Genomic DNA, 61,598 nt, shown 5'->3' with positions numbered 1-61,598 from the left:
CACTTATGATGTTAAATACAAGTTTGGACACGTTGGTGGTAACATAAAGTTCAAGGGGTTGTGTAATTTCACAAGAAAAAGTAAAAAAGGCCAATCTACAACTTGGTCAAGCAAAAAAACAAAACAAAACAAAAATGATGTTGATTTGAACTGATATGTGTACAAACAGTAGTGCTTTAAAACAAAATCATTTCAGTGCCACAGTGTCCCATGATCACATTTCACAAATACTGATGAGATTATCCTAGATGACAAGAAAAAAACATTCTTAATCTGAGTGGTTTTGCACTTCAATTTCCCTCACACATCCATTAAACTGTCCATGTTAAGACAATAAGAGCTGCATCCTGTATTGGGATGGTGAGGCAAATATGACATGCTGAAGATTCACCATATATTCCTCATTCAAACAGATCATGTAAAGCATGTCTAGAAAGATATGGAGGCACTACTTGTTTTCCCATAACATCAGACGGAGAAGCTGAGCAGCAGAGAAGCAGGGGGGCTAAATCAACAATAAATCTCCATTTTTGAATAGTTGCCTACATTGGATGGTTCTCCCAGTTCATCAGTGTGAGAATTCAAACTCCAAGCCCCACATATGAATCAGTTTCTTGTCTTCTGTGACTGTTTTTTTGTTCTTGTCAGATGTTTTAGATTGCTCTAATTTGATATTAATCTGGACAATCTCCCCACAGAATGGGCAAGATTAATGGAAAAAATGAATCACAGGGACAGATATTGTTGCTGGGAATGTTTGATGATATTATTTCAGACTGAAGCCAACAGTTGTCCGTATCCAGTGACGTGTTTCTTCAAGGTGACATTGTTTGAGGCTCAAAGGCAAACATTTATTTGGCTTGGCTCGCCTGTTTATCTTCATGGTACACATCCACAGATGCATCGCTGACAGGTGTGAGACGTATTTCTGTCCGAGTTGCGCTGCCTCGAAGAATAAATCTGCAACGACTTAACGTGATGACAGCGAGTCTAATCTAAGACAAGCAGTATGTGCCCGACGCTACGTCTAGCCAATTCTCTTTTTTCTCACAAGTGTGGCATCTGGCACTGAGTTATAGTCTGTTCATGACTGAAGGGGCATGATGGCAGCCAGGATTACTTCTGTCTATCTTGGCACCCTTCTCTGAGATGGCTTTAAGCCCAAGCCGTCCTTATGAAGAAAAAAACGGACTGTTTGCACTCCAGACAATAGAAACAGCACTGTGCTCAGATGGAAGTCATCACAACATTACATTAAGGTGTTTTTGTTTGTGTGGGTGAAAGAGAGAGAGGTCACAGAGAAGGACTGTGGCTTAAAGTGGCCAAGTGGCAATACATGTGAGTATAACCTGAACTTGTGTTTGGGTATGAGAAAGAGTGGGAGTAGAAATGAAGTGAGGGGGGTCAGAAAATGTGCGCCTGTGCGTGTGTGTGTGTGCGTGTGATGCTTCCACGGCTAATGATCTATAAATGGCATTTTCACTGCAAAGCTTCCTGTGTAGCCGCAGAACTGACATTCAGCAAATGACTGCCTTCTCTCCCTCTTCTTCGCCTCATGTCATGGCATGGATTTCAACTTATGTTGATCCCTCATAAGGTATTCCACTTCCAAACCAGTTCTTACCCATTAACTATCTAGAGCTCATCAATTAAGACTCAAGAATTCATCCATTCAGTGGTTTTCCAGTCCACAAAAAAGTTATTCTATTCTCCAAGAAAAACCTTTTTGTTGATTGAGAATTAATTATATAGACGTCATTATCTTTGGATTAAGTTTAAGATCAACAAGTTGGAAGTTTGGGCTCCTTCCGCTAGTATCCCAGCTAAACGCACTGCGCAGGATGTTGGTGGAAGGAACCCTGAGGTGATTTTTCAAGATAAGTAGGACTGTGAGAAATGGTGAGGCCACAAGTGTTTGATGCATTTCCCACTCTTCCCCGCCACCTCCTTCTCCCTCTTTCGCTTCATGTAGTGGAGTGGATTTCAAATTATCTTGATTCCTCCTAAGGCATTCCATTTCCCTTCCAATTTTTATCCATTACCTATCTGGATGTCATTAATATGTCCATTTCGTGCCGTGGTTTTCCCACTCACAAAGAAAGGAGGTCTGTTCTCCAACAAAAAACATTAATTGATTGGGAACTAATTATCATTGGAATAAGTTGAAGGCTTTCAATCTGCAGATTTACCTCCCTTCTCCTGGTTGTTTGAGTTACTACATGATGTCAGAATCACACACACACATTACTACACAGTACAACACACTACACACTGAGGATATTGGAGGAAGGAACCATGAGATGATTCCTCAAGCTAAGTGGGACCGTGAGAAATGGTGATCGGAGGTGAGGACTGAAGTGTTTGATGCATTTCCCGCTCTTTCCCACTGCTTCCTCTCGTTCCTATCTTGCAGTGAAAAGTCTGGAGGTGAGGATGGCCTGGCATCATTTCCCATGCAGACTATTTCCCCACGTAGACTATTTCTGTCGCCCAACTATGTTCCGCCCTCATCACATCCTGAACCCTTTTCCTGTCCACCGTTACATGCAAAGTCAGGAAACTGCTTTGATTCACCAGTTGCCTGGATGGGTTTAACTGATTTCAGTCTTCTATCTATGTGGGCATGTGGAAGAGGTTGTGCCATGGTACATGCGCATGTGTTTGTATATATATCTACATATGCAAACATGCGTGCAAGCATCAAGGGCAGGACAGGTTGACATGACATGACTCACTCGACCACAACAAAACCCAGCAACATTTATAGCCCAAAACAGGCCTTGTGCACATCTTGAATTGCTTGGAGTCGCGTCAGTCCGGTTTGGCCACCAGAACAGGCTGTCAGTGCGATACACGGGTCTGGATCCAAACATGGACCAGACGCAGCAAAGAGCTTCGCCATCTGTCTTTACGGAGGTAAAAATAAAGCTCTGGGACATGATTTTACCCTGGCGACGTTGACAGACCTATGGATAGCCTACAGATGTGTAGGCCACAACAGCTACAGTGACAAATAATGGCAGCGACGGCAGATGCGGTGGGAGAAAGTGTGGTCTGGCATGACAAAAGCAATGCTTTTCTCTGCTGCACAGTGGTAAAGTGTCCTATCACATTCCCTTTGTTTCAGAATAACTAGCATTTGTTCAGCACGGTCTCTCACAGTTTGCAGTGTCGATGTACAATATTTAAGGAACACTGCCGGCATACACATCTACTGTGGCCTTTACAGACTCAGGATGACTTTGGATACTATACTATAAAATATTAATATGTAATAAAAAAATAATATTCATGGCTATGAAAAACATGACCTCAGCCATCAAGTTATAAATGATAAAGACATACGTGTGTCTGGGTGAGTTTCTAATACCAAAATGTATTGCGAACACAAGCACCTCTTTAAGACATCTTGCAAGTGAAGTGTTCATGCCCTCCAAGTATCTACTAAATTAAATCAAGAGTCACCTGCTTCAAATAGTATATGAACATAAGGGTTTCTGGGTTTACCACCTATAACCTCTAACATGTTAATGTTATCAGTCTCCTAACTGTTAAGATGCTCTAATCCTAGCCTACCCTTGTCCTCTGCTTTCTGACAAGTTTTATGTGTAATGTCCACTATCAGGTATGATTCATTAACTTATGTCTGTAACCTTCACTTTGAAAGATGGCAGGAGAAATTGATTTATTAAATGACCAAGGACAGAGCAAAACAGGAGTAAAGATTAAAGAAGGGTCAAGGGCGCCCCTTACCCCCTCTACCTTTTTCTCTGCTTCCTCTGGCTTGGGAGCCTAGAAATGGGGTTTCCAGACCCACACAACCAGAGGGGATCTGGGTCTTCCCAAATCCCACAATGCCCCTGCCCCCTGACCAGTCCTTAAAAGCAACTGCTCTCTCAAGAGCCGCTCTAAAATATGGACAAAGGTCTGAGATGGGTATAATTCAATCAAACAATGCAGGACTGACAGATAGTTTTTCCAGGTGTTTTGAGCACGTGTTTCCATGAGTGCTCCTCTGAGAGCAGCACAAGGTTAAGACTAAACACGGAAAGTGTTCCTTTTGCAATTTAACATTTATTCAATATCAGGTACAGTAAAGAATAGAAAACAAAACATAGAAAAATGTTGTCAAAAATGTGATGTGAGACAGGAATTGCATAAATAAATTTTAAAACTCTTCAGGCATGTAATAAAAATGAATTGACAGAGTGAAAGACATTCACTGACAATGTATGAATTGAATTATGACCGTCTGTAATCATAGCTACTCAATCAGTGCAGTGTATTGATATGCATATAGGTTAATTAGACTGAAGTTGTGTCTTATAGCTCAGACTTTTCATCCCAACGACAGCATAGCATCTTGGTGACAGCAGAGGATCAAAGAGTTGGACCAGCGCAGAGAATGAAACGGCTTCCTGTGACACAGAGACATGTGTGGATATCAACAACCTGCATGGCACACACACACACACACACACACACACACACACACACACACACACACACACACACACACACACACACACAAGACCACTACCCCCTTCTTTTTCCTCCTTGAGGGAGAGATCTGAGAGCTGACCAACCGTCTTGACATCATGTAGTTTTATTACAGATGCCTATGAAGGAAGCCCATTTGATATACGATCACATGTGTAATCAGAACTTCAAAGCTTTCTGCTCGCACATCTCTCATCACAGCGACTCAGACTACAGATTAGCATGTTATGTTTGGCTGAAGGAACCTAAGATGTTAAATTACAGGCCAGCTTTAATTTAGCCGACACCTATACGCTCAGTGGCCTGAACATAATACTCCAGGTTTCCACTCTGATATCTGCGTGCTCACATATTTGTCATCAGGGAACCAAATTTCAAATCCCACTCAAAGTGCTGTACAAGCAAATCATCAAGATCATAAGTCAGCGTATCGTGGAAATGTAAAAGGAGAACGTGTGTGACAAGGCTGTTGGGTAAACTTACCATGAGCTATAACTGCACAAGCTCCAGAGTTATTACATTTTGGGATTTTCATTAGTTTCTGGTTTCATGTAGTTTTCAATTTTCATTTCAGTTTCACTTTGATTTTAAATCAAGTTCTCAGTTTGGGATTGGTCGTTTTAGTTTTAGTTTTAAATTTGGTTTCAGTTCTTGGTGTAGTATTTTTTGTTTGAGATAATGTTTTTTCAAAAGTACAGTGATATAAAAGTCCACGACAGGTATTTTGTATGTTTGCAACAGCTGTTGTGTAAAACCAAAATGAATGTTTTCAACTGATTTTCAGCCTTTTTTTGCCTTTTACTTAGTTTTGCATGTGGGCAAGATAGTTATTTTTCATATATAAATACATATATATATATATATATATATACAGTACAGGCCAAAAGTTTGGACACACCCTCTCATTCAATGTGTTTTCTTTATTTTCATGACTATTTACATTGTAAATTCTAACTGAAGGAATCAAAACTATGAATGAACATATGAATTTTAACAGTTGTCCAATAGGGCTGTCGGCTGTGTAGTAACCTGACTTCTGCACAACACAACTGATGGTCCCAACCCCATTGATAAAGCAAGAAATTCCACTAATTAACCCTGATAAGGCACACCTGTGAAGTGAAAACCATTTCAGGTGACTACCTCTTGAAGCTCATCGAGAGAATGCCAAGAGTGTGCAAAGCAGTAATCAGAGCAAAGGGTGGCTATTTTGAAGAAACTAGAATATAAAATGTTTTCAGTTATTTCACCTTTTTTTTGTTAAGTACATAACTCCACGTGTTCATTCATAGTTTTGATGCCTTCAGTGAGAATCTACAATGTAAATAGTCATGAAAATAAAGAAAACGCATTGAATGAGAAGGTGTGTCCAAACTTTTGGCCTGTACTGTATATATACACAAACTCTGTATTTATTTTCCTGTCAGAGCAGTATTTTTAATGCTGAGTTTTTGTCAATTAGTTTGCGACAGTAACCTTTGCTAGTTCTTAAAAATGGTCATGGATCCTTTGCTGTCTGTCTTTTTAAGTATCAGCTGCCTATCATGTTTAATTAAAAGCATGTTCTCACTTCCAGTCAAGTAAGTACACTCTTGAGAAGAGGTGAAAATGCGTTAAATCTAGAGGAAGAGCTACATGACACAAATATATTCACACCAGATAATTCTCATACATGCCACCATAACAGACTTTCACGAGTGACGGTGTGTGTGTCCATCACAGACAAACACAAACACATGACATGTTGCTCTGACTATCCTGCTGACTTTACCTGTTCTTTCAGGTAGCAGAGGCGATCGAGGAGAATCAGACCTTCAATACAGGGAGCCAGCGTAACCTTCAACTAAACAGGAACAGGACAGAGGCACAAAGTGTGCTGTAAGAAATATTCAATTTCACTGCGGTGCTTTTCAGCATGACCTTTAAATGTAGAGGACACAATAAGGCATTGTTCTTGTCTGTGTTACTGATTCGAGGCGACACAAAGTATCAGTCCTTTCAGGCGACTTCCCACACTGTCTATATTGGAAACATCTTCCCGGTAGGTAGCGGGCAATACCCAAAAAACATTTCACTGCTTTATTTCATGAGGGAAAATTGGTATGTTGGTTGACACCACAATTAGTGGTCTTCGTTGAAGCCCAAGACTGGTTTTCTTCCCATCCTGTATAATCATTCCTGTATTATTTCCCTGTAGACTATAATGATCTTGTTTAATGGACTACAATTTCATAGCATTATACAGTTCATCTCAGTTTACAGGGAGAAAGAATGATTTATGCAAGTACAGATTAAGCAGGTTATTGTAGTTCTTGTGTAAATCTAAACCAAAGCAATTTAAAGACCAGGAAAAAGGTAACCCAAAGCAATGGATGTCCAATGGGCGTTTACCAAAAATACGCCGACGACTCACCATATTAAAGGCAAACATTTCATCCACTCGTGCTCTGTATGTGTCATGGTAATCCTGGATGACACTGTCAGGAAGCTGGAGAGAGAGAGAGACAGAGAGAGAGAGAAAGAGAGAAGATGAAAGAGAAGAGGTTTACGGCCTGTGGAGTTGTGAGACAGACAGATGGTTTAAACCAACAGTAAAAATACATCATCCTCATTCATCCTCTCCACCAGGATACTCTAAAATCCTTAACATCACATACCTTATATGACAAAGTCTAGCAACATCCTAGATCATGGATTTCAAGCAGCTGACAGCAGCTAAGTCTACCAATTAGAATTGAGAAAATTTGAATATTTTCTTCAAAAAAATCATAATTATAACCTTGATCTAAATATACATATGGTTCAAATTTCACAATTTACATCAATATATGCACAGAGGTCGCATGGAAAGTTCAGGAACCACTTATGAATAATTACGCTGTACTTATACTGTTAAAACGATTCTGGAGATGTGGAAGGAGATAATATACGTTTTGACTCTCAACCTATTATGGTTTGAATGTCAAGGCAATGAGCATTTTTCCCATGAGGCTGGATGGTTTTTTGTTCTATGCAATGTATATTACTTTCCATAGCCTGTTTCTGGAACCTGCTGGAAGATGATGGCGATACTTTTGCCCTGACCTTTGATTCATCCAGATCCAGTCTGCGCAGCGCTCGGCGAACGTAGTCCACAAATGATTTAGCCTTGGAGTAGACATTCCCCACTCGCTTTTCACTGTGGAAGGGATACGCACACACACACTGACTTAGACACACACACATTTTTAATCCCTGAAGTTGCCGCTACACGCTCAGCCTCACCTCGAGTCCCTGAACTGCTCATGTCTGGCCATTGGCCATGAAATAAACAACATTGACTCCTTTGCTCTCGGTTTGTTTCCATGTGTTTTTTTTTTTTTTTTTATCACACCTTAGCAACCAAAGCCAGACTGTTAAACACAGCAACGGGCAAGTTGTGCTGGAAGCAAACTAACACATGTGTGATCCTGACCTGATGCTGGTCATTGTACTGAAGATCACAGGAAGAGAGACTTTTCACTTCACTTCAGCTCTGACATTTAACTATGGAGGCACAGCACAATCAAAATGGAAATATAATATGAAAACAGCAACATATTAACATAACATATATTTTAATTTATAGAAAAGACAGAAGGCGCTGTTGTGCATTTCACATTCAGATAACCGTTTGAGTTGAGCTAAATTTATGGTGCCCCATGTCTTTGATAATGAAATTTGGAATTGCCTTATTAGAGAGTGCAAAAAAGCATGTAAAGTAAATGACGTCAATTATCTTTTCTACATGGTTATTGCAGAATCAAATGAAACACAGCTTTGCCGTTTGGGAAATGGATTTTAATTTTCCAATTTGCATTATCATGTCAATCAAGCTCATCATAAATCATACAAATGCTTTGTGACAATATTCATAAATGACATGGCAAATACAAATGATATTACTGAATTATTATTTATTTTGAGCCAAAATTTGCACGTACAAATGGGAGATTTCAATTCAAATGAAGGATCACATTGACATTTTACATATTAAATTGCTATTGCGCATGCAATACAAACAAAGCCGTGCCTTGTGATTGCAAACAAAGCGATGCCTTATGTCTTCTGAGAATAAGAAGCGTGCCAAATACATTTGGAGCAGTTTCATTCAGCTTTCGAGCATTTACTCCAAAACACACAAAGTCAAGCACAGGTCACAGCAACGAACTGCACCCCAAAGTTCAAGTCTTAGTTTCTCAGAATGTCCATGCAGTTTGGGCCATCTACAGGACCTGACCCTAGAACAAAAGGTTTTAAGGATATGTTGAGGAGGATCTTGACAGTGGCTCCTCTTGCTCGGAAAGCCTCGCATAACAAAACGAAGCGAGGTTATAACGATCATTATTACTTTCTGTTTTCCTCAGAAACAGCAAAGAGCACAGACAAACCCATCATGCTTAGCTTAAGTTGCGAGGAGTAATGAAATGAAATCTGATTTGTTTGGACTTTGTAACCTTATGAGATGACACTTTACCAAAATGCTATCTAATAAACAATCCACCTGTTTATCCATGTGACTTCTGTTTACAAGCCCTGGTTTGTTTGCCATTGGCCCATATGGGCCTTAACAAGTTGAACTTTTCATCGATGGAACCAAAGAAAACAAACTGTAGGTGTGATCGCACGCTTAGAAGGCAATTAAAACCTGGAAACTCAAACACAAAGGACCCCTCTTGTATTTGACCTGTGAAACATGATGCACTTTTTCCATGCACACTGAAAACATCAAAGTGAAACATCCTGGACCTATGAATATTTACAGTGTTGTGCAGAGCTGTTGGAGCAAACAGTGTCTTAACTGTGATAGATGCACCCCACTGTGTTAGTGCACAACGAAGGAAAGCGCCATACATTTGAGTGAGCGAAGCCATGCCAGATCTAAGCTATGTTACCTTTTAAAAGAACTGTAGTGGTCCCTTAAAATAACATGAAGGACTGCCCGATAGAACAGGGACTCCATCTGAATCTGCAGAAAAGCACAAAAGGTACATATTTACTTAAACACGATGAACTTTTTTCATTTAAAAAAAAACAAAACAATATTGTGACTGCTATTCCCTTGTCATTCATCTAGCATCCTCAACAAAACATTGAGGCATTTGCAGGAGACTTTCTATGCTCATTTCCGTGCCTGATGCAAGACTAGCAAGCAATCAAGGCTGTTTTTGGATTCAACCCTTGCTTCCAACATGTAATCAATCTTGCCGTGATTGCATTAATATTTATAAACATTCCATATTAATGGCTAGTGGTATCGTGTATCAGTTTTGGCCTAGAGCTCTAGGCTCTGCATTTCAAATAAATATACTGTAGTCAGTCACAGCACTAACACAACAGAATTAATGGGCTGATTGTTTGAAGGTATATGCTTGATCTAAAACGAAGATAATACAGTCTTGAGATACTGTGAACATACACATTTGCCTTTTAATAATTTAATGGATCGCTTTTGATAAGTGTCAATGAGTGATGTTTGATACACAGATGTTAAACTGCACTGTGCACATTTCAGTGATGATAAACAAAGGAAAGCTACATTCTTTTCACGATGATGATCATCAGATGCATTTATCCGGTTGATCACAATATGTGTGCATGCGTCACTTACCCCTTGGCCAAGTGAAACTCTCTCCAGTGCCTGTGTTTTTTTAAGAAAAATGGTAAAAGGTTAAGTGCCTGGAAGCCAGAGTATTTTGTAGAAAATACAGTGGGCTGTAGCTGCAAAGGTGAAAAATACTCCTGACAATCCATTCAATGTCATTACAGAGATTATTTCAACCAGATGTTCTGCCTCTACAGTACAGAAAAAAAAGTCCAGTGAATTTTAAAGAGTTTTTTTGTCCCGCGGCCATCCCCGACAAAAGTGTCATTACAGTTACAGGAATACATTTCCGTAGAAAATATGCCGCTGTGCACATTTTTTGTGGTGTCATCCAGCTCACCAAGCACGCCGACATCCTGGCGTTTCTACCACAGAACCAGGACTGGTCCCTGAGGTACTGACTCATGGGGAAACCACACACACCGTGCGCAGACTCTGCAGAGGGGCAGACACAAAGAGACACACAGATAATAGAAGTGAACCCACTGATCAGTTTGGCTGAACAATCAGACCTTTTTCAATTTCAATTGTAATCAGTGGACATGACCACTAATTACATGCCAAGATAGCAAATTATAAGGTAGCACAAAGAGGAAGCGAATTTAATCTGGCTTTAGGAGGAGTCATCCATCCTCTCTTTTCCACCACGGCTGCTAATGTGTCTGATGTCTAACCCTGACCTAAATGACAACTGAAATATGTGTTTCCAATTTGTCTGTAAAAATGAAAAAAAAAAGAGGAACAATTCACTCAAAATATGAAAAAAAGACATTTTCCCACTTGCTCCAGTGCAATCTATTCATCCAGATAATTCTGGGTGATTTGGCAAGGTTTCCTGGCTCCCGGCACCCTGACATAATGTGGCTGGGTGGGTATTGTGTTGTGGAGCTCAAACCATCAAAAATTTACATGTGAAAAACTCAACAGCATCAGCTCTTTCCAAAAACAAGAGATACCTCGTGGGTGGATTGTTACAGTGGGAACTATTTTCTGCCGAAGAACATGGGCAAACTGTATCTATCTGCCTGTAGCCTAATTTGTATATACTGGGGGTGTATAAATACAGTTTGCCAGTGTTCTTTGGCAGGAAATAGACTGCAACGGGAGTAAAAAGGAAAATTATCTTTTTTAGTATGATGGGTGAGCCGTTCCTTTAATGTAAGCTTATGACTGAAAAAAAATTTGAATATAATTGGTATTTCCCTCTCCTACTGTAAATATTTAGATATTTTGTATCTGGCTTCTAAAATGCAGAACCAATGGCTTCTAATTGCTGCTGTGAGAACAACGTTACAGCTCCAACCACAGCTGACTCCATTACACACACACACACACCAATCCCCCACTGGGAGGTGTTGAGTGTGACTGCTTGACAGCTTGCCATCCTTTTCATGTCACTCCTAAAAGGGTCGGTCAGTGAGGCCAAGGCCCAGCGAGTCCAGAGGGAAACAGTCAACAAAGCATTAATAACACGCACGGGGCCGGTGGGGGCCTCTCGCACCACCTTGAACACACTGACACGTTAGCGCTTGCATTCGCCTCCCTCCTGCTCAGCACATGGCTCGGTGACACGGGCCATCCGAGGCAATTGAAGCAGACAAGCTCTTCCTTCGGTCTGAGGGCTGGATTACAGTACACAAAGAGGTGTTTACACTAGCTAGCGTGCTAGCCTCATCTTGGCCACGACGATCGCATCTGAAGTGGCCAAAAACATAACATCAGCCTGCCCACTTGCGTGCTCTTGCCACTCAGAAACACAAATATTTCTCAGATCGCTGACGTCCTGTGCGACTGGACACATGTACATTCCCAAACATTTTGTGAAGAGACATTGGCTCCAGACTTGAGATACCTTTATATATTGATTCCCAAGTAGATGCTGATTTTGGGAGTAAATAGTGTGAGACTGGATGGCTCGGTTGATCCCAAACCCCCAGAGAGGTATAAGAAGTGAACAATGCATTTGATGCAATATGAATAACCTCAATTCATGTGTGAATGATATAAATGTATGCCTGCTTTCCAATGGTTATATCTTCACCTCTCTATAATTAAGCTTTTCAGCTCTTTAGCAGTTTAGTTCCTTTTTAGGGTGAGGTAGCCCACCACAGGAGTTGGCCTGCATCCCAGACTGTATTGCAAGGCTGACAGGGGAGAGAAAATGTGCATGTCTATGTGTGTGTGTGTGTGTGTGTGTGTGTGTGTGTGTGCGTGTGCGTGTGCGGGAGAGAGAATGAGAACGCCTCGGTTCGCCTTTTTGAAAGGTTGGACTGGAGAGAGAAAGAGAGACAAGGCTGTGAAGGACTGCTCATACGCCTGGAGTGTTTTCAATCAACTGTCATGATTTCATATTGCGCGCTTGGCTGGGCTCTGATGACGCCAAGGGTCAAAGGTCACACTGTTACCAGAGATTGCGTGATACTGAGCAGATATCAACTGTAGCGAGGCATCTTTCAGTATGTCAGCTCAGGGTATTAGTCACAGCATGAGGACACGTGTAGACTGTTTCGTACCTCATATACCGAGCAGCAAAGGAGTGAAATCACAGATGTATGACAGACAGACGATTCTGTATGCTTGTATCTGAACTGCGCTGGGAGGATAATGCACAACCTTCAGAGCGCAGAAGTCCAAGCTTACTAAATAAAAGCAAAGTCCCATCGAAGCCGGATGAAATATTGCATGCGGGTTGCGGAATCAATCATTTTCAATTGAATCCCTTCGAAATTAAAAGGTCAAAAAAATCTCATTTTCAAAGCCCTTAAACAGCCATCCGAAAATCATAAATCCACGCTAATGACTCTAACAGTGCGTCTCCAGTTTTAACTCAGTCTCCAGAAGGGGCGAGCTGGCCGAGCGCTCCGGTCCTCCAGTGGAACATTTGACTTGTTTACTATATAATATGCATTTAAGTGTTTATGGGACTTTATGTGGTGTTTCAGGCTGGATCAGACACTGCAGGTAAGGGAGTTATGATGAGTGTGTGTGTGTGTGTGTGTGTGTTGGGGAGACATAGAGAGAGAGTGAGAAAACAGGGGGTGTAGATGGTTCTGGATGAAGCTCCCTGTGCAATAAGAACCACATGTTTTTCAAACAGGGGTGGAGGTCTGTGTGTGTGTGTGAGTGTGAGTGAGTGTGTATGTGTGGGGAGGCATATTACTGCCTCGGTAGACTGTAGTGTCAACAGCTTTACTATACACAGCACACCACACAGAGAGAAGCACACACACACACACATTGCTGCACAGTGCATGTATAGCTGATATCTGACAATACTGAGTATCGTGATATTAGAGGCCATATGTTTTCTATAATATGAGACCAAAGCAAAATGACTATGCAAGACAACTCTGCAGTATTAAGCCTAGTTATTCTGATGGCACTAATGGGTATAATGTAGTTTTTTAAGATTTTGATTTCCTGTCTCAGACTCATCATTTTATGTACCATCTATTTGATTAAAAATTGTGTTTACTCATCATTCCAGCTAAAATGGCCTTTGTAGCAGCTGAACAGATGCACAGTGCAACAGTAATAGTACACAGAGATGTTTTGGATTATACACGTGACAGTTTTCATTCATGTGCAATTCATGTACCTACAACATTTAATTTAGCAGATTGTAGCAGAAAAAAAATCACTGCTTGAAGCTTAGGGACTTTTTGGCCTGTTGGTGGCGCTGTGGTGGATCAGTCATTTTCTCTTTGGGGAAACCGGATGTCATTGTAAAAATGCACCCCTCCATAAAGACTCATCGAATTTGACCCAGTAGCGTCTGAAATATTGAGCATGAAACTCCCTGAGAAAATGGGCATGATGGAGAGATGGTGGACAGAATAAATTAAACTAGAATAGGACAAAATAAAATAAAATACAGTAGGACCTCAATTTTTCAACCTTTGAATCAATGCTTGAATGAACAGCTGAGTCAACCCGGCAGCCTGCACCCACCTGTCCAAATATTGCAATAACATTAAATATCGCAACACTTTGAAGAGACAATATTATGATATCAAATTTTTGATATCGCCTAAGCCTATCATGTTCTATTTGACTGCATCTGGATCTGTCTCTTTGTGTGTGTGTGTGTGTGGTTACCCTGTCTGGCGGGGTCGCACTCCTCAGTCAGCAGGTGATAGCAGCAGCCCACACTGCAGACTGAGGTCAGCTCTCCTTTAGCCACAAACATCCTCAGGGTGCTGGGAGCCAAGTCGCCACACGTGTGCAGGCCGACCAAGACCGCATCCTGCAGAGAGGAGAGAGCACGGGGGGGGAGGGAGAGAATGGGGGGAAGATCGATGACAGAAGTTATTGATGATGACGCCCTGCAGATCTGGCGACGCAACAACATCCAAACCTCGTTCCAATAATCCAAAGAGCAGCCGCTGCGACAGTAATTTCAGTAGCTGGTGGGGGGAAAAAAGAGCCTGACATATATCTCCTTTCAACATTTATTTTCATTTGTTTTTTTATGTTTCAATATGACAGGTCTCTCTTTACTCACCTCTAGCTCGTTGATGAGCTCCCGGAGCTCCGTCTCCGCGGTAACGTAAGACGTAAGAGGTGAAAACAGGCTGTGGTCGCTGCTGGGTCTATTCTGGGCCTTCCTCTCCAGGTTCTCCCTCTTCCTCCTCTCTCGTTCCTCAACACTCAGCTGGCTGGGGGGAACTCTGGGAGCAGGGGTCTCGACTGCATCCACTGACAGGGCGCTGAGGAACAGCTCCTCTGTTTCTGGGTCGGAACTCTTATCCACTATAGGATTTACCTTTGACAAATTGACTGGCACCGCCTCCTCCCTTGGTGATACTGCTTCCTCTCCAGCAGCATGTAAAATGTCATCTGCTCCATTTATTCCCAATAACTCATCCTGAGCTGAATCGGTGGTTGTTCTCTCCCTCGCCACCTTGTGTTTCTGGTACGACCTGGAGAACTTCTTGAGCTTCCGGTTCCTCTCTTGGGCTCCGTGAGTGTTTGTAATGGAGGAGTCAATGCCGTAGACCTGCAGGTCATATTGCAAGGACAGGAAGGAGCACAGGTAGCCCTTCCCTGAGCCCACATCTATCACCTGGGATGAACGGAGGGAGGGAGAGAAAGGAGGGAACGTCTGACTTGGAGCATTTATGATAATTAACAATGTAGCGCCTGGCCAAACCCACACACCCTCTGCAATAGTCCTTTTCAAATACCAAGGGTAGCTTTCCATGACCTGGGACTCTTCAGAGCCCTTCAAATTCTGGGCCTGGCTTTTGTTTGTGTTTCCAAAGTATGAAGAACCCACCATGAAGGCTTTGACATACACTTTAAAGTGCACTTTTTCATTTCTCACAGCCAAGATGAGCTCCCACTGAAGACTTTCTTCCATCCTCATACTGACAAGGCCAGGCGTGTCTTTGTTGGTCCGCCTTGCAGTTGGACCTTGCAAAATTCTTACAGTCAAAAAAAGGGACTAAAACTGAGCGAATTCCTGCCTTTACTTCACATGATACCAGAATTTTGGCAGCTGATACTGATACCAGCGAAATGCTATTCATCTTGATAGCTTAATGATTATAACTGCAAAAACAGAAAAATCCTCTATATAACTCTTTATGAAATGAACTAACTTTATGTGTGTCATGCTTCGAAACACATAAGCTACATTAGAATAAGAAGTGCAACACAAGTCTGGGGTCTTCAAGTAAAGCACAAAGAACCACAACAAAATATTAACTTCAAATTAAAGAATCTGCATGAAATGTCCTGCTGTAGCAATTAATATAATGGTCTAATTATGTGCTCTCATTGTGATTTATGTGTTTCAGGTAAAAATAAAGTTTAGCTAACTAGGTACTGATTTTTGTGGCATCCTCAGTTTTTACAGTAACAATAAGGGAGATGCAGCCTGAAAGACATTCACTGCAACAAAGGCAAATGTTGCTCCACCTGTTTGACTCCGCAGTGCTGGGCCAGACAGGCCACCACCTCAGACATGGACTGGACCTCGTGGGACTTCTTAGAATTCATAAATTCATCTGGCACCAGACCTGCACCTGGATAAGACAGAACAAATGTGTCTACGTATTGCAAAAGCATGACAAATCTAACCGTACTTTACCTTTGAGCAGGCCCCAAATCGTCCCTTACCATAACACGCAACGTAAATTTGATTTGAGTCTTTGTTCTCGCACAGAGTTATGGTCACGAATTGGAGCTGGACATGCTGAATCCTTGACTGGTTTCCTATTCTCAGCATGAAAAACCATGTGTTGTCCATTCTTCCCTACCTTCCTCGGCGGGTGGCGAGGCAGGCTCGTGTTCTCTGAGGGACCGCAGTAGCTCATCCCTGCTCGCACACACTCCAAGGCCGGGGAGAGAGTGGGCCTTGGCCACCTGCAACAGTTTAGGGGTATCCACCAACCGCTTTGTATCATCACAAAACCCAAATGTGGTCTTGGATCGCTCTGCTGGGGACAAAGACATTAAAGCACGGGAAAAGTTGCTCTTTCCCATGTTGCCAAGATCACACTGGGCTTTTTGCAGGGAGAGTGAATAAACTTTGAGAAGTTTTCATGTAGTGAGATAACAAAAGTTTCCACATCCTTGCCAGAGTGAGCAAACTCAAATCTGAGTAAAGCCTGACATCTAACGTTGAAAAGGAGGGCAATTTCTTTCCAATAGGTGGTGTTGCCACTCAGTTGCAGAGGGCCAGTTCAGCATCCTACTTTTCACCATTACATGTCAAGCATTACTCAGAGCTGGGTTTGGCTACTCTATTTTCGTTTGTTTATTTTTATTTATCCACCCCCTCAACACACACACACACACACACACACACACACACACACACACTTGTACTAACAATAAACAACCACTAAAAATATATTAATAACTACTACTGCTGTTACTGTTCTAAAGCTACTACTACTAGCAACTACTACTACTACTACTACTACTACAATAATAATAATAATAATAATGATGATGATGATGATGATGATATAGAGGGGGGGAGAGAAGCCTGCAAACTCCAGTGCACCATAAGAACTTAACAAGCTTTCATATTTCTACTTTTGTTTACTTGTATTTGTTTATTTATTGGCAGTATCTATTTGCAGTACGGCCTGCTGCATTTACCGTCTCCACTGGGCTCTGGCTCCCCCTTGTGGCCAGCACATGAACTGAAGGCTGACAGGACCTCCTGTGGCGGCACGGCCACGAGCTGCCTCCACACGTCGTGCGTGTAAAACTCGACAGTGTGCGCGTTGGCGATATTTAGAGCTATAGAGAGAAAGCGAGTGACTTCATCTATCCGTCGCTGAATCTCTGGGAGCGTCAGGGCAGAAGTTGCCATGTTGCTGAGCTCTCCCCGGCGGACGTGTGAGAGACATGGAAGGAGTCTTCCCCCGCTGACGATGTACACCCAGACAGTAGCAGCTGAAAATGCCCAGCGATTAGTTTTCACGGCATATTTACCTAAGCCGTTTTACTACTCCAAATGTAATTCGCTGCATTCAAGTTTCACGATAATAATAATGTGCTCGTAAATTCTCTCTTTCGCTTACGAGTGAAATTAACCTTAATTAACTTGAGTGACTCGCACTTGATTACTAACGTCTGCCCTGACCGCGTCATCACCACGCGTCTCTAAGCCAACAAGCAAACCCATGCAGCCTGAACGAAAACATTTGACTTTTCCAAACGCGATTTAGGCCAAATGGCTCCGACAGCTCAGATCGCGAAAAAGAAAGAAAAGTTCACAGGGAAAGGAGGCGACTGGAAGAAATCCAAAAACAAACCGGCGGGCGTCAAGAAAAAGAGGAAATGGGTCCCTGAGCACAAAGTTTTTGATGGCAGCGTCAAGGAGGGTACGTGTTTATTACCACTTGTGTCAAAGTAATAAGGTTATTGAGCTTGGGCACACACGTGAGCCAGCAAAAAATGATAAAATGTCAACTTGCAGCATGGGTTCACTCCCCATCCTCTTCCACTGTCTGTTTTGGTGCGAAATACTCAAAAATTTTGAGGTGTTTTGGTTAAAATAAAAGATTTTACCCATGCTGAGTGGCTCTTAACTATTCATGAAAGGCTCCACATCCTGTTTTATGTGGTGATTATGTGTACTGTACCTTTATATGTCTGTAAGAGCAGACATTCGGGTGGTATTTAGTGTAAAATTGGACTGTGTCATGGCCAGATGGGACCAAAACCTCTCTCACTGTGTGAGTTTTCCTCCAGGTCAGGGCTTTGCTTTCAAGCGGAAGCAGAAAGTCCAATTTGAGTACAAGAAGCTGCTGCGCAAGGAGAAGAGGAAGAACCCCGAGTCCCAAACGCTGTACAAGGACGAGTATCCGGAGCACCTCAGGCACCTTTACATGGCCGAGGCTGAAAAACTGAAGAAGGAGGCTTGGCTGAACCGGGTGAACAGGAGCAAAGTGAGAATGAGAGGGCATGAGGAGGAGGAGGAAGAGGAGGAGGAGGAGGAGCAGGCAGAGGACAGAGCTGCAGATGACGCTGCAGATCCAGCAGAGGATGCTGGAGGAGCAGAGCAGGCTGGGAACCCTGAGGGAACAGCGGCCCAGGAGGCAGAAAGGTATGAAAACATTTTGGACAGGCAGTCCCTAAACACATCACACCGTTCAGTACACGTTCAGCCACCTGTAGTCACCAGTGAGCAGATTTGTGAGGATTTGGAGGGCACTTTGATTTGAGAGACATACCTGAACACATTTTAAAATAAGATGCCATACATTAAACATTAAAGATTTTCTGGTACAATTGCAATTCTGTCCTTGTTCAGGCAGATTGGGAACCATAATGTAATTACACCTTAATAATTCCCTTCCCAGTCTGCCCATGAGCAACCGCATGAAGAAGAAGATGATGAAGAAGACGTCCCACCAGAAGAGTAAAGAGGAATATGAGATGATCAGGGAAAAACGGAGAAAGAAGAAAGAGGTGAAGTGAAATATAAAGGCTCCTCATTTCTTTGTCAAACCAAATAATACAGTCAGGCCTCATTTTTACATGGCACTATTAATTTTTTTTTTGTTTTGTTTTGTTTTGTTTTATCCCAGGAGTACCTGATGAACAAGCAGCAGAGAGAGGAGGCTCTCGAGAGGTACAAAGCAAAAAAGAGGGAGACGTTTCAGATGCTGAGCAAAAAGACCAAGAAAGGACAGCCCAACCTGAACCTGCAGATGGAGTATCTGCTCCAGAAGATCCAGGGAGCGCCGAAATGACTCCAAGCCGGGGCTGATGGTGGAGAGCGATCGGGAAAACATGCCTTTATTTAGCTGTTGTAATTTTTTAAAAAAACTGTTTATGACATGGCAGTGACAACGTGCTGAAATGCAGCAGGACTGTGTTGTCACTCGGTGATCTTGTCAGTGAATGATGTGAAAAATGCTTGAACTGGATGGAACTGAAGTGGCGAAGAGCTGGAGTGGTGATCTACCGCCTGTTTGTCGTCATTTGACATGATCAGCACTCTTGTTCCTAGATGTGGTGATTCTACACAAGCTTGTTCCAGATCATTATGCTGGTGCACATTTTTATCTCAGACCACAAGATGGCAGCATAATATCTCAAGACCATGGAAGGCTTTCTACAGTGGGTGCTTTTTTGTTGAATCCTGAAATGTATGAGAAGTTTGCAATAAAGTGCTCAAGTGCAGGTTCTTTTGAGCTGGTTATCCGATGTTTTTATTGAGAAGGAATCTCTTAAAATTTGATTGAGAATTTGTCCTTTATGTGAAATTTCACTTTATGTGAAGATTCAAGCAGCTGTTTGGATATCAGTAGAATTAGTGACACCATTGTCATCGGAGGTGCCGCTGGCCTCGGGTCCTCTGTCGTCATAGTCCCAGGCCACGCAAACGTGTTGCATACATGCAGCTTGCACACAGGGGGTTGACTCTGCAGCCTTTGTCTCCTGCGCGAGCAGCATTGGCAGGCAGACTGAAAAGCCTCGGGCTGCTGCCTCATGACATCACATGGTTGCAGAATGACTTGTCTAACGCTCATCTGTGAGGCAAGATTTCCTCCAGAGAAAGCGTGAACACTGCTCTGTTGATAGTGAGAGGGAGAAGCGGCTCAGTGTCCCTGTAGCAACCACTTGTAAAAGGTAAGAACAGCTTTCGGCTTTTTCTCTCTTAGAATGTGTCACAAACTGTGAAGTATGGTGAAGTTGTGTATTTGATGGTGGTAAAGTTTGAAGTTTCATAACTACAGGAGGTACAGTTTTCAAGTCCTTTACTTTTTGATGAGAGGAGAAAAGTTTATACCAAGGAGAATAATATACATTAGAATAAAGGCATTTATTTGTGTTAAAAAGCAAAGAGGCCCTTTGAAGACATTATAAGAAAGGTGTCTGTCTTTAAGGAACTGTCTGCTTCTTCTTTTCATGTTGAAAATACATGTTTACATCTCACCACAAAGCCTACGACCAGCGTCTCAGCCACCCCTCCTACTACAGCACCATTTTTAGCGTTTTGTTGACACATCTGACCACAAAACCATTTATCTGCATCTCATCTTGCGCTGGGTGTAGGAAGCACAGCGCTCATATGTTTGATGAAACGCCCTGAGGCATAGACAGCAAAAAGGCTTCTTCAAACCTTTCAGTCATCAGGCCGACGTGAAGTGGTGATGGGAAAAAAAAGAAACCGCCGAGAAGGAGTGACAAAAAAAAAAAAACAGTTTACAGCATTGAATTGATCTTCGGAGGTGCCTCTTGAAGTGCCCCTTGCAGTCTTGCACGCATTATGCTGTCATGTGTTCTGTATGGCTGGGTATTAACATAATCCTATACACTATGTTTACATACCACTCTAAGTTGCTTGTGGCTGGCTTATCAAGAAAAGGGAAGTACTGTATAGCAGCAACAAGCACACGACTGTTGCATTGTTGCAAGTTTCTAATAACTTGTGTAACCAAGCTACTGCCTTTGTAAATAGCATGATCATAGTTTATGACACTTTACATCAGCTTAGATGCTACATACATACATTTAAATTTAAATACCGTTTGCCTCCATCTTGTAGGAGCCTGCAAAACCAAAGCAGCTCTGAGTACACTGAGAAGACACCAACTCATCTGAGGTCTCATCATCTGTTGCTGCTTCCGGTCTGTGTTGTCATGGTGACTGTGAGGGCCCTAGCGCACTGGATACAGGGCCAGTGAAGGGGGTCATGTCTGGTATCACTCAGTGCTACCGCTGAGATACATACGGCTCGTGAACGACGCCTGTCCTTAAAGCGTGGCAGAGATGGAGGAGGAGAGCAGGGTGAACGGCTGTGGTTTGAACCCGGAGAGGAGGAGCTCGGACTGGGGTCGCATCGCCCTGCTGGGCAAGACCAAGGAGTTCTTCCAGACGTGCGATGTGGAGGGGAAAGGCTTCATCACTCGCACTGATATGAGGGTCAGAGCACTGTGTGTGTGTGTGTGTGTGTGTATTTTGCTGGATGCATGTTGTTTTACAAGGAGAGGGAACAGAAATTGATGGAACAGGTTCAGGCCTTAGCAGTGGTGGGAAAAGTGTTCAACTCCTTTGCCAAAGAAAAATCAGCAATACCATTTTGTAAAAATACAAACCGTTAAGGAAAATATCCTGTATTCAAAATTGTACTCATGTAAAAGTATAGAGGCATTAGGACTAAAATATACTCAAGTATCAAAAGTAAAAGTAGTCATTGTGGAGAATGGCTCCTATCAGTGTAGTAAATTATTGATGCTTTAACATGTAAGAGATATTTTGATGTAGTGCTAGTTTAATTCACAATTCATCATATTTTATGAGCACAGCTACAGCTGTCAGATAAATACAGTGGAGTAAAAAGTGCAACATAATTCTCTGAAATGTAGTGGCAGATGAAAATACTAGAGTAAAGAGCCAGTACCTCAAAATTATACTTACATGTAATACTTGAGTAAATATACTTGGTTACTTTGCATCTCTGTTAGCGACACTCAAAGTCCAGCTGTCTTCTGTTTCTGCACTCCTAAATGTCACTGTAGTAGAGGCGTGTGTATGAACTAAATTCATAATGGATTAAATTTACTTTACAAACAGGATTTTGAGCGCACATGGATGGCCAATGCAAAAGCTCCCATGCTCATTTATCTGTAGCATAATTTACTTTGCTATAATGACCATGAGTGGCAGGCAGGAAACGCCTGGTGTCACAGTGGTCCTTTATACTCCATACAGAGGGGTTTTTTCATGGTGTATCACCTTTGTTAGAGGAGCACTCCACCCACTGGAGCAGCCGCTGAAGTGGTTTTAGTAGCACCATTCATGGCAATGTTTATGAATATAGGTTTATAGGGTTTGTCTCATACCCCATTTCAATGGATAAAAACACATGCGTGAATAATGCACACGTACACACAAGCTCTTCAAAGCACTAACAATGTCCAAGCTGTGTTTTCAGTTAATGACAGGCAGGCTGTTCTGAGCGTCATGCCTTTGTTGCTGTTGTTTATGCAGAGAGCTCTAAGAAAAGCTCCACAGAGCTGCACACGAAACAGACACTTGGAAAGAGAACAGATTCATGCCTGTTTACACAAGGTGTCCTTGAATTAATGGAATGCGGAATCCTACATGACACATTTGCCTTAAATGCCCCATACTGGCCATACAAAATGTGTTTCTACTGGCATAGAAGAAACCAAAAACCAGAGATGATATACCACATACCATGTTTTGTGTGGCTGCTAATTGCTGTGTAGACAAAGATGCAGCGCTTTGGGTGAATTGGGTGGTTTTGAGATGTCCTGTGTGTTTATTTGTGTTCCTGGCAGAGGCTTCACAGAGAGCTGCCTCTGTCTGCAGAAGAGCTAGAGGATGTTTTTGACTCCCTGGATACAGATCGTACCGGCTACCTCACACTGGAGGCTTTCTCCTCTGGATTCAGTAGGTTCCTTTTTTCTTTGACGCTTTTAGCTTAGGTTGCTTTGATTTGGCTGTCCTGGAGGCCTAGTGGGTCTAGTGGCAATTGCAGAAAATACCTGTGTTTATTTGGGCGCCAGATGGATCAAGTCACTGTATCAGGACAGTTCAGATAGTGTCTGATGAGTTTTCGGTCCCAGAAGGGTTTACAGAATTGATATAAATAATGTAAACCTTTTGGCACTTGTTGTTTTTGCTGGTTCTCCAGTAGTTGAAATGAAAAACTATTAAGAATATTAAGAATTATTTACCAATACTGTTTGGTCCAGGTCAGCTAGCAGTGACTCTAAAGCACAATCTGAAATAGATTTGCTGGGCCCTAGTGTTACACAGTGCCATATTAATACAGATAAAAAAAATATCTTGGAAAAAACAAAATTGCAATTACACGCTGATCTAAAAATGACCCTGCTGCTTGTTCCTATTTGTGCGTCCTCAGGTCAGTTCCTGCACGGCCGGAGGATCTCGGTAGCTGATGAACTAAGTCCTGCCCCTGGCTCAGTCCTCAGGGCAAAGGAAGCCCTGTACCAGAGCCAGTGGGATGCCAAGCTGGCAGGAGAAGAGGATGAGGAGGAGAAACATTTCTGCATGCTGCTGGAAAGCCTGGGAGCCAGCAATGTGTTTGAGGAGTGAGTTTATCTGCTGCAAACATACATTGCATACATTGTATACAATGCATACATTTAAACTCCAAAATGTGATCAATAATATGGTATTAATACACATCAGAATGACACAAACTGATTTTATTACTGTGTTTGGACATGAAATCTGTCTTGTCTTATGTGCGACTGATATGAATCATGCTTTGGTCTGATTCATATCTCTGTTCTCCTTCTCCCTCCGCTCGTGCTCGTTCTCCAGTGCAGCCGAGGTGCGCAGCCTGTGGGCCCAGCTGAGGAGGGACGAACCACATCTGCTGTCCAACTTTGAGGAGTTCCTGGCCAGGGTCACTTCCCAGATCAAAGAGGCCCACCAGGAGAGGAAGGAGATGGAAAGCGCCCTCCAGAGGTGGGTGGATGCACATGCACCCCAGCAAAACAAAAGAGACTGTATTAAGCCAACAGCAGTGTGGTACCATCTCGGCTTTCCTAGACTTTACTCAGCTCAACTCACTTTTGATACTAGGTACTTTTCTGGATTAAATCTTCCACTGCAGATAGTAGTGCATCAATGTAGCTGGTCACCATAGTGACACAGAAACAATGGAGACTATCAAAGGGATTGTGTTCTTGATTCTTTGTTTTTGGCTATTTATCCCAGCAAGGAGACAAATTTTGTTTCAGAAAAGGATGAAGACATAAAAACAGAAGACTGCTGACCCGTAATGATGATGCAAGACACAGTGATGATTCTCTCTGACCAATCAGCGCTCTGCAGTGTTTTCACGACACCTTTTAGTATCGAGTAATAAACAGGAGGGATAGAGAAATGACATTCAAGCACAAATGTGGATGCTGTCTCAGTTGTAGGACTATACCACAGTAACAATGGGGTTGGGTTTCACATAACATTATTAACAGTGCGTGTGGATCCTGGGGTGAAAGGCTAAATTTCTCAATTAAGTCCGATGCTTAAAACATTTAAGTACCTTTGCACTACATAAACTACATGCCTCTCTCTCTCATTAGCTACCTAAAGAGCCAGTGACATAATTACGAGGCTGTGTGTGTTTAAATTACTACCATATGCCAGGCCCACAGCCTGAGTGTTTTGCATGGATTTATCTGTAATTCTCTATAGAACAACCCCTTTATCCCTGTCAAATGAGCACTAATCTTGAGGCACACTCTGAAGTCTGACTGCCTTTTACTAGTGTGGGAATCCATTAATTCCCTGCCTGATGGGACATGAAAATTACCCTAAAGGATAATATGTCTTGGTCAGTATTTTTAATAGCTTTACTCCTACGATTTCCACAGCAGCATGTTTGAAGATAAAGCCAAGCTGTAGTTGTCAGTTTGTGTGTTTATGTGTGTGTCTGTGTGTTGTGGGCTGTTCAACATGCATGCAGTGCCTTTTCCATGGCACTGCGTGGTACTGCGTAACAGCTTGTTATTCCTTTTCCTAATTGGATGTTTAGGTCTTAAAGGTTGTCACAGGGAATGCAAATACCACTCGCTATGCTTTTGAATCTGAATCTCAATCGCTTTACCATATGTTTGTGTGTGCATGTCACCATATTGGGACCTGATTAGTGATTCAGAGGGGAAAAACACTACAGTAAGCTCAATCTAGACATTCATGCCTTTCTGTTTCCAGACATTGAGTCATAGTTCTTGCTTTAGAAACTTCACTGTGAAATTGATTCTTATTAACCTAATTATCCCTCATTATAGGAAGGCAGCAACACATGACAGTGAGATCCGTCGATTATATGAAGAGATGGAGATACAGATCAAAAATGAGAAAGACAGGCTACTTCTTAAGGTACAAATCCTCTGGATAGAACTAACCTCACCAAAGCACCGCCTACTCTGCTGGCAGTCTTTGAACCTTCAGAGATATATCTGTAAATATTTTTAAAAATCCTCTGTCTGCATTCAGTCTGCAATGTGCAGACTGAGTGCTTTCAGCCGTGACAGTAAGATCAATAAACCTGTTTTCAGCATCGGATAATTCATTTGTGTCTGAAAGTTTTTGATATTGTTTTGGCAAGATGCTAACTTCACACATCTAGTTCAGTTCCTTAAACCCGCAACCTTTTAAACCCGTTCCTCCTCTGGTTGTCTAGGACTCTGAGCGTTTCCATTTACGCAGCCAAGACCTGGAGCACCAACTGTTTGCAAAGGAGAGGGAGCTGGAGCAGCTCTTCCAGAAGCAGAAAAGGGTGAGTGCACAGTACCTCCCATGTATCAGATTGATACACTACTATATATCATGATATACAGCAATAATCCACATCAGTAGTACATTTATTTATGCATTCAGTTATGACAAGATAACAGGAGACATCACAAGGTAATAATAGGAATGGTGTGATTCTTCCGTTGTGATTGCTGGATCATGAGATACAAAATATATTTCTGTGCAGACAGCTAAAACATTGGGCACATTAAGAAAAACAACACAGTAAAAAGATCCATAATCTCAAATAAAAGACAAGAACAAATCCAAACGACATCCTTATATTAAAGTTAGGGTGTGTGCGTTTTTGGGAAAGTGAGTAGGCGGCTGTTGAGTCCTCAACATAATCCTTGGTTAAGACATTTTATGAAGTGGGGATTTAAAGAGTGCTCTTGCAAGTATACTCACTCATTATTCATGTATATTGATGCTTGTAATCATCCCCCCTCCAGTTGGAGCTCCAGTGCAGTGAACTGAGCAGTCAGAAGCAGGAGAGCCGAGTGGAGAATGTCAAGCTGAAGATGACCAATGACGAGCTGTCCAGAGAGCTGGAGAGCACCATGCAGGAGCTGACGCTGGCCCAGGAGCAGCTGGCCATGCTGCAGGAGCAGGCCACCCGGCTGCAGCAGGAGAAAGAGATGTGGGTGTACACACTCACACACACACACACATCCATTCTCATTCCCAATCCCTAACTCTAACATAACCATCTCTACAACCTGCCGAACCTTCAGCCTTACCGATAATGACCTTAGCCTGAGACCTAAAATAATAATAATGAGGACTTTTGAGTGTTTTCCTCATCTTTGTGTCTTTGTGAGAACGTTTAGTTTACAGAAACACACATACACACATTGTACATATACAGAAGACTCTCTTCCTTTTGCGACCACTAGTGTTGCTCTAGTGCACACTGGGCAGCCCTGGTGCTATATTGTTTAACATAATGTGGTTGACGCATTATGTAGCATGTGGTTGACTCTCGTGTAAACAGTGCAACTTTGAAAATATGACAAAATTAGGCTTTTCAAATGTCTTTTGAGGCAGGGAAATGCCGTCATCATGATTATTAGGCCTTGAAGTCACATACATGTTGTGTTTTGGTGAGAAAATTTTGCATGTGAACAAAGGAAATGAAAACCTTGTAGAATCGCCAATAAGTTGCATGTTCATTCCTCGCATTTGTCAGCTCAGGCTCAATGGTGCTCTCTTAGGTCGTTTATCCATCCATTTCATCCAGTTTTTCTTCTACACTTTGCCACTTCAACTTAATTAACTTAATTGTAGGCCTTTACCCATTTTGCATATTGACACACAGATGTGCATGCATGCATACACACACATAAGCTGCTATGCATGCAAGTCTACCAATGAAGGCTGAAATGTTTTTGAGAGTTTATCTGCTGTCTTCGTCTTGAGTTTGTGTCCTGTCATGTTGCAGGGAAATGTACAGAGTAACTGAGGGACTGCAGAGAGAGAAACAAAGTCTCATGAAACAGCTTGACCTGCTCAGGTAAGACCAACATCCCATGAACACACACAGTTAAAGTTTTTCTGGGTACAGCTGTAAAGGAGTCTTCGCATTTGTTTGAATCTGTTTGGTATTCACATGTTATTAGATTTTACAAACTTCACCAGTCTGGTATCAAAGGTTGGAATGATTTGCAAAACCCACGTTGGGTATATATGCTAGCATACACAAAAGATGTGCCATGTTTACAAATGGCTTTACATGCATTTTTCATGTACAGATTCAATATGTGTTTTCCTCTGCTCTTCTCTCCTTTCTCATTCTACCCAGAGAAATGAATAAACATTTAAAAGATGAGCGAGATATGTGCTGTGGTGTGGTGAGTACACCATTTTATCTAAAACTGCTTTGCATTAGTATATCTATCATGGCTTTACCTGACTGATAAAATAGTAATATATCAAAACTGTACATCCCTTCCCATCAAATAAGCCTCGAACGTCTCTCAGAAAGAAGCAGAAGCAGAGAGCAGAGCTGGCCAATTTATTCGACGATGCCAGCCAGCCAGCAAAAAGGTGATTCATTTATCCTCCAATTTCTCATAACCTGAATCACCCTTGTCAAATTCTTTCATGTGTGAAAAGATACAATTTTCCTCCCTCATGATGTGACTAAACAAATCATTACCATGTATTAACAGAGGAAAAACAGAGGATATCATAAAATAACAACAACCCAGCACGATAGCGGATCACTTGATTTTGATATTCTGACTATTCAGTTTGCACAAATTTCTTCCAATCTTCTCTAACCCACACAAACAACAATCAACCAAATTAACATTTTAATTGAAGACTGAAATCAGATGGATTTTGACATACTGTCAATCAGTTTGTCCCTTTCCATTTCAAAACCCTTGAGTCGGACTCTAGATTCAAGAGTCAAGTGAATTGATCCAGTATATCCTCTGTTTCTCCTCTGTTTCCAAAGAGCCCCACTGATGGTGGATGGGTCCTACCAGTCTCTGGAGGCCTTGCCTATAGAGCACCTTCAAATCGTGTTTGTTGCTTCCTCCTCCTGCAGTGAGGATGACACAGCCACTGCCTCCACCAAAACCACCGCCAACATCAGCAGCAGCGCCCCCGTGTGTCAGCAGCGCGCCACAGCAAAGAAGAACTCAGGCTTAGCCAACGGCTACGCCAAGCCCGCTCCACCCAAGGTGCACGGGAAGGCCAAAAGCAAACTGGTACCCAGCAAGATGGCCTCCACTAAGAGGGTGATCCAGAGAGACAGGGAGAGAGCGAAGGAGGCAGAGCTGGAAAGGAAGACGGGGGTGGAGGAGGAGGTGTTGGATGCCCCTCCGGACGGGTGGCCCCTCCGTCGAGTCATCTCCATCGAGGAGGACCACCTGCCCCACCTGCTCCACGGGGGGCCGCAACCCCTCCTGCACCAGCTCAGCGAGGAAGAGGAGGAGGAGGAAGATGATGAGGTTGATGATGAGGAGGAGGAGGATGACGCTCAGAGTGACCTTGATGTATCTGTGGTCATGGCAACAGACCCCATTGCCACCCCGCCCTCCAATCACACCTCCGGCTCAGCATTACCCCCGTCGGCTAGGAAACCCCGCTTTACCAAGACAAAAAAGACCCCGATGCCTGCCAGAGGACAGCCTGTCGGCAAGGAGACCCAGCAAGTACGTCCTCAGCTCTCGTGCTTTCAATGGGCAGAAACTCCAGTTAGGACGTCCTGCTTTAGAGTATGTAGTGCACTGCTTAAGGCTATTAAGGTGTTCCCCCTACACTACACCACACCAGCATTTACCAGCCAATAAAACATCACATTAGTGTGGGCCAAAATGACCAGAGGAAGATGTGTTTTGAAGATGAATTTGCCAAGCTTTTTGTGGACATTGCCTTAGTTTCTCCATGAAGCTTGCCTTGTTTGATTTCAAAAATAATTGAAATAATTTAAAAAAAAAACAACAACAAAAAAAATGATATTAGCTGTGCAGATGAAGTGTGATTGATTCATACACATCATCTACTCATCTGACCTGAACCAAAACATATCATTATCAGTGTAAGAGGGGCAATCTAGGAAGCGGACAAGCCGTCATATAATTATTAAAAGCAACCTGATACACATTCATGTCTGTTTCTCTCTGTCTGTGTCTGCCCTGTATTTTGCCTGTACCATATCTCGATCAGAGGACAACAGAAGGAGCACTGCTTGCCCCTGACCGCCTCTTCAAGGTGGTGCTGGTTGGCAACTCCAGTGTGGGCAAGACGTCACTGCTACGCTCCTTCTGTGAGGGCCGTTTCCACCCCTCCACCTCTGCCACTGTGGGTGAGAATGCAGACGTTGTAGTCGTGTTGTGAACGTGTGTGTTTCTGTGTTGTCTGTTTTGAGGATAAGGTACACGGGCTGTATATTATACATTTCAAAGGTATGTGTGTGTGCGTGTGTGTGTGTGTGCACGTGTGTGTGTGTGTGTTGGTGGATGCGAACACAGTAGATCAGAGAGCGACTTAGCATCACATGAAAGGGCTTGAGAAGTCACACTGCCTGTCTCAGAGCCCTGGCACACATTGTACTACAGATTATGTCACTTCTGATGATTTTTTCTCCTTGCTTTCATCTTTCCAATCCTCACTTCAGCTATGTTATCTCCATTTTTCACCACTCCAACTTGTTGTGGAGTGAACACAATCTGTATCATGAGTAGCTTTGCCCTCTAGTGGTCATTCATGACTCTTACCTTAAACTATCCAGAGGGAACGTGTGCTATTCAAAAAGATAAATTTGCATTATTTTTATCTTCCAAACACCATTTACACCATAAAAAAATACAAACACAAATATACAAATTTTCAGTCTCAACCTATTAATATTGAATTTTGTTATGTCTCATTCAGGTATTGACTACAGTGTGAAGACACTAACCCTAGATGATACCCAGGTAGCCATGCAGCTTTGGGACACAGCAGGACAAGAGAGGTGAGTCACTTTTTATTTCTAGACCACCTTTTTGACGACTAATTTGTATATGATAGTTTGCAAGGGTAAAGCTGACTAATCTTCCCTAAAATCAATAAAATCAGAAACTGTTGAGTTGCTGCTTACCTAGAATCAGTCTCTGAGTGATTATATTTGCAGTGTGTTATCAGTCAAGTTTCTGACATTGGGCGACTGTTATTGGCACAGGTACCGCAGCATCACCAAGCAGTTCTTTCGCAAGGCGGACGGGGTGGTGGTGATGTATGATGTCACGGTGGACGACAGCTTCAGGGCTGTGAGACCCTGGCTGGCCAATGTTCAGGTTTGACCTTTAACCCTAACATGAAAGAAGGCCTCTGCAGTTATAGCCTTGTGTAGAATAGTGAAATCATAGTGTACAATGTATAAAGTATTGACTCTTTGCACTGGTATTTGTAACTTTTTAATTATTCATAGATTAACCAGACTTTAATGCTTGTTATTTCCAAAGAATATCAACCTGACCTTTGTGATATATTTTCCCAGGAGGCTGCAGGTGAAGGCGTCCCCATCCTGCTGCTAGGCAACAAAATGGACATGGATGGAGACAGGCAGGTGTCGTTTAAAGAAGCTGAGCTACTGGCCTATGTGAGTTTGAATTCCAAGTTTATGGACAACTATTGTTGGAGTATTTTTTTTTTTTTCTTGACGTACATGTGTATTTTATTCTGTTCCTACTCAAAAATGTGGTTACAGTGCCATTGGAGCCATTCCTGTTCTCAGTCCAAGGGCAATCGTTTGAATTATGTATGATCCCCAACCAAAGATGGCATTATCTACACAAGAGTGTCTGACTTTACTTTGCGTGCGTGTCCTGTATAGGAAAACAAGGTGATGTTCTATGAGGTCAGTGCGTACACCGGCAGCAACGTGACAGAGTCTCTGACACACATGGCCAGGTAAGAACAAGACTGTGAATGCACAAAGTCTACAAAATAATAATAGCTGTGTTGAATAAATTATACAGACACACGGGACATCATTCATCAGGTACATAGATGGAGGATACTGAAGATCCAAGACTTTACACATCATGAGGCTCTGGATTTTCTGTTCATCGTTGCTCATGTGCTGTTTTCTCTCACTGTCACTATACAGAGTGTTAAAGGAGCAGGAGGACAGAGTGAGAGATACAACAGTCATACTCAGTGCCCAGCCTATAAAGAGGAAAGCCTGCTGCAAGTAAAGACACGGTGACAGACAAAGCAAGGTAGAACTTTAAAAGTACCTACCTGCACTCGATGCACAGGGTTTGACAGGAACTGGAAAATTTGAGGACAGGAGTGAAATCATATCCCCACTTTTGGACATCGGATTTGCAGTGTTTGACGATAACAGTGAAATAATTTTTGGACTTTTGGCTTCTCTGAAGCTAGGGAGACAATATAATGGATGAAATTGTGCCTTTCAACACGTGGTCTTGCTTTTGGCCTGGAAACACACGTTGAAAGCAACATGATGTTTGCCTGTGTTTGTAAGCCATGCCAGGGTGTAAATTAATCCTGGCGTGGCTTGCCGTGAGATTAAAATCATTGTCAAGGTTCAAAGAACAGGTTCAAATCAGGTACTTGTCTGAAGTCCAAGCAAGGTGCTGCACCATTTCCTCTCTGTAAATAATGTTGTGTTAACTTCTGGGAAATCATGGTAGTACTGTAAGATGTAAAACAAAAGTATTTCTGTATTATAATTAAGATTTCAGTTTGATAGAAATTTTCACCTAGAAAAGAAAAAAAATCTTTTAAGTTTATGATTATAGCTCTTGTTAACTAAACATTAGAATTAGGGTTAGGGTTAGTATCTGTTTCTCTATAGTGCATGTAGAATATTTTATTGTAGTCCTATTTTTGTTGAGCCTAAGACTGAAATAAATGAATCAAATTGGAATTCATTAAAATGGCACTTTAGAATCACAAGTCAAAAATTTTGCTTCATAATTCTTTACTTTATTCTTTATCTTATTGATCTCTTCCATCATCTTGTCTGTTCATTCAGTTTCCAAAACAAACTGGTATACAACATATTGCATTTGTATTTGTTACTGCTCCGAGGCATTTTTCCACTCTGTCTGGTGCAAAAGTACAGTAGTTTTGAACAATCTTCAATTAGCAATTAAAGTAATAAATAAAATCACATTTCACATTAGAGTGAAATCAATGGGAACCAAAACCTTTCACATGCAAATAATAATAAAATAAAATAAAAAATACTCCATGAATTACTGCAGACTGTATACAAATATACAGGTTAAATCTTAACATAGTTCAAATGACATGAGGAAAAACAGTGAATGACTGCGCTGTAACTCTCTTAATCCTCAGCCAGTTTGCTTCACCTACAATATAAATGCTCGTGGTTTTGCTGATACACTCAAAATAATTCAAACTTCCAGAAACTAATGACAAAAAAAAATCAAGTTCATTGAGGATATTACATTCAGCGACTTGCCCCAGGCAATCAAGTTGGTACAGATGATAGCACTATTGCTCGTAGTTACTTGCTTACTCTGATGACATCACTTAGGTGCTGGCATGATGGAATCCAATCCCGATGCGTTTTGGTCACCCTCGCTGGCCAACCGGAGAGCTTCATTGGAGAGCTTGCTCCCTCCCCCTTTCTAGGTGTGTCCAGAGGGGCTGAGGGTGGGTCTGCATCGGTGCCTTCTTGCTCCTAACGCATTTTATAGTCATGGGAAATGGCTGCCTCACATAGTTGTCCTTTAAAGTCTAGCTCCAGGGTGAACTCCAGGTCACGCTGCAAAAGATAAAATAATTGAGAAAATTCCTGGCAGGAGTATTTGTTGTGGCTTGGCATATCTGCTCTCACACTGTAAACATTTTCACTGAAAAAAAAGAGCTGTTTGTTCTATTTCACCTCCTTGTACTGGGCAAAACAAAAACTCTTTGCGTGCCACTGAATATGTACCTTAGAAGTGTATTTTTTACTGAGAAGCCTCTTTTGCCTGTGTTATCTTACCACATTCTTCTCATTGGGCCTGACTGCAATGCTGCCAAAGATCTCCTCTCCCTTCTTGACTGTTAAGTAGTCCTCCAGGTAAAACACTGTCTGCTTCCAGTGCGTGCTGGGGGCGTCTGGAGCTGGAGGGGAAAGGAGAGGAGCAGGTTAAAAAAAAAAAAAAAAAAAAAAGGTGAACAAGGAAGGGAGAATGAAAGAATAAAATTAATAGAACTGAATTATTTGTCAAACGCCGCTGCATTTTTTTTTTTTTCAAGCCAATGGTAAAGACTGAATAAAACCTTGAAAGAAATGCTAACTAAAACTAAATTCCATGATGATGTCAGCACAACGAAACAAAAACAATCACTGAAGTAAGTTTGTTTTCTCTCAGATTACGGTCCAATTGTATTCATGTACAACAAATAAAAGTTAATGTACAATACTTTTGTGACTTTTTCCGTGGCCAAAAATCTGTGATTTGCTTTTGCATGCTATAATGAAATAACATCTCCTCAAATTCCAGTGGGAAATGTAGGATCGCCTGTTGGCAAATCTATGATTGTTAAAGGGTAGAGTTCAGAAAAGTATCATGTAATACAAGTAAGCAATAAAATGTTGGTCTACACTTATGAATTATTAAGTTAAAAAGACAGTGAGAATGCTAATGCAGAGATTTAGTCAACTTAACACGAAGACTAAAACTAAACTAAATCAAAATGAAATAACCAAAATGGGACTTTTTCCATTAGTCAACCTGTGACAAAAGACTAAGACTAGACTGAATGCAAAATTGTGTCAAAATTAACACTGAGAGAGTGAAACAGAAGTACTGTAATGCAGAACTTGATTCAATTGCAGTCCTAATTTTACACTTGAGTATTCTGAAGTTAAACGATTTACAAAATGGAACAATTTTGATTGTCTGTCAAAACAGCTGCCTTGAGCATGTTAACGTGAAAGAAAAGTTGCAAGAAACTGTTGAAATGAACTCACCTAGTGGGAGAAAGACACCAGTTTCAGTGATGCTTAGCAGCCTCAGGCCCAACAGACATAGCCAAACATAGAACCTCCTCTACACAATATTATGTAAGCAGTAAGCGCTGGGTGCTTGAATGCACTAACATAAGCTTACATAACAGCTTAGTCACGGGCTCTGCGATGAGAGCTCTTGACGCCATGTTGCCAGAATTGACTGGTGATTCCTTCGGTGCAAAATGGGCTGGCCCATGCAATAACACTAGAATGTAGCCAAGAATTAAGCTGCTGAAGTGCAGTATCACACTTTTAATGGACAATTAAAATATCCACTCAACAATCCCAGCATATGCTGAGGGAAGTCAGAGGACATTTGGAAATACTTTCTAGAGATTGCACCATACAGTGGGCCAGGAGAGGAAAAGTGATTTCCAGCAAACAAGAAGCTGCCCTCTTACTGCACACTCTTTACTCACTGCTCTTTCCCTCTGGAAGCTGCTCACACTTTTCTAAAATCTTTAGTGGACATCGAGGCATGGGGCTGATGTAGACGTGTACACTGACATGCACACATTTCGTTCATTGCATTTATTCACTGATTATAAATTATGCCAATTTGACTGCATCAGTCTGGTGAAAGTAAAAAATATAATGAATCGTTCTCATTGGCTTGAATTGATGTGCAACGCTTAAATGGAACATTCGCTATTCACCCGGACATTGGATTTTGTTTGTCAGTAAGGTATGTTTTGTCAAGGTTTTTTTTTTTTTTTTTTTTTTAATAAATAAATAAATAAAGCTTCATGTTTTTGTTTTTTTGTTTTTTCAAATTTCATAATAAAAAAAAAGATTTTGGCATATGTTTACTTAATGGATATGAATTTTTGGCTGAAAGTGCTGAATTAAATTGTTAACCTGAATTGTGGTTTACAAACTGAACTTGAATTCAGTCATTTCAAACAACAGCATTTTTTGTTTTTTTTTTTTTCAAATGAATCGTGAATTGAACTGAACTGCTCTTAAGTCCAATGATCACACCCCATTAAGTGCACCCATAACATCAACAAAACTTCTAGATGAAAACGTCTCATGACCCTGGTCTGTTTTTTACACCACGGCCTCACCAGTGGAGAAGCCGGTCTTCTTGTGACACTTGGTGAATTCGATGTTGAAGTAGGTGACCAGGGCATGGACGTAATCGTTCCTCTGGATCTGCAGGCAGAAGGCTGAGGTGAAGGACAGGTCCTCTGGTTTCACCGTGTAGATATCCACCTCCTGAGCCAAAAGAAAGGGTCCCAGTAACAGGGATATTAGAGAGAAGTCCATCTGTGGAGACAGCCTTGATGAGGTCTCAAGTATTACTGCCCCCCAAACCTCTGTTCTCACAGAATTATCAAGGACAGAGTGACATAAGATTCCTCATACACATACATATCCATATATCTATATCCATCTATATATATATGGTATGTGTGTGAAAACCCACAGGTTGAATCATAGCAGGCAAACGAAGCCTGCTCACAGTACAAATGCTGTGTGGGTGTCCTCCCTCAAGTCTTCATGGGAAGATCTGCAAGTGAGTGTGTCTGTTTCTGTGTGTGAGTAAACACAGCCTCTGTGTGTGTGTGCGTGTGTGTGTGCGTGCGTGTGCCTTCTCATGTCTACATTGAGCACGGTCTTAAACAAAATGTCCACAAACGTAAGTATACTGAGGGTTTACCTGTCAAGCATCGTAATGGGCCCAAAATAGAGGTGAAGCAGCTGTGTCTCGGCTCTGCATGCAAATGAAGCGCCGTTCAGACGAGGGGGAGGATTTTTACAGTGCAACCTGTTAATCTCGCCCGGGCTACTGGGCTACTCGCACTCGGCCATGTGGCATCAGCGTGACAGATTGTGATTTAACACCTCTGTCCTTTCCAATGATATCAGGCCAATGTCATATACAGCAAATTGTGGGAGGACATAAAAAAAGTCGCTGGGAGTGCCATCATAATTTCAATGTGTGAGTTATGAGTGTCAGTTTGAATTAAGGAGAGATGGCTTGCATGGCGGATGGAAGGGGTGGATTGACCCTGGTCCCTGCATGCATGTGAATCAGCAGAGTATTAGATAACCAGTAACCACCCTGTAATTTAGAGGAAAATTCCAGCCTAAAACACAAACACCATTTAAAACCTTGCATTGGCAGTTTACATTGCATTTCTGGTGCCATTGTTTGATATTGTGATTTTATTATTCTGCGGCGGACAAGCCAAAAGTGAATCAAGTTATATCACTGAGATACATTCTCACCTGAACTAAAAGAAACAATTTCAACTATCTAAAACAGAAGCATTAGTTCAGTTTCATTGTCAACCCCTAAAATATATCAGCAATTTGTAAATTCAATGGTTTACAGCCATGTTTAAGAGATATGCAGGGAGAAACCCAGTATCCCATTAAGCTCCATTGTAGGTGCACCTGCTCTATGTGTATTGCATATAGGGAGCCTACTAAAAGAAAGGATTAACACTCTAAAACCAGAAAATGGCATCAGAAATGCAATGTTAGTCACTAATTTCTGCTTTTTAACAGTTTTACAGTGGAATTTTCCTTTAACAAGTGCATGACATTCTTGAGCACTAAATCAGGGTAATGCTTATTGAAGTGCTGGAGAACCCACTTTGTTGCCACTGATGACTCATGGCATTTCCCCATCACACAGAGAAAAGTCCCTATTCACTCAGACTAGTGAGACCTGACATAAATCACAGAAAGTGAGTGGGGAGGAAGAATAAAAGAGGAAGATAAGAGTGAGTAGTTAAGAAGAAAAGAATGAGAAATGAGAGAGGAACAACCGAGATGAAAGAAGACACGAGATACATGAAATAGAAAGCGAAATAGAGAGAATGAACGATAGGAGGTGCAGAGAAAGCCATGGACAGAGAGATAACGCAAGAAGCAGTGGTCTGCTTGGATGCTGTTGTTCCCAGTTCATTTGTGTGATGAAAGACAAGTCACTGTTGTATCTTCAAGCACGGAAACAGACTCAGAGTATCACAAACCTCTATTATGTTCTAGAAAAAAGGCTCAGTGGAAGGCGTGATTTCAGAGGCTCCCACCTCTGACCGTTTTTCATGTGTCTGCGTGACAGCGCACAAAGGCATAGGGGATTAAAGATTTCCTTGTTTGGCCACAGATTCCTTTCAAGGAATGAAGCAACATACAAAACACAGACCACATGCAGACGGGAACACATGCACATTTGTTCACGTTCACGCATATCCTTGCACATGCATGCTAACCTTGAGGAGGCAGGAGTTGGTCACCAACTGTTTCGGATCTACCACATCCACTAGGGGCTCCCTGATGGCTACATTACGAATGCAGCTCATGTCAAAGCCGTACACGTTTTCCCACCCTGTGGACACACACACACACACACACACACACACACACACACACACACACACACACACACACACACACACACACACACACACACACAATGTTTGAATGCACATGCACGTGTTTTAATTTGGAGCTATCTTTATTTCAGTATTTTCACACACAACAAAACTCTCCCTGTTCTCCCTGTTCCTGCCAAGCTGTTGCTACAAAAAGGTAGCAGCGAAAAAAAAAGTGTTCTCAACCCTGCCAGAAACAGTCCCCCCGCTCACGCTCTCTCCGCATCTATCCATCCCCTATCTGGAGACAGACAAGACCTCCTGAAATAGACTCCGGCCTCCTCCACCATGTCTGGCAGCCGTTTATCATGGCAGATCCCTCCTTCGCTTTGGGCCGAAAGCACACCGAGCAGGCTCTCCCTCCATCACTCCCCTCCCCTGTTCCCTCTCGGTCCCTCCATCCCACCTTCATGTGTCTTTGTCGCCAAATGTTGAGGCTGTGTGATGAGGAGGTGGGAAATGCCACCAACGCACAGAGAAACTAAAAATAACGCAGTGGGGGTTTGAGTAAACTGTATATTTCTTCAAGTTTGTTAGTTTGTATGTGTGTGTGTATAAATGTATCTGAATTTGGCAATGGGAGGCAAGTATGAATGACACCTGTAACATTGGTTAAATTAAAGGTGCTCCCGTAATAGCAAGCACCAAGACTTTTATTGTGAAAGCAAATTATGATTCCATCTCAGATGTCTTTGATGGTCTTCATCGTCTGCCAAGACTAATTTCACTGAAAGACGTACCATTCTATAACTAATTAAATTGAATTAAATTAAAACAGTTAATCCACGGCACAGTACTAGGAAGACATCATTTAGGGAACAATATGCTGTGCAAATAAAATTTTTCCTCATAGTCAGACAGCCCAGCAACAAAGATGTGACCAGCTGATCCAGCTAACGTTTTTCAACTTGAGCCTCGGCATTGTAGACATTGTGGATTTGCAAAAATTGATTAAATGGGCCACATATGAATAGCTTGGTTAGGTTAGTGTTTGTGTTAAGAGTTATGCTAATGTTAGTTTTGAAGCAATCAGTATTTTCAAAATGAGGCCTGGTGTGATGACAAAACAAACTTTTGCTGTGTTTACATGGAAAGGAATGTGGAGCTAGAAACGTTTCCCACTGGTATAAATTGCAAGTGTTGGAATATCAGTTGGAAAGTAAAATAATTGCAACTAACGTCACAATTTTTCTGTATCAAAAGGTAATATTATTCAAGCGTTAGTTTAATGTTAATCTCATTTAAGAAGAGAACAGGTTAAAAAAGGAAAAAGAAAATAATGCAACAACTTCGCCACAGTTACTCACAGTGTATTTTGAAGTCCTTGTACTGCCTGTCCTCTATGGCCACCACGTAGAGAGCTGCTCTGTCGGGGAACATCAGGCCTCCAGGTTTCTGAGCGCAAGAGAGACTTCAGGTATCAGTGCACGCACAACAGACACAGGCCATCTATCATCGTCATTGTTCACACACCTGGGCATGTAATGCAAGATCACATGTGCCACGTTTAGGGCCTGCAGGCAGCAGCCGAGGAGGTTAGAATCCAGATCATGTGTGCATGACCTCAGCATCTGGGCGGCAGACACATGCATGTTCGCGTATGTCTTCTACTTTATCACTGTCTGGTGTGTTTAGGTGTCAGCTCCTTCATTCTTCCAGCCAACCACACACACACACACACACACTTAGATCCCCAACTCACCCCATACCTCCGACAACACCCATCATACCAGCCACTTGTCCCTGGCAAAGATGACTGTGTTCAGCATGGACTCGTAGAAGAGGCAGTAGCCCATCCACTCCGAGATGATGATGTCCACCTTCTCCACAGGCAGCTCCACCTCCTCCACCTTGCCCTTGAAGATGGTAATGACTGGTGGTTTGGAGAGAACAGAAAACAGCAGGTGAGAAATTACTCCATGAGTCCTTGGTCACACTCATGCAAATCAAACACCACCTCTATTCTCAGAAGACATTGTTTTGTTTTAAAAAGTAATTAGCACAACATAATTACTGTACTCATGGGCTTTTTTTTTTTTTTTTTTTTTTACATGGCAAGGTCAGTGTTTTATGCTTGCATTATGTTTTTTCCCATGTCAACATCTTAAGCTTTTTATTATGTTTGCACTGTGTGTGAAGCTACAAAACAAATTTTCTCTTTTTTGAGGCAATGAACATTTTCTACACCTAATGCATCATGGCTTGTGTGATATCTGACTATGGCCTCCAGTTTATGACAAGGGTTTTATTGGCTATATAATAAAATAGCGTATTTGTTTTTATTGCAGAAGATAAAACTTTTTCTAGTGTTAGAGACTGACCTAAACTCTAGCTCAACTGATCTATGAGGGAAAAGATACATAGAGATATACTATACTTTTAAAATGAAATTTTAAAAAGCACATTTCTCCTTTGCTTTATCTGAGGGCCAAGGAATATTTGGTACATACACTATATGGGCAAAGGTACTGGCACACACCTCTTAATCATTGAATTCAGGTGTTTCATTCAGTCCCATTACCACAGGTGTATATAATCAAGCACCTTGCCATGCAGTCTGCCTTTTTGTGAAAGAATGGCTCATTCTCAAGAGCTCACTGAGTTCCAGTGTGGTACTGTAATAGTGATGTAACAGGATTCCACCATTGCAACAAGTCAGTTTGTTAAATTTCTTCCCTGCTAGATATTCCACCATCAGCTGTAAGTTGTATTATTGCAAAGTGGAAATGTTCAGGAACCACAGCGACTCAGCCACCAGGTGGCAGACCACATAAAGTTACAGAGCGGGGTCGCTTAGTGCTGAGGCGCTTAGTGCTGAGGCGCATAGTGCGTAAAAGTGGCCGATGCTCTGCTGACTCAATAACTGCAGAGCTGCATTAACATCAGCACATAAACTGTGTGCTGGGAGCTTCATGGCATGGGTTTCCATGGCTGAGCAGCTGCATGCAGGCCTCACATCACTAAGCACAATGCCAAGTGTTGGATGGAGTGGTGTAAAGCACGCTGCCACTGGACTCTGGAGTGGTGGAAACGTGTTCTGTGGAGTGATGGACTGATGGTCGAGTCTGGGTTTTGTGAATGCCAGGAAAACGTTACGCCAACTGTAAAGTTTGGTGGAGGAGGGATAACACTATGGGCTTGTTTTTCTGGGGTTGGCCTTGGCCTCTTAGTCCCAGTGAAGGGAAATCTCAATGCCTCAGCTCAGCAAGACATTTCTTGGACAATTCTCTGCTTCCAGCTTTGTGGGAACAGTTTGGGGAAGGCTCTTTTCTGTTCCAGCATGACTGAGCCCCAGTGCACAAAGCAGCTCCATAAAGGCATGGCTGGGTGAGTTTGGTGTGGAAGAACTTGACTGGCCCACACAGAGCCCCGATCTCAACCCTATTCAACACCTTTGGAATGAACTAGAACGGAGATCATGAGCCAGGCCCTCTTGTCCAACATCAGTGTCTGACTTCACAAAAGCTCTTCTGGATAAATCAGCAAAAATTCCCACATACACACCTCAAAGTCTTATAGAAAGCCTTCGCAGAAGATTGGAAGCTGCTCTAGCTGCAAAGGGGGAACCAACTCCATACTAATGCCCATGGATTTAGAGGGGGATGTCATAAAAGCTCCTATAGGAGTAACGTGTGGGTGGTCCAATACGTTTGTCCAGATAGTGTATATTGGCATTGGGGTTCCAATTCCTGCACTCCTTACTGCTGATTTTTTTTTTTTTTTTTATCATGTTGACAACCAGGGAATTCAGTTATTCTGCTGTTGCACTCATTGTACATTATAAATAAAACCATCAGCTGAATGCTTAAAATGGAAATGTAAAAGATCAGACAAAAAGCAGCCTAATAGCAAACATTCAGGTTATGATACTCATTATCTGTTGCTAGTCCTCCATCTGTGAAGTTCAAGGTGGTGTTTTACAATGGTAATCAGCAGTATCGGGGGAATTTTGATTGATGGCAGAGATTATGGCTGTTTAGTATGAAAAGCAAGCTGCCAGTTAATCATCAGCACAGTGATTGATATTGTGGAGTATTATGGTAGTGAGGGGAATATGCTGATTTTTAAAGCTCCTTCACAGCCAGATGTCTCTATCCCACAGCTTTACAATCAGACAGACAGACAGACAGATACATAGATAGACGGATAGACAGATAGATAGACAGACAGATAGATAGATAGCATCATGATGCAAACATAAGTGTGATAGTAGAGAAGCAGCAGTACTCACCATTGTGTAGGTGATTAGACTTGATAATCTTCTCGGAATACTCTGATATGCTTGAACATTCAATCTGTAGGCACAAGGACACGATAGATCTGGTTATACCAGTGTCTTCTGAACCTGTAAAGAGTAGAAGTGGTCATGTTGCCCCTTGAAAGTGTTTTGAAAACTTTCCAGGGAATTTCACATACAGTTATATGTATGCACTGGATGAAATATAGCCCTTATTCAGCCTTCATATATACTGGCTTTGTTTGTTACAGCTGTATGTACACTGCTCAAGATTTCATTAAGCATTTATTGCAGTAATCACTCTTGCCCACACTGTATATAACCATCTCTTTTTTCATAAAAATAGAATTTTTATGTTCAATATTTCATGAGGAATGAGTTTGTCAGCATTAACTTGACCAGTAGGGGTGCTAGCTTCCACTTTCCCCTCCTCATATACTGTACTGCGGGGTAACTGTTAGGGTAATATTGGAGGCTCAATTTAATCAAACCCTGCAAATCTATCTAAACACTAATATCCCTGGCCTCACATTGTAGATGCTGTAATGCCTGTGCCACATTATATCTAATTTGTCATTTTGCTCTCCCATCCATAAGTGTAATACAGTATATGAATCATGTGCAACTGTGGGGGCTGCTGTCGTTAATGTATTGGTTGTCAATGAGACTCGCAGCCCTGCTCTATGGGGATCCAGCTGTTCCTATTGCCTGTGTGTGTGTGTGTGTGTGTGTGTGTGTGTGTGTGTGTGTGTGTGTGTGTGTGTGTGTGTGTGTGTGTGTGCGTGCCTGTGTATGAATTTCTGCATCAGGGATTAGCAATTATTGGACAGATACCAATGAACTGGCCCTCAGGAAGAATTCTAAAAAGGATGCTTTCAAGATGCTTCTGATCAATGTTAGCTTATTATTTGTGCAAAAATTATTCTGCTTGTTCCAAATGAGGGAAAGAGGAGAGATGGAACTGTGTGTGTTTGTGTGTGTGTGTGTAAGTAAGGATGTGGATGCACGTGTGTTCTTCATTATGTGTCTCTGAGAAAAAAAAAAAAAAGTTGTCAGAGCTGGAGAAGGAAAGGCTATGAATGAAAGATAATGAGACAGCAGAGCCAGACACAATATTTCATTAGGCCATTGAATGGGTGCAAGGTTTTTTCTCTCATAAAGATTTAAATAGAAGCCAAGGCTGTTGGAAAGCTGGATGATAAAAGTGAGAACTCTCTGCTGTATTTGTTTGTGTTCAGACCGTGGATCTGTCTCTGACTGTCTGTGAGTCCAACTCTCACCCCATACACGTGTTTGGCACCAGCATTGGCTGCGAACATAGACAGGATACCCGTGCCGCTGCCCACATCCAAGACGATCTTATCCTTGAACACGTGCTTGTTGTGGTACATGGCGTTCCGGTAGGTCAGAGTCCGCACCTCGTCTTTCAGCATCTCCTGTTTCAATTGAGGGGAAAAAAATGTGAATAGTTTGGATGCAGAATGTTCATTATTTTAACTGAAACCTGCAGTGATGTATCACAAACACCTGTGCAATGTGACGATTCATACCAAATGCTCACATGGCTACATAATGCATACATAATGTTACATAATAAAAAGACGGTTGGGTATACAATATGACCAAGGTGGGTATAAGTATGTAAATGCATCATTATTTTTCACAGCAAATAAATATGTATAGTATAAAGCTGAGAAAGGCAGCATTTAGGCCAAAGGTCTCTGTGACTAGCCACAAAGCCTCTTGCAATAGACAGGAGTACAACACAAAGCCTTTCGGGACCGACTGATACCCATCTCCCTGAGCCCATTCACACATCCCAGTTTCTTTCCTTCCTTCTTTCTTTGCACTCGTCTAATCAGGACACTCTCTTTGTCTGGAAGCAGACAAAAACCTGACCTACATTCTAAATATGGACATTAGTTAAAAGGTCTATATGTCCCCAAACTTTTCCAGTTTTACATGCCCCCAACACACACATACACACAGATCAAGGTCATTAATTGGGGTATGGCGCTGCAATTTTATTTAGCAGGTCTCTGTAGAGCACTGTCAAGGTAGGGCACAGATCGTATTCCTTTTTGGCGGGTTATAGAATATGTACTGGTATTGGAAAAGTCTGTGTCCATCAGATGCTTGGTTACGGGCTAGTTGTTGACTGAAAAGAATCCTATTTGTTCAACCAGAAGGCACTTGGAAAGCGGGAACCTCCACTGACACAGAACACTCCTCCAACTTTCTGTTACATCCACAGATTTCATTCCCATCACTTAATTTGTAAATCACATTGATTTCTTGACCCTGCAAACTTAGGATTTTTAATCAAGATTTCAGTTTTATAGTTGAAATAAAATAAAAGCCAAGAGCTGGATAATTACCAAAACTAAAAATCTAACCAATCCTTCCTTAGCGCAAGGCTTCATCATCAGACTTCTGTTCAGATACCCTAGAGATATCTGGGCAGATTTCCTAAAAGGAGTGAAAACAGCTTTCTTGACAGGAGTAATGAGCAACAGCAAAGACCGAATTAGAAAATATCTCGTGTCATTCTTCCACTTTGGCCTTACCCAAACTACGCCTACCTCATGGATGCCAAAGTGGGCATAGGAGTCAAAGTAGTAGTCCCGCGACGTCATTTCCTCCGGGCTGATAAACTTGGCTATTTTGCCTCGACTGGGACAGGTGGGCAGAGCTGCTACATGAGGCGTGTGGGGGACACAGGGCACGTGGTGGGTAGTAGGCACTGGTTTGGGCATTGAGGAGGGCTGGGCAGACTGAGAAAGGGAGGAAGTGACCGGCTGCTGCCGCTTTTAGGGGGAAAGAAAGAAAGAAAGAAAGAAAGAAAGAAAGAAAGAAAGAAAGACGAGTAAAGAATTGAGAAAAGCTACAGACAAGAGGGATAGGTTTGGTAAGGACTGTGTTTCAAGGTAGACAATTTTAAAATGCAACTATTTGGTTACTGTGCAGCTGATGGAGAATAATTAATGAAAGGAGGGAAAATGAGCCACTACAGCCTACAGTAGCCGGTCAATAATTCATTATTAAACGTGTAACATTTGTCTTAGCACAGACGCAAGACTCACTACAGGCTGCAGTAAAGGCTGCAGGTTTCATTTCAGCACCAAGGACAGCGGATATAGCAGCGGCTCAAGCGTGAAGTCCCTGTGCCGGCCAATTAACCCAACTGCAAATGTTCTGCAGGCAATGCCACTATTGTCAGAAAATGCTGCACTCAGATCATCCTCAATACATGCAGCAGATTAGGAAATGCACTTTTTACGCGGTCGGTGCAACACCGATTCTAACGTTACAAGTGATTGTGATGATGATGAGGATGATGAGGATGAGGATAAAGCTGTCGACCGCAAATGAAATAGAGATTACAAATTAAATATCATATCCAAGTCAAATGAGTTGCCACGACAAAAAAATAAGCAGCTGGCACTGCCCCAGCTCCATCATTACCGGGAACAGGACATCATGAGAACCCTACCTCAGAGCTGTCCGCCTCCGCCATCTTCCTCCGTAGCAGCAAACAACGCGACGAATGCCTCAGTCCCATGGGAGCCGACGAGATTTACAACTCTTGACAGGGAGAAATCTTAAGTCTTAATAGTAATGCGTCAAAACAATGAGACTAATGCCTATAAATCACTGGGATTTTTTTAAAAGGTAAGAGTCATACTAAGAAATGGCTGTGACGTTAGTTAACACACTTTGGACTTCATTAAACCCATCCCCCCAAAAAAGTTGTTGCATGGATTTGTAGGGAGTGAAACGTCCAGTAATCCATACTGTAAAATGTTGTAGTGCTTGTTTTGGTGGTGACAGAGCACCCTGTCGGTTGGAGAGACCGTCCCGTGACCAAAAGGTAGTAGGTGCGATCCCTGCATCAGCCAGTGAGTCCATCAACAACCGGGTGCCCCGTCGAGATGCCCTTGAGGAAGACACTCAAACCCTCCCTGCTCACTCATTGTAAGTCGCTCTGGATGAGAGTGTCAGCTAAATGCAAATAAGGGTCAACCACAATTACCACTCCGACCCCTTGGCGCACTGGAAACAAATAGGCACTAACTCCACACTAGAGAAAAAATAAAGCTCTTCTACTTCACCTCTTGGCATCCCTCAGCATTCACACCTAGGCAAAGTCACATATGTCCACATTTCTGAGGATAGGTGCGCAGAAAAGAAAATAATAAGCTGTCCTCTGGAAATGCAGCGCCGTCCTTTGCGTAATTCCGACACGTCTCCCAGGGGTAAACTTTAAAAAAAGGTCTCAAAATGTATACGTGCACCGCCGTTTGACACGAGCCACTCAGATGACATGAAGTGAATCGTGATTTTTTTTTTTTTAAATGTCCAAAAACTCTGCTTCCCACACGCCAGATGCCTCCTCACACCTACCCACCAGACTTTCCCACAAGAGGAGAGAATATAAGATCTGCAACAACCAATGAGCTTCTCGAGCGACCGCACACACCACAGAAAACGGGAAAAAGAACGAAAAACTGTCACGAATTATAATTTATTCTTTTTAAAAATCCGCCTGTCAATTCCCAAACTCGTTCTAAACAAAGTGGCTGCGGAGCGACATTTACAGTATAGGCTAAGCGCCGGTGTGCGCGGTGATTCCCCGGTTTGCGGTCACAGGTGTGCGGTTGTCGGGTGCTTTTCAGCGGCTTGGAACCTGACTCAGCCAATCAGAACTGAGGACCTGTGTTCCGGAACTATCTTTATTTAGATTCTCCAGTGACCAATGAGCATTACAGAGGCGAGTGTAACAAGTGGCTGTGCCTACCTAATTCGCAGTCCCTTATATCTATCCTTACAGCGTGTGTGTGTGTGTGTGAGACTCCAAAGTCACCTTACCAGAGATAATATAGGCTACTGGGATAAATAACGGAGGATCCTTTACGGATATCATAGCAATGTTACAGTCACACCCAGTAAAACCACAAAAGATAAGCAAAAAACGCCATAATTTTCTACAATTTCTTTGCAGAAGGCTATTAACTTATTTGTTGAGCAGCACTGACACTCTAAGGGTATAAGGATATTGAAGGAATATTAAAGTAATTTATGATATGAGTTGATGTTCAATTGGTGTGCTTAATTGCTTCATGAAAATCAGGTGTGATAGACCAGGTGGTGGAGGAACTGAACAACCTTTCATTCTGATGCTTTGTCAAATGTCTTGTTGATTCATGCCTCTGTCCATATCGATGTTGAATCCTCCTCCCTCCCTTATCTATCACACCCACTCATTCACTCACTTATGAGGTATATTCTATCAAGGTATTCAGCGTCCTTCTGTTTGAAACGTTTGTCGGGTTTGTGACAAGGAAGGATGGGCTCATTTGCTGTTAATGAAAGAGAAGATACAATGAAACACATCAGGTTTTAGTCACATTTATGGATGAGCTCCAACAGTGGTGCTTTAGGACACCAGCCTACTCACCACACTAGAGGATAATGTGTGCATGCACTCACTAACTCTCTCTCTTGCTCACACACACACACACACACACACACACACACACCAACGTGGAGGCAGGAGCCCATAGGCAGGAGCAGTGGGCGGACTACTATTGATTGACTTATAAAGCTGATCATGACTTTACATGGTCACACAGTGGAGGCATGCACCGTTGTTCTAGTAAAACTGATTTGTGCTATCACTCCTCTGGTGAAATGTGCACATGTACAGTATGTGTGATGCAGAGTATACAAAAAAATACCTAATATGGTATGGTATGTTAATATGGCAGTCAAGTGCTGCAAATTCCTGCATTCATATGAAAAAAGCCTGAGCCCTTATCACATTTGGGAGACAGCCACTTTGCAAATGACTCTTCTTTACATGTGAAACAGAGGCAGCTGTCATTGTTGTCCCAGCATTCCTGGACGCAGGCCATGGCGAAAAATGTCAACATGGAATAACAACCAGCTCGGTGAATTCTCCCTTCACAGATAGAACACGTGCACTGTTGTTCATACATATTCATGCACTGCTGGCAGAGGCCATCTTTAGATTAAGGAAAATCTTTATGTTCAGCACAGTAGTCAAAGAAATATTTTCAGTGCCATAATTTCATTCATTTTCTCTCATATATGCACCTGATCTTTTTGAAGGTCATTGTTAGCTGAAGCCTAGCCCAATATGCATTAGGGGGAGCGCAGAGTAATCCAGAACGAGTATCCAATCCATCAGGCGAACAAAGATAAACAATTCCATTTGTGTATACGGGGAATGTAGAGTCTCCAACCTGACATACTTGCCTTTGGAATGTAGGAAAGGAAAACTCGGGGGTGGACATATGCAAACTAAACAAAAAGAGCTGACAATGGAAACCCATGCTGTTTTACTATGATGTGACAGTGCTGATTGCATTGTGCTATTACAAGTTTTTTCTAAGACCCTTGTTTCAACCTGAGTCTTAGCTGAATCAGTGTTTTCATGCCATGGTCACGGTTACTCTTCTTTTAAGACTGACAGCTCTGCATAGGTAGATTGAGAATCCTTTCCCCCCATTACAAAGAGGGCTGTGTAGGAATGTCTTAACTTGCTGCAGGTTAGCCTTGTTGACCAGCTTTCCCTCTCCTCCTCCCATCAGGTGGCCATTCCCTGCCCCACTTTGTCACAAACATGTAGGCTACCTAAAAAGAACTGTCCCTGATTTTCCAAACATGCTCACACTCAAACATATGAGCATGGCTCTGATGAGAAGAAACCTGTTCAGAATGCAAAAAAACAATTCATCATTCACTATAAACCTTTGTATGCTGTATCCAGGAAGAACAAACACACTAATAGTCTGCAAGCGCAATCTTTAGTAGTTATGTCTTCTCGAGTATGAAAATATCATACAATATCCTTATGTGAGCAGTGGTGTTGTTTCGCATATTTAAAATACTCCATACTCAGGAAATTCATGAGATTCATTTCTGCCCACTGTCAATGCACTCATGTTCTTCTCCCTGCACAGTCAGTGTGATGTGTATGCACAATGTTTTCTGTTTAACTCTTTATGCTTGTGTCTGTATTTACATCAAAAAAATCAGAAGGCAAAACACATTATATTTTGCAAAAAAGGCCACAGTTTGTTGCATATAACAGTTTGTTTCAATAACAAAAACATGTTTAAGTTAAAATCAGATTTTCATTGTCTCTCCCTCCACCTTGTTGCCAGTTGTTCTCTCTCTCTCTTGGTTTGTGTGTGTGTGTGTGTGTGTGTGTGTGTGTGTGTGTTTGAGTGGAGACAGGTGTGTTGGAGTCAGAGCCAAGCACCACCACCTGAACCTCATCCAGCGATCAAGACCTTTACATACCCACAGGGCCGGCACTAGCCATTTGGGTGCCCTAAGCACAAATGCTTTGTGGTGCCCCCCCACGCCGCCGCCGCCGCCGCCGCCAGAAATGAACAATAACTCAGTATTTGTCATTGCGTTTCTCTTTATTTTACAAAATAACTTTTCAACATTTATGTTTCAAAAACTGTTGGAAAAAATAAGAGATAAATAATAATAATAAAATCTTTATAACACACTGACTAAACACTAACTAAATATGGCACCAAACACTCAAATAAATAAATAAAATAAAATAATTTAAAATAAAAAATAAATGACACCACTATTAAATAAAGATCTGTCAAAACTGTAAAAACAGTACTAAGTATCCTTGAATAAGGAACTGGTTGGTGATTGATGTCTGCTTGTAGATGGTTGATGTCTGCTTGTAGATGGTTGATCATCTGGATCTTCCACTTGGCTTTGTGTCCCTCCTTGCACATATCGAAGCATTGAGCCTGTAATCACAAATACAAGACAAAATACTCAGGGATTCTACAGTGAAATACAGTTTTGAACCATGGTACAAAAATATTTCAAAATTAATTATAGTGTTATGTAGGCCTATATTTAAAACACTGGTACATGAAAAATGTATTATTTTACCTTTATAGACAAGGATTAATGGGGCACAATATAAAAATTCTGTACATAGTTTGAAAACTATGAATATGAAGAGGGGAAATCTACACAACTTTAATATTGATTTTTTTCAAATTACAGTTTCACCAGCAGATGTCGCTCTTGGCCTATGAACCTCACGAAAATGTTGTGTGAGCTGCCGGCCAGTCGGTCACCGTAATGACTGGTGTATCCGCACTCCATCGGAAAGCTCCGGCTCTCTGCTTTTGGAAACCGTCGTAATTTTTTCGATAGCACCATTGGTTCAGGAGTTACGGTAGTGACAAGCTCACATTACAAACTTGTGACACATCGGGGAATCTTCTGTGATTGGACGGTCGAAGTGTCAGTAGTCCTACATGCTACCGTAATGGCACTCTATATAGACGCAAAGCTCCGGTTTTCAGATGTTTTTTAAAGTTTCTGAATATCTTAAACGGTCACGGAGACACCGTTATGTAACGTCGGCATGCCGAATCCTGTCAGCGCCGACATCGCCGGTGAAAGACGGCTGATAATCAATCACCTGTCTAATTTGGTATATCACATCAACGTTCAGGTTACCAAGACCCGTTTTCCATTCATCAACTCATTATTTTTGTTTTTCACTACACAATCACATACTCGTTGGTTCATAGAATATAACAAACGCCAAATACAGACATCTCAACTCCAGATCCATATCCATATACACAACTAAAAATAACTAGCTAGCCCAGCATCAATTATTTGAAACGTAACACTTACGTCTGAACATGGCTAGTGGGAGCTAACGTTACAAAGGTTGTTGACGGTAGTATTATCTGGCACGAGCATAGACATGCATACTAGGGCTAAAAGTAACAAAATTAACAGTTGTTATTGTCTTACCTGCAAGTGACGCGCGAGCATCATCTCGTTGTTTCTTTCTTTTCCTCTTTTCCGCCCCCGACTCTTGCTGCCTTTTCGATGACATGTCCAAAAATAAAGGTCTGCCAAACTTGTGATTGAAGCGTAATGGAGTAAACCACTATGGGATGGGGGAGGGGGCACCAAAGTTAGACTGGGGAGAGGGCCGCACAGGAGATTCATGTTTTTCTCGAGCAAATAAGCCTATGTTATTTTTGTATTGCTTATATCTATTAACATGTTTTACACACTTTACACAATTTTAAATATATCATTGTTATGATTACTATTATTATGATGATTTTTCACGAGCTTGTTTTTTTTTTTTTTTTTTTTTTGGTGCCCCCCCAGGCACTTGGTGCCCTACGCGCAGTGCGTGATAAGCGTGTGCGGGGCGCCGTGTCTGCATACCCAGGTCAACCACATCCACTCTGCCAGATCATAGTCTCTGCTACCAGTTAGTCAGCCTATGCTTCCAGCCAGTCTTGTTTGCATTCTGCAAGTTTGCTTGCTAACTGTAACCCCAACCCCAACCTGTGTCTCCTCTGCTCTGTAGTCCTGTCTGCTCTGACCCCTGCCTCCCCCTCCCCTCGCCTTGTCTCATCTGCCCTGCTCCCCACACTGGCCTCGCCCAGCTCAGTTCAGTTCAACCATTCTCTGTCTTCTGCTCTGGACCACTTCCCCTCTCTGCTGGACTTTGCTTGGCTCGGCAAATCCATTTCCCCCCCACCTTCAAATAAAAATGCAACTTCTCTACATCAACCCTGTCTCCAGCCTGCCTGTGATTTGCACTTGTGCTCACCAGCTCAGTAGCTTCATAACATTCATTAAAAAAAAAAAAAAACAACAACAAACAAACTCATATTAGAGACCACAGAAATTCTGATAAATTTATTTAGTTTAAGTAAGCATGGAGAAATGCTACCAAATGGCATACCTGTAAAGACGCAACATCATACCACTTTGAAATATCCAGTGGACTGGAGTTAAAGGCAACTAAAACATTTTACCTCCTGTAAAGGCAGTTACAATTGCCATTAACACTTTCTGAGTTTGGTGTTAGTAGTGAAAACTCCTAAATGTAGTAATATACAGACGGAATTTCTCCCATGACTTTAAAAGAGGAGGAACCAATGGAAAACAAAACTCAGTCTCAGCGATGTACAGGAGTTATGACGAGGGGGGCAGAGTTTGCTCCATTTTGATTTTCTTGAGGACAGAAGTATGGATAGAGCTTCTCTGTAAAGTAGCAACCAGTGAAAGAGTAGATATGTGATTTAGAATCCACATCATAAAAAGAGACAATTCCTTTGTTGTAATCCACAAAGACTCCCACATTTTGGAGCTTTCCCTTCAGTGTGATTTTTCCATTTGTTCGATATGTGCCCTCATCCAGCCCAATAGTCCAAAATCCATTTTGAACTGATAGTTTTGTGTTGCCCTTTCTATCAATAGACTCTTTAGCCACTCCGACAACCCACTCAGTCTTTCCCTTCACCTGCACCTCGAAGTAAAACTTCCCTGTTGTGAACCCCTCCTTTGCTAAAACCTCACAAAACTCGAATCTCTTTGGATTGTTGGGAAGATTCTGAGTAACGTTTCCATGTGTCACTTGTTTTCCATCCTGGCTCAGGATGAGTTGGCAATGTGCTGTGTCAGGGTCAAGAGTCACTTCCACTGCATGTTCTTTTATTCTTTTCAGTTTGATCTCAGGGAGTTGCTCCATTTCTCGATCCACTGTCTCTTTCAGTGCCGACAGGGCTCCTCTCACTGTCCCGACAGACAGATTGCTGTCAACACCCATGTCCTTCCGGTTCTTATTTAATAGAGAGCAGATGGTTGAGAAGCTCTGGAGAAAAAGGTGGTGGTCATCAGATTGTGACAGCTGCTGCAACTCGTTGCTTCCCTTTTCAAGATCAGTGATTTCCATCCTCAGTTCTTTTATAAAATCCTCAGCCTTTTGCTTTGTTGCTTGATGCCTCTCCTCAATCACTTCAACAAGCTCAGCCTGGCTTTTCTCTATGGAGCGGATCAGGTCAGTGAAGACTTCCACACTGGCTGCTATCTCTTTGTCAGCTTCTCTCTGGCTGGCATCGACTGAGCTTTCTATCTCTCTGATCCTCTCAGACCGTAACTCCATCATCTTCTTTACTTTTGCCATTGTCTCATCTTTTTTTGCTACCGTTACTTCATATTCTTCCTCAAGGGCTACAACATTGTGACCCTTGTGATCGGTTTTGATGCACAAAACACAAAGGTAAGTCTGGTCAGTCCTGCAGTACAGTTCTGTTAGCTTGTGGTGGTTCCTGCACATCTTGTCACGGAGGTTCCCCACAGGGTTTATCAGGGTATGGCTCTTGAGGCCTGCGACTCTCTGGTGAGGCTCCAGGTGCACTTCACACAGGGAAGTTAGACACACCAAACAAGATTTAATGGCACTGACCTTCATCCCAGAGCAGATATCGCAAGACACATCTGCTTCACCAGGAAGACATGGCTCTGAGGTTGACCTCTTAAATCTCTTAAATCGAGCAGCTAGCTCAGATATAAAAGTATTGACTTGAAGTTCAATTCTTGTTGAAAAGAGCCTCTTACACAATGGACACTGGCAAATGTCATTGCTGTCCCAATATTGTTGGATACATGCATTGCAGAAGTTGTGTCCGCAAGGTGTAGTGACTGGCTCAGTAAACACTTCCAGGCAGACAGAACACATGAGCTGCTCCTCAGACAGGAGACTGCTAGCTGCTGCCATATCTAAAAAAGGCAAAAACATGAAGCACAACATTAAACCTCTCAAATGGGTTCAACTGTAGTTGAAGGATTGTATACATGACATTTGGATTGGTTGCTTTATTTTCCAATATAATGTGTGGCTTAACTAGGAATCCATCAACAAGCAGGAAGAAGGAAACTGTTCTCTCTCACTACTTTTCTCTCCCACAATATTTAGTCTTACCTGTGAATCAATGCGGCAATCTTTAAAAGGATTGGTGCAAAAGTCCAAAGAAAAGTTGACAACCAGATTTTGAAAACTCAACATCTGCATCTACTCATCTAAGTTTCATTTCAGCACGTTGACATGAGTAAATGCTCCTCCCTACTCTTGTAGCTGCACTGCACTTCCTGGTAAAATTTAACCCTTTAGACTCTCCAGACTGTCCTCTGTGGATCACACATCCAGGTATCAAGGAAAAACATGCATATCATAGAAAAACAGTGCATGTAAAGTTCAACAATGAACTTATTTCATCTGCAATGTTTCAAATCTAGTCTGAATGTCATAGCATCTATTTATTGACCCATTTACTTTCTTGACACTAAAGGATATATCTCTAACATCTTACAGCAGGACCATCTGTGATTCTGCAAAAGGCATCCAAGATATTATTTATATAACAAATGCATGGTAATCAGATCATTTTTATTATAATCATTTTCTGGAGGTTTAAATCGCTGGGTTCAAGTTAACCCCAACTGATAAAAGGTGTTGGGGTTGAAGGCAGTGGGAGGGTTAATCTTAGTTACTTTCATCTTTACCTTCATTTATTTATCTACATCCAACTAATCTATATCTAGTCTTGATTTACTGATTTTTGACAGTGATTCTGCTGCTGCAATCATATGATTTACTACAGGGATTATTAAAGTTTCATCTCATCTCTCATCTCAGGATGAGAAAGGAAGAATTTGTCCCACCATTATTCAGTTGGGGGGTTACAGATGAAGACAAGAGTGTTTCTGTAAAGGCAAAGTCCAGTCATTCTTCACTTTATCCTTTACCTCCTACCATAAGTAACCCTAACCCAACCCTCCTGTTGTGGAACCGCCTGCGTGGATGATATTTTTGGTGCCTCACTGGATTTTTTGGATGATTACCCTCCTTGTTACCAATCCTGACCGTTTTTACATAAGATAAGTGTGCAAGAGATGCTCCAGCTCAGTGCAAGAAACTGGTCCAATTCTCTGGTGATGTCCTCCAGCACTACGATAGACCCATGGCTCAGACACTGTCTAGTTGTGCTCAGATATTTTATCAGTTCATACTAGCTTTTCTAAACTGGCCAAACAAGAGTAGCAAAGGTGCAAGTGCAATCTGATATCTCTTTGTGTGTTTCTTGATAAGGTTCTTGGGGCATTTTATCTTAGTGATCTTCTGATACACTGTGCTTATCATCTGCTTGACTTGTGCCGCCGTTGTCACCCAGTTTGTCATCTTTTCTCTACAACCTTGGGTCTGTGGCAGGGTTTTTACACCATCTGTTGTGTTTTGTTTTTGTTTGTTTGCTTTTTCTTGCAGAGAAACTCCTAAACTCTAAAGTTTTTTTTTTTTTTCCTTTTTTTTTTTCTGGCACATTCTGTTTTTGGATTCCACACAGAGTTCAAACAGTTTGCGTCCCTTTTGAGACAGTTTGCCTCTAAAGAGACACAAACTGAATCCTGAACCCCCCCACAGAGCTGGATGCTAGTCTGTGATGCAGCTTCCACATGAATCTAACAAGAGGTTGGACACAACAAGCAGGAGCTGAATGCCTGCGGTGCAGATTTCACAGGGCACTCCTGCAAGACGAAGCTGTACATCTGGGCTAAAACCAACTGTTGCATGCTGAGCAGCCATCTCCAACCATTTCATTTCTCCTTACATATTGACCATTGGCTAGTTTATTTTCTCAGTGCAGATCGAGACAGACACAGCACAAAAGCTGCTCTTCAGACAAAAGAGTCTGCAGTTTCCATATATAGGGAAAAACAGCCAGACATTCAAAGCATTACCCAAACAGTGAATCTTACTTCCAAGTTTTCATACAATTGTATACAAGCCACAAATAGATGTTGAAGACACACTGATTCAACAATGCAAACAAAACAATACAGCAGCACTCCCCTGTCTAATTTCACTGTGCCTCATTGTTTCAGTAAAAATGTCTCTCAGAAGGTACAAGGTAGACATTTTAATTTTCATAATTTGTCCATTCACCCATCATTGTCACACTTCACAATCATTTCCCACACCCTCTGCTCACATGTGTATCCGAGGACAAGCAGCCAGCTAGTCAGCCACCTGTCTAGCTGACTAGACAGCCAGACAGATGTTACAAGCTGTGTGGGATGAATGCCATGTTAAATGGAAGTGAAAAGATGTATAACCTTGCAGAATCAAGAGCATTCATACATTCATAGGGCCAGCAATATTGTTGGCCAGAGGAGGTAGTTCTGTTAATCTTGTTAATCTCTCTCTCTCTCTCTCTCTCTCTCTCTCTCTCTCTCTCTCTCTCTCTCTCTCCACACACACACACCACTACACTTCATGTTTGCTTTGTCTTCAACCAGTTTGCCTTTGTCTTGCACACTCGGTCATGCCATGCTCCTACCCCCCTGTGGGAGGAAGCATTATGGGGCTTAGTGGGCTACAAAGGATGAGGCACAATAAAACTAACTATGGCAGAATGAGGCTGGACAGAGAGTCTCTGGCTAGGCATAGAAATTAGCTGGCTTTTGGAGAAGCTGTCCAGCTGACTGCATTGTTTATTTCCCTCATTTCTGTTTGCTCTACCATGTGTAATCTATTCCAAAGTGTGGAAATGTGAGGCAGACAAGCTCCAAATTCAAATCTATGGAATGATGGTATCTCACAGTGTGTTTATGCTCTGGGTGACTCCTCTTTATTGGTGAGAACTTGACTTGACAGATGGCATCCTCCCCTAAGTAATGCTGTTTTGGTAGACTGATTGTCGCCAGTGCAGGTGACCACCGCAGAGTTCCTCCCCCTGCAGCTGTTATTCCTAATGGCTTGCTAGTTTATTGAATTACTGAGATGGAAAAAGAGGTAAATAAACAGAGAATGGCCTGTTTTTGTAAGAGGGGAAGTCCAGCTGTGATGGAGAATTATGATTAACAAAAACAAAATGAACGTTGGTCATCGTAGGTCATGGAGTGCATCAGAAAGACGGGGCCTGGTTTGTTTGGAACATGCTGATCTATAGTGCTATTTCTAATGCATGACATGCATAACACTATCTAGATTTTCTTTTTTCAAGTTTAGTCTCATGCATTCTGCATATGTGCCTCAATGAAAAGGAAAAAAAGATGCCAGACTGTCAAATCAGTGTGGACCAGCTCACTGCTGAAATACCAAATTAACCTCTCCCCTATGGGATCACACAAGTCCCCTGTTCAATCAGTAGGTAGGGTACTTTACATAATGAAGAATGAATTGAGAATTACTTCTGTCTTTCTCTGCTGCTTGAACAGAATAAGTGATGAAACATAATGTATTTTGGTCTTAATCCATTCACTGTCTGTGTGCTGGATGAATAGCCAGTGTAAAATGATAACCCTGTGTAAAATATAAATAAATCCTCTGCTATTTACTAGATCAAAACTAAACAATGTCTAGTCATGTTTTCAGTCGTTTTCATACTAACACACACTAAGCCATAAAAGGAAAACTGAAAAGAAAAGAAAATGCCAAAAACTGTCTTGCGTTTTCTGGGGACACCCTGGGTAGCTGCTTTTTATTTTGGTTTATTTTTACAGCCTGGACATTAAACACATACTTTACCCTGTATACAAAAATGGCATATAAAAAATGCAGAACAACGTGCACAAAAGCAAACAAAGAAATATCAATAACTACTTACAGTAGCTATGTGTGTGTCTGTGCCTGCGGACATATATATATATTTTTTTTTTCTTCTACCCCCTTATCTTTCCTTGCATGAAATTGTTGAATGAGCATTTGGTTAAATTGTAACCAAGGTTATGTTAAAGGCATGGTGGCATTCAGCTGCAGGGGGCATGGGGGCGGGCATCTGTACTCTCATTTCCGTGTCTGTCATCCCACATTATTGACCACTTGAAGTTCACACTCCTGCTGCCTTCAGGAGCTGTCAGAAATCTCACCGAAATTCGGGTGCTCATGAGCGACTGCATACAGTGCGAAAAGTAAAGCAAGCAAGTAAAGCATCACAAGTAAAGCTGTGACTATACCCCTGAAGTTGCTTAAGCATGACCTTCAAGGGCTGGGGGAGTGGAAGTTTTGTTGGTAAGAGTAATTAATGCTGTCAAATCGCATGTTTTGCTTTCTATTAAAATAACTGAAACTGTTATGTTTCTGTTTTAAGTTTCACTCTAACTTTTAATTGCCACCGACCCATCACTAGCACTTCCTGAAATATAAATGACATACCAAATTGCCATTTAGTCCTTGTCATTCAGCCACTGAATTGAAAATAGCTTTGCGCTTCTTGATTTATAAATAATAAATATTTTAAAATTCTGCTAAATTACCTTCGTCTCATTTTGTTATTATCTCTGGTCCACCGCACTTTAAGACCCAAGTATGACTTTTGTGCTCAGAAGTAGGAGCTTATAAAGAGTACGTGAAGGCAACATCCGCACAAACCTGCCGGACAGCCAGAAAGCAACAAGCTTGACCGGACAACTGGCTCGGAGCTGCGGTGCAGAGGGATACTCTCCAGTTTGACGGAACCGGACCAGTTTTTCTCCAAGCGGCGCCTTGGTGAGTACGCTGTCCTGCAAGAAGCTAAAATGTTACTTTATCTCTAAAACAGCGAGGAAATTCGGCTAAACTTACATACCGACGACGCAGGTGGAGGGATTTTTTTTTCCAGGATGCTCTAGCTTCCACCCCATCCCGAAGAGGAGCAAGAAAGTTTTAGAAACGCACCTTAAATCGCACACATATTACACGCCTGACATTTTACGGGTTGTAGTTTGCAATACAGAAGAGGAGCAGTGGTCAAAGTCCGAAGGTATTCTGTTTTCTTAGTTGACAGGCCATTCCCTCAGGAAGAAACCCGTTGTCTCAGCTTAACGTAATGATAATGTACACAACATTGACGTTATCAGTGCATATGGACGGGCTACAGAGATTTCAGAGCAGCCAATAGGCCTCGTTAGCCGTGGCTAAATGTCTAAAAGCAAATGCGGTTTTGAAATCACTCTCAAAACATTGAGAGGTTTAGCGGGAGCTGCACGGCGCCTGTATTAAAAGTAATATCAAAAAGCGGTGTTATTCCGCTAAACAATCTAGGTCTTGAGCAGGAGCAACAATGTGGTTGCTAAGCGACACACTGGGACACATGAATGTTGATTTTTTTTTTTTTTTTTCTGAGTTGGCGCATTAATATTTAACCTAAATTAAGCGTCAAGCGGTCACAGGTGCGCACTTGTTGGGTGTTTTACAACACTACAGCGTGGAAGGGGAATGGGCGAGTCAGTGTTGTTTTCCTAATCCCAGTGCATTATCCTGAGCAATCAAAACCCTGGTATCTGATGGGTTTTAGCAGCCCAGGATGCTTTTAGACACTGCCTGCTGTACCTTACAGTTTCCCAGCCAACAAACAGAAAGCCTGCAGTATTTCCTCCACAGTGCAGTGATGGATAGGTCTACTGTAGATCAATTTTATAGGTGTAAGTGCCTCCCACTTCTTGCCCTTTTTATAGCGGTGAAAGTGTACACTCAATTAAAGATGCATATGTTTGTGGTGTTTTCCGTGCTACTTTATGTAATAATTGCGGTTTGTGGATATAACAAGAGGAGGTGATATTATGAACTTGGGTACTGCATCACTAATAACTCATAAAGTAGCCTGATGGAGATAAACATTTTTTGAGACACTGGAAACATAAAAGCTTTAGATTTATCCAACTGCAATATAGTAGAGGGAGGTTCAAATTGCAAATTTATTATTTTTAAAAAAATAGTTAGTTGATAGAAATGTAACTAATCTTGACAGGGTCACGTTCAAGTGTCAGTTTCCCTGCAAAGTCATTCTGTCAGTAGGAGTTTGTATTAGTTTCCTGTACGGTTAGATAGGTGATAGGTGACAATAAGAGTGAAAATGAAGCGTTTCATTTTCTAGGAGAGGTTTTTATGTGAGCTGTGAACGTTGAAAAGTGTTGGAAGCTGAGGGCCTTGTACTGCTGTTGAGTCCAAGCTTTTGTTATGACATTTGACAGGCTAATAAGCAGCTGTACCGCTTTGCCACACAAAAGCACCGTGATTACCCTCACACTTACCGCAGAGCACATTTTATGCAGACATGTCAAATGTCATAACAAAAGCTGAGCCTCTAGAGGAATATTGCTTTGCCTGACTATTCTGTAATTTGGGCTGCTTCAGTTACCAGTGTCAGCATTTGTCCATTTTATGCATTTTTTTTTTTTTTTATTCAATTTGTTTTTCATCTGTTGTACATAGAAACTAGGTCTGCAATATCTAAGTTGTCTGAGGGGAGGGAATTGTGTTTCATTCAAACTTCAAATCTGAAGTCATATGAACAGTATTGTCTTGCAGATTAAACTTTGCATTCCCTTTTTTATATTAACTTTTTGTTTGTTTGTTTTGGAGTGGATAAGTCTGTTATTGTATCTGGCCAGTTCACCAGTTCATATGGAATCCATAGTTAATCTTGCACAATGTACATAAAACATTTCGTGAAATTGCGTGGTTTTGGTATTATCATTATGACATCATGAATATTGAAAGGCAAACATTTACTCTGTAAAGCATTTGTGAAAGTTATTTTCTACAAGTCAAAAGCCAAAGTGGTATTACTGAGAAACATTTATTTTTATTATGAATCTTTACATCTTAGCCACAACTTTTTACATATCTCCTGTAATCCTTTAGTGTTCATACAAAAATCAGATTTTGGCCCCCTTTTTCCTCCAGGACTAAGCGGGAGGAAGGAACATGTCGGTATACAAAGATGACCAAGAGGACTGGCTGACAGTGTGTCTCAAATACCTGCTCTTTGTTTTCAACTTCCTCTTTTGGGTGAGTGGTGACCAGAAAATACAGACAAACTCTCTCCTAAGGAAACCTGACCTGACAAACCTTTTAGCCAAACAAACATATGTTACAGGCAAAATGTACAGCAGTTCTTACACTTGGATTCACTTTGATTCACTTGGTTTGTAACGTTCTCTTAAAGGGGCAAAAAGTAAGCTACAACTTTATTGAATAACATTTCACTGTATAGACCAGTAGGCTGTCTAATCAGAACAAAGATGCATTGGAAATACATAGTGTAAACATGTCAACATCAGATCAGGCAGTCTAGTGAATAGGCTATGCTATTGTTTTGATGTTTGTAGTTGTTTTTTGCATTTGAGAGCAAATTGTTATGTGTTGCCAGTTGATTGCTTGCATCATTCATTACTTTAAAAGCTAGCTGGGGGCAAAGGGCAACTGACTATCAACAGTCCTATCAAACCCTCAGATATATTCTTGTCTTTTTATGCTGTGCAACAGTAAAGTTCTTATTTAACACTCCTGTAACAATCCAGACAGAAAGAGACTGGGAGGTAAAGAGAGATTTTGAAACAGGGAGAGAATTAAGGAGAGTTCTGAATCTCAAAGGGCTGAGCAATGGACTTGGCCCAAAGTGAGTCATAGATTATTTAGGGCCTGTCAGCGGATGGTGGGGTGCAGTGTATCAACCCTGCTGTCTGGCAACGCTGTGCACGGTTAATGCTTTACTGCAGTTCGCCACTAAAGCTGTATGCTCTCAGTGCTGAGTCCTTAGGCTGCGATAGTGTGCACAGAGTCTGGGGTCACTTTGAAACATATTTAAATCAGGAAGTGGAGTGAAGGAGGCAAAACTGTACAGCAGGAAAGTGGTTGAGACAGATATGTGGGTGGGAGAAGTTAAATGGAGACAAGGGGTTTCGCTTTATTTTCAGGTTCAGGCT

At 41.9% G+C, this 61,598-nt stretch overlaps 6 protein-coding genes across 9 annotated transcripts in view; 3 read left to right on the top strand and 3 right to left on the bottom strand.

Moving 5' to 3' along the window:
• Window positions 1–4,060: 4,060 nt before the first annotated feature.
• mettl25 (methyltransferase like 25) lies at window positions 4,061–17,626 on the bottom strand. Of its 2 annotated transcripts, none has more exons than XM_030045770.1 (12): window positions 17,237–17,626; window positions 16,387–16,566; window positions 16,046–16,152; window positions 14,628–15,188; window positions 14,222–14,369; window positions 10,464–10,558; window positions 10,130–10,159; window positions 9,414–9,487; window positions 7,585–7,678; window positions 6,914–6,988; window positions 6,272–6,343; window positions 4,061–4,418 (listed from the first exon to the last, which is right to left on the bottom strand). In XM_030045770.1, the coding sequence occupies exons 1-12, from the start codon at window positions 17,451–17,453 to the stop codon at window positions 4,302–4,304; spliced, it is 1,770 nt and encodes a 589-aa protein (XP_029901630.1). In that variant the 5' UTR covers window positions 17,454–17,626; the 3' UTR covers window positions 4,061–4,301. The 2 variants fall into 2 exon arrangements, with proteins under 2 accessions (XP_029901630.1, XP_029901631.1); XM_030045771.1 differs by having other exon boundaries at window positions 16,387–16,563; window positions 17,237–17,623.
• An 8-nt stretch (window positions 17,627–17,634) lies between these two features.
• ccdc59 (coiled-coil domain containing 59) lies at window positions 17,635–19,785 on the top strand. Its single transcript, XM_030045773.1, has 4 exons — window positions 17,635–17,967; window positions 18,338–18,692; window positions 18,949–19,057; window positions 19,177–19,785. The coding sequence occupies exons 1-4, from the start codon at window positions 17,817–17,819 to the stop codon at window positions 19,339–19,341; spliced, it is 780 nt and encodes a 259-aa protein (XP_029901633.1). The 5' UTR covers window positions 17,635–17,816; the 3' UTR covers window positions 19,342–19,785.
• Window positions 19,786–20,044: 259 nt separating this feature from the next.
• cracr2ab (calcium release activated channel regulator 2Ab) lies at window positions 20,045–32,355 on the top strand. Of its 2 annotated transcripts, XM_030045769.1 has the most exons (18): window positions 20,045–20,224; window positions 21,144–21,520; window positions 22,903–23,014; window positions 23,490–23,679; window positions 23,915–24,061; window positions 25,390–25,480; window positions 25,785–25,880; window positions 26,350–26,537; window positions 27,339–27,410; window positions 27,699–27,747; window positions 27,861–27,943; window positions 28,452–29,061; window positions 29,576–29,714; window positions 30,284–30,365; window positions 30,573–30,687; window positions 30,891–30,992; window positions 31,227–31,303; window positions 31,503–32,355. In XM_030045769.1, exons 2-18 carry the CDS (start codon window positions 21,368–21,370, stop codon window positions 31,588–31,590), a joined length of 2,394 nt encoding a protein of 797 aa, XP_029901629.1. In that variant the 5' UTR covers window positions 20,045–20,224; window positions 21,144–21,367; the 3' UTR covers window positions 31,591–32,355. The 2 variants fall into 2 exon arrangements, 1 of the variants encoding a protein (XP_029901629.1); XR_003927847.1 differs by lacking the exons at window positions 30,891–30,992; window positions 31,227–31,303; window positions 31,503–32,355 and having other exon boundaries at window positions 29,576–29,710; window positions 30,573–30,650.
• LOC115355108 (protein arginine N-methyltransferase 8-B-like) lies at window positions 32,337–46,648 on the bottom strand. The gene is made up of 10 exons (XM_030045772.1): window positions 45,511–46,648; window positions 44,600–44,824; window positions 43,298–43,453; window positions 42,012–42,075; window positions 39,511–39,653; window positions 39,088–39,175; window positions 37,619–37,734; window positions 35,459–35,609; window positions 33,378–33,499; window positions 32,337–33,155 (listed from the first exon to the last, which is right to left on the bottom strand). Exons 1-10 carry the CDS (start codon window positions 45,577–45,579, stop codon window positions 33,072–33,074), a joined length of 1,218 nt encoding a protein of 405 aa, XP_029901632.1. The 5' UTR covers window positions 45,580–46,648; the 3' UTR covers window positions 32,337–33,071.
• Window positions 46,649–51,752: 5,104 nt separating this feature from the next.
• Window positions 51,753–53,991, bottom strand: LOC115355247 (E3 ubiquitin-protein ligase TRIM39-like). Its single transcript, XM_030045966.1, has 2 exons — window positions 53,836–53,991; window positions 51,753–53,633 (listed from the first exon to the last, which is right to left on the bottom strand). Exon 2 carries the CDS (start codon window positions 53,629–53,631, stop codon window positions 52,030–52,032), a length of 1,602 nt encoding a protein of 533 aa, XP_029901826.1. The 5' UTR covers window positions 53,632–53,633; window positions 53,836–53,991; the 3' UTR covers window positions 51,753–52,029.
• A 4,271-nt stretch (window positions 53,992–58,262) lies between these two features.
• tspan11 (tetraspanin 11) overlaps window positions 58,263–61,598 on the top strand; it is a 16,763-nt gene continuing 13,427 nt past the window's right edge. For both annotated transcript variants that reach the window (XM_030046391.1, XM_030046390.1), the window contains exons 1-2: window positions 58,263–58,398; window positions 60,577–60,681. In XM_030046391.1, coding sequence (XP_029902251.1) covers window positions 60,598–60,681 — 84 coding nt within the window. In that variant the 5' untranslated portion in view covers window positions 58,263–58,398; window positions 60,577–60,597. The remainder of the gene's footprint in view (window positions 58,399–60,576; window positions 60,682–61,598) is intronic.

Source organism: Myripristis murdjan, chromosome 23 (genome assembly GCF_902150065.1).
Source record: "Myripristis murdjan chromosome 23, fMyrMur1.1, whole genome shotgun sequence".
In the NCBI taxonomy this organism is placed as follows: Eukaryota; Metazoa; Chordata; class Actinopteri; order Holocentriformes; family Holocentridae; genus Myripristis; species Myripristis murdjan.
Note: the sequence above shows the minus strand (reverse complement) of the source record. Positions and strands in the feature narration are given on the sequence as shown.

Bases quoted from the DNA above. Each gene is read 5' to 3' on its own strand.
- ccdc59 (XM_030045773.1), top strand. From the start codon at position 17,817: ATGGCTCCGACAGCTCAGATCGCGAAAAAGAAAGAAAAGTTCACAGGG. The intron at 17,968-18,337 runs GTACGTGTTTAT...GTTTTCCTCCAG, and splicing joins TGATGGCAGCGTCAAGGAGG to GTCAGGGCTTTGCTTTCAAG. The intron at 19,058-19,176 runs GTGAAGTGAAAT...GTTTTATCCCAG, and splicing joins AACGGAGAAAGAAGAAAGAG to GAGTACCTGATGAACAAGCA.
- LOC115355247 (XM_030045966.1), bottom strand. From the start codon at position 53,631: ATGGCAGCAGCTAGCAGTCTCCTGTCTGAGGAGCAGCTCATGTGTTCT.
- mettl25 (XM_030045770.1), bottom strand. From the start codon at position 17,453: ATGGCAACTTCTGCCCTGACGCTCCCAGAGATTCAGCGACGGATAGAT. The intron at 10,559-14,221 runs GTAACCACACAC...GCCCCTCTGCAG, and splicing joins GTGCGACCCCGCCAGACAGG to AGTCTGCGCACGGTGTGTGT. The intron at 6,344-6,913 runs GTGAGTCGTCGG...GTTCCTGTTTAG, and splicing joins AAATGTTTGCCTTTAATATG to TTGAAGGTTACGCTGGCTCC.
- cracr2ab (XM_030045769.1), top strand. From the start codon at position 21,368: ATGGAGGAGGAGAGCAGGGTGAACGGCTGTGGTTTGAACCCGGAGAGG. The intron at 21,521-22,902 runs GTCAGAGCACTG...TGTTCCTGGCAG, and splicing joins TCACTCGCACTGATATGAGG to AGGCTTCACAGAGAGCTGCC. The intron at 30,688-30,890 runs GTTTGACCTTTA...ATATTTTCCCAG, and splicing joins CCTGGCTGGCCAATGTTCAG to GAGGCTGCAGGTGAAGGCGT.
- LOC115355108 (XM_030045772.1), bottom strand. From the start codon at position 45,579: ATGGGACTGAGGCATTCGTCGCGTTGTTTGCTGCTACGGAGGAAGATG. The intron at 39,176-39,510 runs GTATGATGGGTG...TCTTGCGCTCAG, and splicing joins TTGCCAGGGACAAGTGGCTG to AAACCTGGAGGCCTGATGTT. The intron at 33,500-35,458 runs GTGAGGCCGTGG...TTTCCCCTCCAG, and splicing joins GAAGACCGGCTTCTCCACTG to CTCCAGACGCCCCCAGCACG.